Source organism: Bubalus kerabau, chromosome X (genome assembly GCF_029407905.1).
Source record: "Bubalus kerabau isolate K-KA32 ecotype Philippines breed swamp buffalo chromosome X, PCC_UOA_SB_1v2, whole genome shotgun sequence".
NCBI lineage: Eukaryota > Metazoa > Chordata > Mammalia > Artiodactyla > Bovidae > Bubalus > Bubalus kerabau.
In genome coordinates this window covers 157500350-157572438 of record NC_073647.1, presented here as the reverse complement: position 1 = coordinate 157572438, position 72089 = coordinate 157500350, and the positions used below count along the sequence as shown (strand labels likewise).

At 40.8% G+C, this 72089-nt stretch overlaps 1 protein-coding gene and 1 non-coding gene across 2 annotated transcripts; one reads left to right on the top strand and one right to left on the bottom strand.

Moving 5' to 3' along the window:
- Window positions 1-713: 713 nt before the first annotated feature.
- Window positions 714-7853, bottom strand: LOC129640242 (histone-lysine N-methyltransferase PRDM7-like). The gene is made up of 8 exons (XM_055565447.1): window positions 7778-7853; window positions 7247-7373; window positions 6841-6941; window positions 5810-5859; window positions 3867-4023; window positions 2937-3038; window positions 2449-2720; window positions 714-794 (listed from the first exon to the last, which is right to left on the bottom strand). The coding sequence occupies exons 1-8, from the start codon at window positions 7851-7853 to the stop codon at window positions 714-716; spliced, it is 966 nt and encodes a 321-aa protein (XP_055421422.1).
- Window positions 7854-32416: 24563 nt separating this feature from the next.
- LOC129640526 (U6 spliceosomal RNA) lies at window positions 32417-32523 on the top strand. Its single transcript, XR_008708882.1, has one exon. It is a non-coding gene; the product is annotated as a U6 spliceosomal RNA (small nuclear RNA).
- Window positions 32524-72089: the final 39566 nt, after the last annotated feature.

Genomic DNA, 72089 nt, shown 5'->3' with positions numbered 1-72089 from the left:
GAGGCTTTTCTCCAATCTCCTGACATGTATCCAGGGTCCAACTCACTTGCCCACCCTCTCCCATGGAAACATGGAGAGTGCTCTGACATAGCTTGAGACAGAGAACAGTAATAGTTTATTCACTTTCTGCCTGCCCTGATGAAAGTAGAGGCCCTCAGAGAATGGCCATGCTCACGGCCATCCTGCTCCCCATTCCTTCTCAGGCCTCAGGGCCCACTTCTCACTGGAACCGAGCCTGGGGAGGTTGTTGCCCACACGGACTCAAGGTCTCCCATGTTAGGTTATCCTGGTGCTGTGCAGTTATTCAAAAATAGAAAAAGTAAGGTTACTATTCCTAAAATCAATTGGTTAATGTCTGTCTTCAGTATGTTCTCCAAAAGGACATGGGTTGTGTGATCTGCTTCAGTAATGAAGTTCACTGTCTAAACTGGGACATAGAGTGTTTGGTAAGTGTCAATTAAGTGAGGTAAAGTGTCCCTGGTGAATCTAGACTCCTCAAGTTGTGTTCAAGTGCCTCAGTTTTGTTGAGCATATAGACATATTTTGAGGGCACATGCTATCTTTTTCTTTCTTTCTTTCTAATGTCTTTTGAAATGAAAGAGCATGATATGGAGGGAAAAGAGGCAAGAAGATGTGAAAGCTACTGAGGGAGATGGACTGAGAAGGAAAGGGGTGTGGGCTTGAGGGAGGAGCGACATCTACAAACTGCAGGCTCACTGCACCCACCTCATCCAGTTGGCCAAAGACCTGTCTTTTCCATCCATATACTCGTAGCTGTTTCTCCCTTTGGTGACCTGAGTGTCAGAAAAGAGATACAAGCTTTCTTCTCTATTTTATTTTATTTTTTTGGTAGTAAGTAATAGAAGAACTTTCCCCCTGCTGGCATTGGTGCTCTTCAGCCTGCATGGATTCAACTGCCAGTCGGACCACACAGTAAGCTCCTTAGTAATCATTTCAAGTCTGAGTCTATTGGCACATTGAAGGCAAGGGCTCCTGCCGGGAGTCGGCATATTGCATATTGAGTGCAGCACGTTCCACAGCATCATCTTTCAGGATCTGGAATAGCTCAACTGGAATTCTATCACTGCCGGGAGCCAGTGTGAGGAGCTCCACTCATGACAAAGGTCATGAGGAAGGAGGCTCGGCATACGCAAAGGCGGGATCGAGCCTCAGGAGTCCCCCTGGAAATTCTCGAGCATCTACCCCCAAAACCAGAGTCTGCCTACTTTCTGCTTTGTGCTTTCACCTACACCTCTGACTTTACGGGGGCTGTCCCCCACTACCTCTCTCTGAAAAAAGAGTTAGCTTACAGCTCCAGTTAACAATTCCTGGGTGTGACAGTGTTTCAACCTACAAACTCCTTTGGAAATCCTCTAGCCTGCCTGAATAGGTTTTTCCGGCCACATGTGATTGCTCAGAGCCTCCCAACTGTGAGAGGCAGGAGATGTTCTAAACTGTCTAAACACAGATTCCTTTGAGCAGTTAAAAGATTCATTAGAAATTGTATTGGTGAAGGGATTTTCACTTGTTGGGCCCATGTTTGCTGCTAAGTTTCCATATCCCTTACCTGCTGTGTCCCTGGAAGTATATTGATTAATATAATTGGTGTAAGTAGTAGCTTTAATGTTTGTAACCTGGGACCCTTGAGTTAATTCTTTTTCTTGTTATAGCCCACCACATCTTTGCTCTGTAGGAATGCAACTTTATCTAATGCTTTTGGAGGGTGGCTCCTGACCAATCACCTTTAGAGAAAAATAAGTTTTCTGAAGAAAGGGTCTTAAAATGTTAACAGGCCTCCGGGCCAGAAGATGATGCAAATCACCTAAGCTTTTGCATATGATAAGTTTGCAGGAAGAAAGCCTGGCTTGCTGCATGACTCTACCCCTTCCCCCATTTTCCTCTATGCATAACTTAAGGTATAAAAACTACTTTGGAAAATAAAGTGCGGGCCTTGTTCACCGAAACTTGGTCTCCCCATGTCGTTCTTTCTCTCACCTTCTGGCTGAATTATTCAGCCTCTTTTCTCCACTGAATTTCCTCACTGAGCTATCCTTATTTCAGCCTCTTTTCTCCACTGAATTTCCTCACTGAGCTATCCTTATTCTATTACTCTTTATATCCTTAATTAAAGTTTAATTAAGCAGTTGTTTCCTGATCCTCGCCGACGCCGTCCCCGCTTCGAATTCCCTGGATCCACCGGGGCTGGACCCCGGCAGGCTCCACAAGTGAAGGGTCATTTCTGTGTGCCTGTACCACTGCCTCCCACCTTCCTCTGACCTTTGGATAGAAGTCCTGTGTTCATGCCCAGTGCACACAGTACACAGGGCTGACTGTGTCATTGCCGACCATGTCATCACCATCCGTGTCCTTGCATGTAGACATGAAGTACACCCCCACAACACACAAACAATTAGAGCCAGAGGACAGGGAAAGAGGGCTATTTCTCACCATCCAGCAGTATCCACTGTGGGAGTCCTCTTCGTTGTATATGATCTGACCCTCGTAGGGGCCAAAATGCAGGCCCAGTGGCAGATCGGATGCCTCATTCCACACTCCAAGCCCAGCCTTAGGGATGCCCGATGGCCTGATACTTAACCCAGGGGGCAGAGTGAGGGCTGAGCGGTTGGCATGCCCCCTTTCCACTGCAGAGTCCTTTACAAAGGTTGGGGGCCCATGGGCAGCACAGCTGTCGATGAAGAAGTTCTGACATTCCTCACAATCTGGAGGTGAGAGCAACAGGGATGAGGGGAGGTATAGTGATGTTGCTGGTTGTAAAGACCTTCAGAAAGAGCTGGGGAACTGACGGCCTTTGGCCTTGATCCTGTACCCTAAGTCCTAGAGGAAGGGGATGTTTGAGGGACCAAATGGTGAGGTGAGGTTATTGTACCAAGGTCTCATAACCCCTTCTCCATGAGTGGGCCAGCAGGGTCACTCACACAGGTAGTCGTCATCCTGGGGCTCGCTGGCCTCTTGGTACACATGGCCCTTTCTTTCTCGTACACTGTACCTCTTCACTTCGGTCTCCTTTCTTCTGAGTTCTAACATGGAGAACAGAAGCTAAGCAAGGCTGGTGGGGTCTGGAGAATTAGTCCCTGTTTTATCAGAAAGGGTGAGATCTCCTACTTGTCCATCTATACAGTTTGTTAAAACTTTTTCACATTTATTTTTGAAACTTTTACTTTTGTATTTTTATGTTTTAATGATACATTATTTATTGGCCATGCTGCATGGTTTGTGGGATCTTAGTTCCCTGACCAGGAATGGAACCCACACCTCCTGCAGTGGAAGTGTGGAGTCATAACCACTTAACCACCAGGAAGTCCCTTCTCTATACTTTGTTTCTTCCCCCTTTAACTACTGGTTCAGGAGACTGAGGCTCCACACTGACCACAGATGCCCAGTTCAGTGTTAGCTTCCTGCACTTCCAGTTAGTAGGTTTAACTTCCCAACCTTCTTACCTAGGAAATAGTTCACTGACACATCTACTTAGAAAATATATGTGAAGGGCATGACACGTAAAGCATTGAGCAGAGGTCTGTGTATAAATACTAACAAAGTGTGGTCCCTATCATCACAGCTGGATTTATTGAACTTCTTGTAGGTGTCAGCACTTTTGCATTTCATGTAATGCTTCCAAACACCATATGAGTTATGTATCTGTATCTTCACTTTACAGATGAGCAATCAGGACCTCAGAAAATGTATAAGATTTTCCCAAGGCCCCAGTGCTAACTTTATGCCTCAGATCAGTCCAGCTTAAACCCACGCCTACCCAAAGTCCACACCCCACACCTAGGCCATACTTATTAGCTTTTCTACAGGGATTAGAGGAACTAATTAGAGGAACTCCACAAACTTTATCTTACCGACTTTGTGTCTGGGGTGCTTTCCAGGGGTCCTCGCTTCTCTGGGAGGGGGCACTGGTTTCTGAGCCTGTTTGGAGCCACTTTTCTTCAGAAATTTTGCTGCTCCCGGCAATTTCTTCAAACTAGATACCTTATTTAATGGTCCCCTGGACAACCTCTTCCATGTGAGTAAAAGACAACATGTATTTCTTTAGATCTTTAGGACTGTGTGAAGTGTTTTTACATGCATGACTTTAGTTAATACTTCGACAATTCTTGGAAATACCTGGTGGAGGGGGGCTCTGAACACTGGAGTGTAAAAAAAGGAGCTAAGTGGGTAGTGAATCAAAACTAGAATTCATATCTTAAGATTCTTTCCCTTCACTTTCTGCATAAAAGTGACAGCAACGCAGGGAGAATAGCTTGAGGTCAGGGAAAGAAGAGGGCAAGGGCTCATAGAGAAATCTGTGAGGTTTTCTACTAATTAGTGGACCTTTGATGGACGAGGAAGTATGGAAAATTACAGAGGGGACAAAACACATCTGGAAAATAAGGTGACAAACCAGTGAGATTGAGAAGAGAAAAGATGATCTGCAGAAACACATTCAGACAATAAAGAAAATGAGCTGGAAGTTGCAGGTTGCCGTGTCCTAGAGACAATGTTTGGAGTTAAAGTAGCTGGCCTCATCAATTCTCCTTGAAGAAGGCTGTACGACTAGTGGGTTCTCCTCAGTTTCCTGATCTATAAATTGGTATACATGCTGATTCTTAATGTTATAGTGGACATGAAGTTTAATAACATTCAACAAATCATTGTGTGAGCTCTTTAATACAGTATGAATGTGAGTGTACATCCCTGCCATCAATATATCCCCTTGACTGCTTCTATATTTGAAGTCTAGCTCACAAATGCTATCCTCAGTATTTCTTGACCTTCTTATTCCTAGATGAATGTTTATATGTGGAGTCACTCATTCACAAAACATTCAGAGGGCCCTTAGGGGCTTTGAGCTGGGCCTGGACATCTGAGAATTAACAGGTATGGGCTACGCTCTCAAAGCTCACAAAACAGGGGCAGGCTAAACAAATGATTCCAAACAGGAGAGTTGTCTAATCGGAGCTCAGAGGAAGGACTTGTTACTTCCTCCTACAAGAATGAGCATTTGAAATCATGTCCAGATGATGAGTTTCTACTCAAAAGCTGGTAACCTATGTGAAGCCCTTCAGTTATTTTCTTATTTGTTGTTTTTGAGTCATAAACCTGAAGCTTGTCAGAGCTGCAAGTTACTTCCTCTTATTGGAGTAGGAGTCTCTGAGGTAGGGATCATGTCACCTTCTTCATCCTGGACCGTCCACTCTACAAACTGTCCAACATGTCCTTCAGCTTCTTCATCTTGGACCGTCCACTCTACAAACTGTCCAACATGTCCTTAAGCTTCCCTTAGTCAGATATCCCTCACTAGCACAGCACAAAAGAACTGAGTTTGAAAACATCTCTCAGATGAATGATATAAAGATGTATGAAGAAACTTTATAGAACTATGGCAGTTCTAACGACTTTGTAAGGGGTTTAGAGAGGGGGCTTTGCATTAGATTGTACCACCAGTGATACTGTGATCCCACGAATATAATCAAACATTTTTTTACCTCAGTTTCTTGATCTATAATGGTGATAGCTATATACCTACTTATAGGTACTGTAGGATTGTTTTAAGGTTTAAGTAAGTTTATTCACATAAAATGCTTAAAGTCTGAAATATTGTGAAAATAATGTAACAATAGAACAGCCTACTATATTTGCTGTTCTTACTAACTATAAAGACGGTAATGATATCAGACATTGTGCTAAAGATTCAGGACAGGAAGGCAGCAGTCTCCAGGATCTCTGTGTTTCCTCCTATTCTCACCTGTGACTGGATCCGTGAGGAGGATTCTTTTGTCAACAGGATTTGGGAGACACTCACCTTCTGGTGTTTACTGGGCTCCCCTCTGAAGGCCATCCCAGAAGGTTTACCTAAAAAATGATGAGAATCAGTGTTTTGGTTGGTAAATGTTTCCAAACTCTGGGCATTCTAATTAAGGACACAAAATTCTGAGCCAGAGAGTGACAAGGACAAGGATTACCAAAGGAGGAATGGAAAGTGATTTCTGTATCATCAACTCCTATGCTTCCACTGGGAGCATAATATAATTTTATTAAAATTTAAAAAATATGAAACTTCATCTGTGCTTCATCTGATGCCCGTAAAGTATCTAATAAATTTACTAGACTTTCATGACAAAAATACTTAACAAAGTAAAAATAGAAGGAAGTGACTGCAATATAATAAAGGTCATATATGAAAAGTCTATCTCTAACATCATAGTCATCAATGAAAAGCTGAAAACTTCCAAGATCAAGAGAAAAAGGCAAGGATGCCCATTCTCAATACTTCTATTAAATATAATATTAGAAGTCCTAGCCAGGGCATTAGGTTAGAAAAGGAAACAAAAGGCTTCCAGTTGGAAAGAAAGAAGTAAAATTATGTCTGTTCACAGAGGACATGATTTTATGTGCAGAAAAACTTTTAAATCACACACACACACACACAACCTGCACAGAAAGTTGCATGGTAGAAAATCAACATTCAAATATCTTTCCATGCATGAACAACAACCATTCCAAAAAGGAAAATAAGAAAACAATCCTATTTGTGTTTTGTTTTTTAAACCTATAGTCAAGAGTTAAGTGAATTTATAGTCTAGGGTATGTTTAATTGCCTTTCATTAAGGATGTTTCGCAAAAATAATTCTTTTTACAAAGAATGATAAATTTTAAACATAAAACACTGGAAAACCTATACCTTCACCTTCATTCAGGCTCATGTCAATACTCAGCCACAACCACTTTAGAATGCTGAAAATTATGTTTTCTTTGCTAATGACTGAGATGCAGTTGAGACCTAAGCCCAGGCTGGTTTCTTGAAGACACCTCTAAATCCTTCTGGCCCCTCACCTTGTTGCCTTGGTGTCCATTCTTCATCAGAATCCTCAGTGTCATCTACCTGGGGTTTGAGGACCTGCCTGCGGTGATGCATGAAACCTGGTTGAGTGGCTCTGAAAACCTGGAAAGAAGCAAAATATATGTTCTAAGAAGGAGGCACAAAGCACAGAAGCGACGGAAAGTGTCACAAAGTCAGGGAAATCAGTAGGATGGGCTGGAAGAATGTAGAACAAGGCAAGATGTGAGCTCTGCACTGACAGGGTCAACCCCACTTTGGTACAAAACAATAAAAATTCCCTCCAGGTTAGTCTCCACACAAAAGGGACTGTGAGCAGAAGAAGCCACCTAAGAGAGGGCCAAGTAAACACTAAGGGTGAAGACCTGTTTCATGTTTCCCAGGCTCACAGGCACCCAGCACTTCGTGTTACCTATAGCAATCAGCGCTTCGTAATTCCTTTTCACATTCCTATATCGGATTTTTTCCCATTCTCCCATCTCTGCCCATTCTTCCTTGGTGAAGTATATGGAAATGTCTTTGAAAGCATCTTTGGCTTAAGGAAAATAGGAGATTCCATCAGTGACTTACTAATATATGTCAGACCTTAGAGCTGACTTCTCCTCCACCTTTTGTGCAGGGAGTAGCCTGAAGCTACTGGATGGTCTCTGTGAGACAGGGATGAAGACTTTCCTTCCTGCCTGTGTCCTGCTTAACTGAACAAACACTGAGCATTTTCCTAACTCTCCCTGGACACAGAGCAGTTGGTGATGCTAGTGTCCTGTTTTGTCCCACTCCTCCCCACCATCTCAGACAGGACCAGGCATTCCCATCCTGTGTACATTCACAGAGAAGTTCACTCAGCTGCCCAGGCAAGCAGTTTGTGATCCTTCAGGGACCAGCGCCATGTCCTTCCTATAGAGCTGGCTTAGAGCCCAGCTTTGCCACCTCCGCCTCTCACCATGGGCTTCCACTCTGTTCTCCCAGCATCTCCCTCAGTGCTGTTCTCTGGAGACCTGTTTGGGCTCATGGCCATGGGACTGCCTCAATGCCAAGGTGCCTGTGGGAGAAGAAGATGCTGAGATGGCCCAGACCACTGTCCAGAGCCTGGTCTGTCTTCCTTGGGTGGAGTGTCCAGGGCAGGAAGGTGTGGGGAAAGTCGGAGTGAGGGTGTTGGTGAGAGGGACGGATCCTGACCAGCTATGACAGGCCAGCCTAAGGTGAACTAGATTTGGTTTCTATGGTTCCCTACAATTCAGGCCCTCTGAGGAAAGGCACTGGGAGGGACGTGTCTGTGGATGACAGAGGGAGTCCTGAGGAGACTTAGAAGCCCATAACTGCTGGACTGGGGTCAGGCTGAAATCAGGGCTCTGTTCCAGTGCATGAGAGGGAATATTTCTCCAAGAAGTGTTTTGAGGATCTCCACCTGGAAACTCGGAAAAATCTGGGCATAACATGGGTTCTACGTTTCAGAGACAAGTCGCTCTGCTTGAGGAGTTCTGCGATACGGGGGCTGAAGGAACTGAGATCCTCAGACAGAGGAGACTGGGGATGTTTTGGCTGATGTAGAATGTGCAGGGTGAGAGAACTTGGGATCTTTGAGGCTGAGGAAATTGGAGGTTTCTTATTAAGGGGCTTTAGGTCTCTGACAGGCAGGACAGTGGGAGTCTTGAGGATGAAGAGTTTTAAGAGCTCCCAGGCTGAGGTATTCAGGGTCGCCGAGGTTAAGGAAATTTGGTCTCTCTGCGGGTACTATTTTGAGGGTGCCTCAGCCTGAGGGGAACTGAGGTTACTCTAGGTATTTGAGGGTCACAGCACTAGGGTGCCGGGGTCCAGCCCCGGCTGATCCAGGGTATTTGAAGCGGGGATGGCGTTGGCGAGGATCAGGATACAATAGCTTCAATTAGATATTAATTAGAGATGTAAAGAGTAATAGAATGAGGATAGCTCAGTAGGAAAATTCAGTGGAGAAAAGAGGCTGAGTAGCTTGGTTTACGCGGGAGACCAATAAAACTTCAAGACAAGAAGTTTGCACCACTTACGTACGCCGCAGGCGTCCTTCCGTCCTCCCGAAGGAGAGGAGACACTGAGGCCTCCCCGGTCGGATCTTAGAAGCCCAGGCATAATTAGCAAGCATGGCGGGTTCTGCACTCCAGATGGAGACTCAGCCAGAATTTGAAAGAGAGAGCGACATGGGGAGACCAAGTTTCAGTGAACAAGGCCCGCACTTTATTTTCCAAAGTAGTTTTTATACCTTAAGTTGTGCATAGAGGATAATGGGGGAAGGGGGTAGAGTCATGCAAGGACAGCAGTTCCTGGTCCTAATCGAAGCCAGGCTTTCAAACTTTTCATATGCAAAAGTTCAGGTGAATTACATCATCTCCTGGCCAGGAGGCCTGTTAACATTTTAAGAAACTTATTTTTCTCTAAAGGTGATTATTCCAAAGTCAGGCACCAGCCTCCAAAAAAGCACTGGATAAAGCTGCATTCCTATAGGGCAAAGGTGAGGTGGGCTCAATCAAGAAAAGAATTAACTCAAGGGTCCAAGGTTACAAACATTGAGGCTACTACTTACATTTCTATACACCCATTATATCAATCAATACACTGCCAAGGACACAGTAGGTAAGGAGTATGGAGACTTAGCAGCAAACATTGGCCCAATAAGTGAAAATCCCTTCACCAATACAATTTCTAATCAATCTTTTAACTACTCAAAAGAATCTGTGTTTAGACAGTTTAGAACATCTCCTGCCTCTCACAGTTGGGAGGCTCTGAACAATCACACGTGGCCGGAAAAACCTATTCAGGCAGGCTAGAGGATTTCCAAAGGAGTTTGTAGGTTGAAACACTGTCACACCCAGGAATTATTAACTGGAGCTGTAAGCTAACTCTTTTTTCAGAGAGAGGTAGTGGGAGACAGCCCCCCGTGAAGTCAGAGGTGTAGGTGAAAGCACAAAGCAGAAAGTAGGCAGATTCTGGTTTTGGGGGTAGATGCTCGAGAATTTCCAGGGGGACTCCTGAGGCACAATCCCGCCTTTGCGTATGCCGAGCCTCCTTCCTCATGACCTTTGTCATGGGTGGAGCTCCTCACGCTGGCTCCCGGCAGTGATAAAATTCCAGTTGAGCTATTCCAGATCCTGAAAGATGATGCTGTGGAAAGTGCTGCACTCAGTATGCAATATGCAATATGCACTCAACATGCAATATGCTGGCTCCTGGCACTAGGGGATTTGGTTTTTCTGGGGGTGAAGGGACTTGTAGTCCCTGAAGCTGACGAGATGCGAGCTCCCTTCAAGTTAGGACCCAGGTTCTTCAAAGCTGACGGGATTTGGGGCCTCTCATCCTGGAATTTGAAGCCGTCAGGGTAAAGGTTTGTGAGGGTTGTGCAGGGTGTGTTCTGGTAAGTCTCCCAGCTGTCCTGCGGCACTGCCAACCCCGGTCCGAGGCTCGTTCTGAGCTCGATGGCATGGAGTCCTCCCTCGTTGAGGCGAAGTGAAGGGCGAGCAGCCGGCCTGTACCCTGTCAGGCACAAGCGACCAATGGGCGTTGTGATGGAGGCAGTCCTGCCAATAGGCGCTGGGAGGGTGTGGAGAGAGAAGGAGGCCCCACCCAACTGCTCAGGGATTGGCTGCTCAGGGGGCGTTTCTGTCAAGAAGCCTCCAGCGCACAGGCGCATTTTGGCCATTTTCTTTGCTTGTTTTCAGGCATTGCCTCTTAGGCCTGTATCCTCAAGTGGGCGGGATGTCCTCAGGCTGGATGTTTCCTTCCAGTGCCCTCAAGTAGAATCTCAGCTCCACCAGATGGCAGTCGTGCTCCCGGACTTTCTCCTAGGCCCACCTGTGCCCTACCTTGTCAAATCCAGTTTTGACAAGATCGCCTATGGGGTGAGTACCACATTATTCAGGGGAAAACGGTGTAATTAACTAAATTCTGATAAGACACAAGATAAACAACGTATGGTCAAAGATTTAAATGCAATGCATGAAATAGGTATGTTGGAAAAAACTTGGAGGATTTTTAACCTCAAAGTAGAAGTGGCACTGATGAGTAATCTGTGTGTTTAATGTAGGTATCAAAAGCCTTCAGAAATGAAATATAAATAAAACCTCAAAACAAGGCATCGAACTGGAGGACAATGGATCCATAGAGCTGAGTTTGCTTGACACCTACTAGCCCCACAAGATAAAATAGGGACACTGTTTCTGGCCGTTAGGTAGATTTGCTCACAGAAAAATAAGGTGATTTCCATGTATTGGAAGCAAGACGACTGACTGTAGAATTAGTATCTAGTGGTGGTTGGGACTCTGGATGGAGAAATGTTACCAGAAAAGTGAGTTTACATCTTGGTGGGTGTTGAGCCAGAAGATACAACCCAGCCAAAGCTCATGGGAAGGAAAAGTGTATTACTTGCAGAACTATGGAGAACATCATGCAGCTTTCCAGAGCAGTGTCTCTCTAAACCGCAAAGGTGGGGAAGCTTTAATCTATGGGAACAGGCATGTTCAAGCTTCCATGGTAGCTCAGACGGTAAGCAATCTGCCCACAGCAGAAGACCTGGGTTCAATCCCTAGGTGGGGAAGATCCCCAGAGGAGGGCATGGCAACGCACTCCAGTATTCTTGCCTGGAGAACCCCATAGACAGAGGAGCCTGGTGGTCCATGAGGTTGCAAAGAGTCAGACATGAGTGAGTGACTAACACTGTAAATTTACAGACATGTTCATTAAGGGTCTTGGGCTGTGGCAGACTCCAAGCTTCAGCTGATTGAAGTCTTGAGGGTCAGAACCAGCCTCCATCAGCATCCTTTACATTTCAGCTGGTCTGGTACAGATATAGATATCTATTCTTCTTCATATTCTTTCCCCTTATCAGTTCAGCTCAGTCGCTCAGTTGTGTGTGACTCTTTGTGATGCCATGTACCACAGTATGGCAGGCTTCCCTGTCCATTAATAACCGCTAGAGTTTGCTCAACTCATGTCCATCGAGTCGTTGATGCCATCCAACCATCTCATGCTCTGTCATCCCTTCTCCTCCCACCTTCAATCTTTCCCAGCATCAGGATCTTTTCCAATGTGTCAATTCTTCGCATCAGGTGGCCAAAGTATCGGAGCTTCAGCTTCAGCATCAGTCCTTCCAATGAATCTTCAGGACTGATTTCCTTTAGAATGGATTGGTTGGATCTCCTTGCTGTCCAAGGGACTCTCAAGAGTCTTCTCCAAGACCACAGTTCAAAGGTATCAATTCTTCGGCAGCTGGCTTTCTTTATAGTCCAACTCTCACATCCATACATGACTACTGGGAAAACCCATAGCTTTGACTAGATGGACCTTTGTTGACAAAGTAATGATTCTGCTCTTTAATATGCTGTCTAGGTTGGTCAGAGCTTTTCTTCCAAGGAGCAAGCATCTTTGAATTTCCTGGCTGCAGTCACCATCTGCAGTGATTTTGGAGCCCAAGAAATTAAAATCTGTTAGTTTCCATTGTTTCCCCATCTATTTCCCATGAAGTGATGGGACCAGATGCCATGATCTTCGTTTTCTGAATGTTGAGCTTTAAGCCAACTTTTTCACTCTCCACTTTCACTTTCATCAAGAGGCTTTTGAGTTCCTCTTCACTTTCTGCCATAAGGGTGGTGTCATCTGCATATCTGAGGTTATTGATATATCTATAGAGGAAGTCAAACCATAAAAATAAAACCTGTTTTTCTTCCATCACTTCTATCAGAGTCTTTTCCCTTGCTGGGTGTCACAGTCCACCTCATCTCTCTAGGATGCCCTCCAAAACTGTGCTGATCTCTGGACTTGATTTGGGGGCAGCTCAGATTCTAATCTGGTCCGACTCCTATGTGTTCTTGCCTCCAATGTTCACAGCTATCAGAACCAGTGCATTTTCTTTTTTGGGAGCTTTCAATGTCCTTTTATATATTCCATAGACACAGAGTCTGCCTACTTGATGGTGTAGACTTAATCTGCAGGTTTTACAGGGTCTTCTTCCTTAGCAACACTGCCCCTGGGTTTCAATTGTGATTTTATTTCCACCTCTGCCTGTGGATTATCCCCTGGGTTTTTTCTCCTGAGGCTACCCTGCAGGACTTGGATTTGCCCCTGTGAGGCCAGATGTGGAGGTGCAGTTGCTTGGGTCACAGGGGTTCTGGCAGCACAAGATACTCAGGGGAGTTGGCAGCTAGGGCAGCAGGAAATATAGTGCTCTAGAAGGGTATGTCAACCAGTATTGGCCAATATGCACCAGTATTCTTGCCTGTAGAAGCCCCTTCCCTGACAGAGAAGCCAGGCAGGCCACAGTCTACAGGGTCGCAAAGTGTTGGGCACTACTGAAGTGATCCTGCCCGCATAGACGCAAGACTTTTTTGCCTGTGGCAGCTCTGCCCTAGTGAGAGTTGAGCATGAAGGTGGCACAGCTTCTTGGCTTGTGGGTACCCTGGAGGCGCCAACTGTGCAGGGACACGGACTGCCTCTGCTGCAGGAGTTATGACCCTATCAGAGTCTTTTTTCCAGCATCTTGTAGCTGGCGCTCAGGAGGACTCTTTGGCCAGACTTTCTCCATAGTTCTGCTCTTTCAGGCATTTAGAGGGCTCCCTTGCCTGGGGTCATTCTCTGTTATTAGGGCACCAGGTACATAGAGGGGCCACCTGGCTGGGGTCCTACTCTGTAGTCCTGTGAGTCAGGTGCTTGATGGGCCAGCCTCTCTACTGTTTAGCTGCCAGTGCTGACATGTAGGGAGAAAGAGGCTATGATGATGGCTGCACCCCCTAGACCAACTCAGCAGTATCGCCTTTCTTCCATTCTGCCTGGTAATCCTCCACAGGCATTTCCCACCCTGATCTCTTCCCTCACAACCCATTAATCTGTGTCTCCACAGTCAACAGCAGCCCTCGCCCTGGGATTGTTCCACCTTCCCCAAACACCAGCTCCAAGCTGCTGTGCCTTCTAGGGGACCTGTGTCCCTGTGTCTGTAGTGTGCTTGGCTGGGGTGAGGACTGTCTTATTCTCATTCACTTTAAGTTGCCACAGATCAGCTGGTTCACTCTCAGCCTTAAATGTTTCTCCTCTGATCCAGACAGTTGCTCCCATGTCACGATCGGACATCTACTTCAGTTCTCCCACCCACCGAGGGCAGGTCCAGTCCTACTAACATTCCTGTTTTTCCCCCTAGTTCCTTCATCCTACTGAGATTTGTGGTTTAATATATTCTTTTCCACTGATCAGGTACTCCTTTCCACACTCAACTGGTGTTCTGCAAACACTTCTGTGTCTAAAGGTGTATTCCTGATGTATGTGGAAGAAGATGTATTCCACATCCACCTACCCCTCTGCCATCTGGTTCATCTCGAATTTTTGACTATTAGAAATAAGATTGCTATGAACATTCATGTACAAGTCCTTTTTTTTTTCATTCTTGTTGGTATAAATGTAGGAGTGGGATTGCTGGGTCATATGGTAACCCAATGTTTAACTTTTTAAGCAACTTTGAAAGTGTTTTCCACCAGGGCTGTCCCATTTTGTATTCCCAGAAGCAGTACCTGAAAGTTCAATTTTTTTCACATCCTTATCACACTTGTTATCTGTTCTCTCATTAGAACCATCCTTTTGGTGTGCCCTGCATGCTTAATTGCCATCTGTATATCGTTTAGTGAATTTCATGTTCAAATTTTTTGTCCATTATTTGGCCTTGTGCCTTTCATATATTTTGTCAGTTTCTTAAGTTTCTCATACTCCAATGTTACTGTTATTTTTTAAATTTAATTTTCAATTATCCATCCTACCATATAAAAAAGCAATTAATTAAATTTTATATATCATCTGTATATCTTGCAAGATTGCTTAAATTAATTCTTAGTTTTATTTATTCTGCTGTTGCTGTAGATTTCATTGGGTATTCTACATAAATGTCACTGACAAATAAAAACAGTTTAATTCTTCTTTTCCAAACTGAATAACTTCATTATCATTGTCTTATAGGACTTCATGGACAGAAATTCAATATAATGAGAGGGGACAACTTTTGCTGATTCTGATCTTAGAAGTAAAACACTCAGTGTTCTAACATAAAGGGTGATGTTAGTTATACAGTTTATTACCTTCATCAGGATAAGGAAGTTTTCTAATTTTAGTTTGCTAAGAGTTTTTTCACAGTATGTGCTCAGTCGCTCAGTTGTGTCCAGCTCTTTGCAACCCCGTGTAGTGTAAGCCAAACAGGCTCCTCTGGCCTTAGGGATTCTCCAGGCAAGAATACTGTAGTGGGTTGCAATGCCTTCCTCCAGGGGATCTTCCCAACCCAGGGATGGAACCCAGGTGTCCTGCCTGCCAGGCAGATCCTTTACCAGCTGAGACACCAGGGAAGCCCAAGAATACTGGAGTGGGTAGCCTAGTTCTTCTCCAGGGGATTTCCCAACCCAGGAATAGATGTTTGATTTTATCAAATTGTTTTTCAGCATCTATCGAGATGACCCTACTGTGTTTCATTTTTAGTTCTTTAGTAAGTTGAATTACACTGATTGATTTTCAAATGTTTAACCAATGCTGGACTCATAGGGGGACAAAAATCAATAGATTATGCTGTGTCATACTTTGTATGTATTAGTGTAGTCTGTGCTTCGTTCTGGACACTTTCTATTGCTACCTCTTCAAGTGCACAATTTTCTCCAGCTGCCCTGTCTAATCAGTCATTTATTCTATCCACTGTGTTTGTCATCTGACTCTATAGATTTCATGTCTATAAGATGAAAATGCTTCTATTTTATTATTTCCATATCTCTACTTAATTTTATAATATACAAAACACAACTATTCCAAGTATTTTAATGTCTCTGTCTGCAGTCTCTAAAATCTATGCCACTTCTGGGTTAGTTTGGTTTGCCATGGGAATTTTAATATGATTGTTCTTACTGTAGTGAGATTAAATATATTTTTAATGTGTTTAGGGTCTAGTCCCATATTTTTCTTGTCAATTGGCTGCTCATGTCTTTTAAACATCTCTTAATAAAGTGAATGGCCAGTGCTACATCTTTCTTATAAATGTTTGCTCGTGTCTGTTTCACATTTTCCTATCTGTTTTAGGTTCTTTGTTCTAAAATTTTTTTAAGAGCTCTTTTGGGTTTGTTCTACCTCATAAAATTTTAAGCAGTGTGATGCATCCTGGGTGAATAAGCAACCCGTGGACACCATAAAGTAAGCACTTCACAGGAAACACAGGAAGCCCCACGAAGCCAAAAACTGTGTCCCCAGGGGCACACCTTAGGCTGGATGACCCTGCTTGTCAATTCATAACACAAGGACTGAGGTGAAGCACACAACTCCTTCCTCTTTCCTCCAGTACCAACCACCTCAATGAGAGACCGTGGGAACTGGATGGACAGGACATGATTACTCAGTGTTTCCTCCAAGAAGCTGGAAACTTGTGGTAGCTCTTCATGGAAATGAATTCCATAGTGGTCTCGACTGTGAAGTTAGCTCCAATGGAGATGCCAGCAGGAAAACAAAATGAGAAAAGAGATGTGTGAGGGCACATGTTGATAAGACCTTTGCACACCAGGCTCACACACCTCTGGGCAAGCTCCACCCCTTTCCTGGGAATACTAGTCAGTCGCAGGTGGTCATTTCCATCTTGGGATCATCCAGCCCAACCTGAAGCATGCATTTATCTGCTTCATCCCCATCATCCTCTTAAAACCAAAGCCTGGGTAGCTACACCTAGTGAGATGACCATGAATCCTAGTCTTGAAACAAGGCAACTCCAAGTGGAGGAAGGGCAAGTGTATTCAGTGCAGTCTCACGGCCTGAAGACTGGGGTTTCAGACTGGAAACGAGAAAACTGAGGAGAGCTATGTGAACACTGAGAAAAGGAGGTGGGATGGAAAAGGTTTCTGGAAGATGGCCTAGAATTAAATGGTCTTCAAGGTGCTTTAAGACCACCTTGTAGGAGGAAAGTGGAATGATTCTGATTTCTGCAAACACTTCAATACAGCCTAATTATCATGGAGGGATTTTAGGCAAGATATTAAAAGCTAGATAATGGTGAAAGGTGAGAGAGAACAGAATGAAAGCCTGAGTACTGTGGCTGTGAGGCAAGGTTTGGAGGGGATGCATGCTCCCTGTCATGTAACCCATGAGAGTTGTCTGAGAGAGATGAGGATGAGGTGAATTTGAAGGGCTCTTAAGGGGCATTAAAAATGCCTCATTTCTCCCACAAAATCATCTGAGTTGCTCCGCATGCTTTCCTAATGTTGTCAGGATGGGGCTTTGTGATGTCAAGTTTCACCCAGGGCCACCATTGCCTGGGGAAGTGACATGCTGACCTCATAAAGCATAAGGATATGCCCCCCTGGGTAGGGGTATATATAAGGGTGCTTGGGGGCTCTGGAGCAGACCACTGGAAGTCTTCAAAATGACTAAGGTGACTGGGAAGCCACAAGGCTCTAGAGCAGTTATGGAACAGTGGACTCCAGATACCCAGGAGGAAAAGATGAAAACCCCCTATCAGCTAAAGTCCAAAGGATGTGTCAAGGTGACCTGAACCCACCCAAACTCCTCTTGCCCATTGACACCTCCCCATAAGAACCCCTCCCCTGTCTTTGCCTGGCATATACCTCTTCTCTGCCCACACCCCTTCTCCTGAAGCCATCATTCCCATCCATCTTCACCCTCTTCCTCAAACCAATGCCATTCTGTACTCACTCTCTTGTTTTCTCCAGATGGCCTGGGTAACCATGAGGGTAAATAAGCACATTCAACTGTAGCTGACCAAGGAATCTTCTCAGAAACACCCACCTAAAGAAACTGAAGAAAATCAAAGGCTCAAAAATCTGTAGCCAGTGTTCCAAGGTGAATGAAGAGCTGAATCAGAATAATCAGAGGAGGTCCCAGGGATCGTGGGGACCCTTGCCATTCCAGCTAGACCAGTGGGCAGCCAGTGACTTCAGAGCATGGCTACAGACCTCAGAAATCTTCAAGGGTCTCGCCGCTGAGAAATGGCCAACAGTACAGACGTTGAGTCTTATACCAAGAGCATACATAATAATGAACTTTAAATAAAATCCACCTAATGTGGAATTTTCTGTCTCTGAGCTCTCTGATAAGCAGTGGGGGGGTGGGGGTGGGTCAGAGAGGACAGGGAAGGGATAAATGTGTGAAGAGGGAGGGAGATGCGTCCTGTGGAGTTGGAGATGGGACCAAAAGGTCTAGTTAGCCAGAAAATAGGAGGAAGAACTGGGTCCAGACTGAGCCCAAAAGATACACTTCCCATGGGAGAAGAGGAAGAGGACTTTGTGTTTCTGTATGTGACTGCAGATTTGGGAGCTTAGCTGGGGAGCTGTGCCATGTGAGGGGTGGCAGTGCTATTTGATAAAAAAGGCATACAAAGTAGTTGCCCCTTTGGCACCTACCTCACAGTAGTGTTTATTACACCTCAAGGTATGATGTCAGCAACTAGCAGCCTCAAAAACTCAAACTTGCTTGCTAAAAGGTAGTTCTTAAGAGTATAATATTTGTGGTTTTCAGTATGGAGATTGTTGGGGGCCAGCCTGAGGCACTCCACCCGTGGCAAAGGTCATGAGGAAGGAGGCTCGACATACGCAAAGGCGGGATCGAGCCTCAGGAGTCCCCCTGGAAATCCTCGAGCATCTACCCCCATAACCAGAGCCTGCCTACTTTACTACTTTGTGCTCTCACCTACACCTCTGACTTTACGGGGGGCTGTCCCCCACCACCTCTTTTGGAGAAGGAGTTAACTTAGAGCTCCAGTTAATAAAAATTCCTGGGCGTGATAGCAGTGTTTCAACCTACAAACTCCTCTGAAGGTTCTCTAGCCTGCCTGACAGGCTTGTCCGGCCACATGTGATTGCTCACAGTCTCCCAACCGTGAGAGGCACGAGATGCTTTAAACCTTCCAAAAACAGGTTCTTTAGAGAAGTTAGAAAATTATTAGTATAAGTATAGTGGGCTGATTAGAAATTGTATTGGTGAAGGGTTTTTCATTTGTTGAGCCAATGTTTGTTGCTAAGTCTCCACATCCCCTGCCCTTACACACATTAATGAATATATAGAAATAAGTATTAACCTTTGATATTCATCACGTTAGACCTTAGGCTAAGTAAATTCTTTCCTTAACTAAAACCCACTACACCCTCACCCTATAGGAATGTAACTTTCTTTGGGTGGCGTCTGTTTTAAGAATAATCACCCCTGGAGAAATAAGTGTCCTGGTTGACTGACCGCTGTCACAAGGAGAGGGTCATAAATTGTCAGCAGGCCCCCCGGCCAGAAGATGATGTAACACCCCTAAGACCTCTGTATACTTTTGAATGAAGCACCTGACTTTGATAAAAGTCAGGACTGCTGACCCCACGTGACTTTTGCATAACATCTCAGTGTATAAAAGTAGACCATGGAAAATAAAGAATTGGGATAATTTCCTCGAAAGACTGGTCTCCCCATGTCTCTCTCTCTCTCACTCTGGTTGAGTCTCCATCTGGAGCGCGGAACCCACCATGCTTACTAATTATGCCTGGGCTTCTAAGATCCGACTGGGGAGGCCTCAGTGTCTCCTCTCCTTCGGGAGAACGGAAGGACGCCTGTGGCCTAAGTAAGTGGTGCAAACTTCTTGTCTTGAAGTTTTATTGGTCTCCCGCGTAAACCAAGCTACTCAGCCTCTTTTCTCCACTGAATTTTCCTACTGAGCTATCCTCATTCTATTACTCTTTATATCTCTAATTAATATCTAATTGAAGCTATTGTATCCTGATCCCCACCGACGCCATCCCCACTTCGAACTCCCTGGATCAGCTGGGGCTGGACCCTGGCAGGAGATTTCTCAAAAATGAAAAATGTAACAACACATGACCTAACAGTGTCATTCTTGGATATATATTAAAAAAAAAAAAAAAGCACAATGTTAATTAAAAAGACACATGTACCCCAATGTTCCTTGAAGTACACCATTCACCAAGACATGGAAGCAACTTAAGTGTCCATCAGATGATAGACAGATGAATGGATAGAGATATGGTATATATATACTATGGGACAGACATTGTTGTTCAGTCACTAAGGGAAATCATTAAGGGAAGTCACTCACTCATGTCCAACTCTTTGCGACCCCATGGACTGTAACCTACCGGGCTCCTCCATCCATAGTATTTTCTAGGCAAGAGTACTGGAGTGGGATGCTATTTCCTTCTCCAGGGGATCTTCCCAACCCACGGATCAAACCAGGGTCTCCCACATTTTGGGCAGACACTTTACCATCTGAGCCATCAGGGAATCCCTATATATATATACTATGGGACACTCATTGTTCAGTCACTAAGTCATGTCCCACTCTTTGTGACCCTATGGACCATACCCCTCCAGGCTCCTCTGTCCATGGAATTTTCTAGGAAAGAACACTCCAGTGGGTTGCCATTTCCTTTTCCAAGGGATCTTCCTTACCTAGGGATTGAACACATATGTCCTTCTTGAAAGGCGGATTCTTCGCCCTGGAGCCACCAAGGAAGACCTATGGAATGCGGCTCAGCCATAAAAGGAATGAAATAATGCCATTTGCTGCAACATGTAAGGTATAATACTTAATAAAGTAAGAAAGAAAAATACTGTATGATATCACTTATAGAACCTTAAAATACCACAAAGTAGAGAATAGAACAAAAATAGGGGCTCACAGATAGAGAGAACAATCTACTGGTTATCAGCGAGGAGTGGGGAGGGGAAGGGGCAATACAGAGTTGGAGGAGTTGGAGGTACAAAATTTTAGGTGTAAGAAGAGCTCACGGATGTATTGTGCAACATGGGGAATATAGCCAGTATTTTGTAATAAGTATAAATGGAAAACAATCTTTAACAATTGTATAATAAGAAAGAAAAGGAAAGAAAGAGGGGGCAGGAAGTGCCGGGGTCCAGCCCCAGCTGATCCAGGGTATTCGAAGGAGAGACGGCGTAGGCGAGGGTCAGGGAACAACTGCTTAATTAAACGTTAATTAAGGATATAAAGAGTAATAGAATGAGGATAGCTCAGTAGGAAAATTCAGTGGAGAAAAGAGGCTGAGTAGCTTGGTTTACGCGGGGGACCAATAAAACTTCAAGACAAGAAGTTTGCACCACTTACGTAGGCCACAGGCGTCCTTCTGTTCTCCCGAAGGAGAGGAGACACTGAGGCCTCCCCAGTCGGATCTTAGAAGCCCAGGCATAATTAGTAAGCATGGTGGGTTCCGCGCTCCAGATGGAGACTCAACCAGAGTGAGAGAGAGAGAGACATGGGGAGACCAGTCTTTCGAGGAACTTATCCCAATTCTTTATTTTCCATGGTCTACTTTTATACACTGAGATGTTATGCAAAAGTCACGTGGGGTCAGCAGTCCTGACTTTTATCAAAGTCAGGTGCTTCATTCAAAAGTATACAGAGGTCTTAGGGGTGTTACATCATCTTCTGGCCGGGGGGCCTGCTGACAATTTATGACCCTCTCCTTGTGACAGCGGTCAGTCAACCAGGACACTTATTTCTCCAGGGGTGATTATTCTTAAAACAGACGCCACCCAAAGAAAGTTACATTCCTATAGGGTGAGGGTGTAGTGGGTTTTAGTTAAGGAAAGAATTTACTTAGCCTAAGGTCTAACGTGATTTATATCAAAGGTTAATACTTATTTCTTTTATATATTCATTAATGTGTGTAAGGGCAGGGGATATGGAGACTTAGCAACAAACATTGGCTCAACAAATGAAAAAACCCTTCACCAATACAATTTCTAATCAGCCCACTATACTTATACTAATAATTTTCTAACTTTTCTAAAGAACCTGTTTTTAGAAGGTTTAAAGCATCTCGTTCCTGTCACAGTTGGGAGACTGTGAGCAATCACATGTGGCCGGACAAGCCTGTCAGGCAGGCTAGAGAACCTTCAGAGGAGTTTGTAGGTTGAAACACTGCTATCACGCCCAGGAATTATTATTAACTGGAGCTCTAAGTTAACTCCTTCTCCGAAAGAGGTGGTGGGGGACAGCCCCCCGTAAAGTCAGAGGTGTAGGTGAGAGCACAAAGTAGTAAAGTAGGCAGGCTCTGGTTATGGGGGTAGATGCTTGAGGATTTCCAGGGGGACTCCTGAGGCTCGATCCCGCCTTTGCGTATGTCAAGCCTCCTTCCTCATGACCTTTGCCACGGGCGGAGTGCCTCACGCCGGCCCCCAACAAAGAAGGAGGGAGGAAAGCAAGGAAAATAATGGTGGTTTCTGGAGGTCACAAAGCCAATAATAATTAGGACCTTTTTAGCTAAGGAATTTAGAATGTAACAGTGGCCTTCCACAGGCGGGGCAGAGGGAGTGGCCCACATCCAGTGCAGGCAATACTGGGGGGCATTGCCCATGAAGAGTTTTATTACAAGAATAAAACCAAGTAAAAGCTGGTTCTATTTTTTTTACCATCTCCATACTTCAGAATTTTTAAATAGTGTCAGTAATTAAATATTTTTCCCCTGCAAAACCAAATTTTGTTGGTTTAAGTTGTAAAAGTTTGTTGTCATATATGTCAGGTTTTAATATTTTATTTATTATTCACAAGGTACAAAATTTTAGTCAATATATATACACATATATATACACATATGCACACACATATGTGTAGATAGGTGTGTACATATATATGTAATTTCATATGGCCACAGTTTTAGTACTTATCTTTAAAAATTCACTGTCTTCTATGAGGGGGTTAATTAAGAGAAGATTCTGTTAAACATTTGTCGCCAACACAGGCTGCCATGTTACCATTTCTCCATTCCACAGAGCATCCTTAATGGTTTGCAAGGCCTTGGGACCACTTCCTGCACAGCCTGCAGTCCCTGAAGGAATGTACTAATATACACCCCACATTCAAACAGTTGATTCTAAATACATAGTGATACCACAGACAGTCAAGGTAAAGACACACGATGTGGTTTTATTTATGTCTAAATCAGTGAAAGAAAGTAGTCACTGCAATGTACAAACTTTCTTGGCTTGAAAAGTACAAAATCTTTTTTATATTTGAACATAAAATTTCCTGCTGAATTTGGAAAAATATGCTTTAAAGTGAAATTCCTTCTTACTTTTCAGTTATTTTGAGACTATGGAAAAAAGAAAATAAAATTACATTCATTGGTGTTTCTAAAACTGCATATTTTGCAGATGTTTTTTCTTAAAATTTCCCTTACACTTTTACAGTCATAATTAGACATAAAATGATCAATAAATTTTATACCATGTTTATTTTCTGAGCATTTTTGTTTCCTTTAATTTCTGAATGTGACTAGAAAGTTCTGTTGAGTGGGTATTAAAAATTACTCTTCTCTGTTGTGTGGATCACACTGCTTACACTACTGTTGGGAGAGATTTTATTGTCTAAAATCTTTTGTACTTCAGCTCTACTCTCTAGGTATTTTATAATTCAGTTCTACTGTCTAAGCATTTTGTTTTGCTTTGTTTAGGCTGAGAATTTTCTCATCTATGTCTCGTATCTTCAGAGTTACTTAGGAAGGTGTGTCTGTTGTTGTCTAGTTGCTCAGTCGTTTCCAACTCTTTTCCACCCCATGGACTGTAAGCCCACCAGTCTCGTGTGTCCATGGCGATTCTCAGGCAAGAATACTGGAGTGGGTTGCCATGCTCTTCTGTAGGGAATCTTCCCGACCCAGAGATGAATCTCGTGTCTTCTATGGCTTCTGCATTGCAGGGGGATCCTATACTGCTGAGCCAAAATATGTCTTATATACATGAAACCCATTTTAATTATGAAGATTCATAATCTGTAAAAAGTAAAGATGGAGAAGCCCAAACAAGCATTTATCCTTTACCAATTAATAATAAGAAAGAAACCTTCATTCCAATTTTCTTTCATTTATGCTTCTTCTAATTCATTGAAGGATAATTCCAGAATTTTGTTGTTTTCTGACAAACTTCAGCATGACACTTTTTCTTAACTCATAGTTTCTCTTCAATATTATCTTATCCTGTGTAAATAACTTCTTGTAACATTTCTTACAGACCAGATATCTGCTGAGAATAAATTCCCTAATTTTTTTTCCTGTGATAATATCTACTTCTCCTTTATTTTTCAAGGGTAATATTCCAGGACTGTGGCGGATTCATTTTGATATTTGGCAAAACTAATACAATATTGTAAAGTTTAAAAATAAAATAAAATTAAAAAAAAAGAAGTTCAGCAGTTTTTTTAAAAACACTTTTTATTTATTGACATGTTGTCCATGTACCATGAATTTATCAGTTAAAATGTATAATTCATTGATTTGTTATTTATTCATAGGTTGCATAGCCATAATCACTGCCTCATTCTAGAATATTTTCATCACTCCAATGGGAAACACTGTCCAGTTGGTAGACATTTTTCATTTTCCCCTCATCTGGGCCCTGGCATCCACTCCTCTATTTCCTGTCTTCAGAGAATTATCTAATCTGGGACAAATGCATTCACATGAATGGAATAATGCAACAGGCAGTGTTTTGTTCCTGGCTTCTTTTAATTAATGTAATCTTTTTGGAGCTATAGTATGTTATAGCATGTATAAGAACTCCACACATTTGATGAGCAAATACTATTGCATTGCATGTTTTATTTATTCGATCACCAGTTGATGGACATTTGAGTCATTTCAACTTTTTCTCTTTTTTTAGTTTTTTTATTTGTTTTTAATTTAATAATTTAAAAATTTTAAATTTAATGGCTTTCTCTGCATCTATTTAGTTTATCATACGAATTTTGTCTTTCATTTAGTGAATATGGTCTATCACATTGATTGATTTGCATATATTGAAGAATACTTGCATCTCTGGAATAAACCCAACTTGATCATGGTGTATGAGCTTTTTGATATGTTTCTGAGTTCTGTTTGCTAAAATTTTGTTGAGGATTTTTTGCATCTATGTTCATCAGTAATATTGACCTGTAGTTTTCTTTTTTCATGTTGTCCTTGTCTGGTTTTGGTATCAGGGTGATGGCAGCCTCGTAGAATAAATGTGGAAGTGTTCCTTCCTCTGCAATTCTTTGAATGAGTTTTAGAGGATAGTCATTTGCTCATCTGTAAATGTTTAGAATTTACCTGTGAAGCCATATGCTCTTGGTCTTTTGTCTTTGTGAAAAATTTTGATCACAGCCTCGATTTGGAACTTCTAGTTGGATTGTGCCTAGTTTTTTTTTTTTTCTTCCTGCTTCAGTTATGGAAGATTGAGCTTTTTAAAGAATCTGTTCATTTCTTCCATGTTATTCATTTTATTGCCATAGAGTTGTTCATAATAGTCTCTTATAATCCTTTGTATCTCAGCTTTGTCTGTTGTAACCTATATTTTTTTAATTTCTAAGTTTGTTGATTTGATTCTTCTTTTTTCTTTTTCTTTTTTTTTTTAATTTAAATTTCTTTATTTTAATTGGAGGCTAATTATTTACAATATTGTATTGGTTTTGCCATACATCAACATGAATTTTCCACGGGTGTACACGTGTTCCCCATCCTGAACCCCCTTCCCACCTCCCTCCCCGTACCATCCCTCTGGGTCATCCCAGTGCACCAGCCCCAAGTATCCTGTATCCTGCATTGAACCTGGACTGGCAATTCGTTTCATATATGATATTATACATGTTTCAATGCCATTCTCCCAAATCATCCCACCCTCTCTCTCTTCCACAGAGTCCAAAAGACTGATCTATACATCTGTGTCTCTTTTGCTGTCTCACATACAGGGTTATCGTTACCATCTTTCTAAATTCCATATATATGCATTAATATACTGTATTGGTGTTTTTCTTTCTGACTTACTTCTCTCCATATAATAGGCTTCAGTTTCATCCACATGATTAGTACTGATTCAAATCTGTTCTTTTTAATAGCTGAGTAATATTCCATTGTGTATATGTACCAGGGCTTTCTCATCCATTCGTCTTCTGAAGGACATCTAAGTTGCTTCCAGGTCCTAGCTATTGTAAACAATGCTGCCATGAACATTGGGGTACACATGCCTCTTTCAGTTCTGGTTTCCTCAGTGTGTATGCTCAGCAGTGGGATTGCTGGGTCATATGCCAGTTCCATTTCCAGTTTTTTAAGGAATCTCCACACTGTTCTCCATAGTAGCTGTGCTAGTTTGCATTCCCACCAACAGTGTAAGAGGGTTCCGTTGTCTCTGCAGCCTCTCCATTTATTGATTGTAGAATTTTTGATAGCAGCCAATCTGACCGGTGTGAGATGGTACCTAATTGTGGTTTTGATTTTAATTTCTCTGATAATGAGTGATGTTGAGCATCTTCTCATGTATTTGATAGCTATTTGTACATCATCTTGGAGAAATGTCTGTTTAGTTCTTTGGCCCATTTTTTGATTGGGTCGTTTATTTTATTGGTAGTGAGCTTCTTGTATATTTTTTAGATTAATTCTTTGTCAGTTGCTTCATTTGCTATTATTTTCTCCCATTTTGAAGGCTGTCTTTTCACCCTGCTTATAGTTTTCTTCGTTGTGCAAAAGCTTTTACATTGAATTACGTCCTGTTTATTTTTGCTTTTATTTCCATTATTCTGGGAGACTGGTCATAGAGGATCCTGCTGTGATTTATATCAAAGAGTGTTTTGCCTATGATTTCCTCTAGGAATTTTGTAGCTTCTAGTCCTACATTTGGATCTGTAATCAATTTTGAGTTATTTTTTTGTATGGTGTTAGAAAGTGCTCTAGTTTCATTCTTTTATATGTGGTTGGCCAGTTTTCCCAGCACCACTTGTTAAAGGGATTGTCTTTTCTGCACTGTATATTCTTGCATCCTTTGTCAAAGATAAGGTGTCCATTGGTGGGTGGATTTATCTCTGGGCTTTGTATTTTGTTCCATTGATCTATATTTCTGTCTTTGTGCCAATACCATATTGTCTTGATGGCTGTAGCTTTGTAGTTTAGTCTGAAGTCAAGCAGGTTGATTCCTCCAGTTCCATCTTCTTTCTCCAGATTGCTTTGGCCAGTCGAGGTTTTTTGTATTTCCATACACATTGTGAAATTATTTGCTCTAGTTCTCTGAAAAATACCGTTGGTAGCTTCATAGGGGTGGCATTGAATCTATAAATTGCTTTGGGTAGTACACTCATTTTCACTACATTGATTCTTCAGGTCCGTAAACATGGTATATTTCTCCAGAAATTTGTGTCATCTTTGATTTCTTTTATCAGTGTTTTAAAGTTTTCTATATATAGGTCTTTTGTTTCCTTAAGTAGATTTATTATTAAATATTTTATTTTTTTCATTGCAATGGTGAAAGAGATTCTGTCCTTGATTTCTCTTTCTGTTTTCTCTGTGTTAGTGTATAGGAATGCAAGGGATTTCTGTGTGTTAATTTTATATCCTGCAGATTTACTATATTCATAGATTCGGTTCAGTTCAGTGGCTCAGTCGTGTCCAACTCTTTGCAACCCCATGAATCGCAGCACGCCAGGCCTCCCTGTCCATCACCAATTCCCGGAATTCACACAAACTCACGTCCATCGAGTCGATGATGCCATCCAGCCATCTCGTCTTCTGTCATCCCCTTTTCCTCCTTCCCCCAATCCCTCCCAGCATCAGAGTCTTTGTCAATGAGTCAACTCTTCGCATGAGGTGGCCAAAGTACTGGAGTTTCAGCTTTAGCATCATTCCTTCCAAAGAACACCCAGGACTGACCTCCTTTAGAATGGACTGGTTGGATCTCCTTGCAGTCCATGGGACTCTCAAGAGTCTTCTCCAACACCACAGTTCAAAAGCATCAATTCTTCCGTGCTCAGCTTTCTTCACAGTCCAACTCTCACATCCATACATGACTACTGGAAAAACCACAGCCTTGACTAGATGGGCCTTTGTTGGCAAAGTAATGTCTCTACTTTGTAATATGCTAAAGATTAGCTTTAATTATTTTCTGGTGGTGTCTTTGGGTTTTCTTTGTAGAGGATCATGTCATCTGCAAACAGTGATAGTTTTACTTCTTCTTTTCCAATCTAGATTCCGTTTAATTTATTTTTCTTCTCTGATTGCTATGGCTAAACTTCCAAAATTATGTTGAGTAGTATTGGAGACAGTGGGCACCCTTGTCTTCTTCCTGACTTTAGGGGAAATGCTTTCAAATTTTCGCCATTGAGGATAATGTTTGCTGTGGGTTTATCATATATGGCTTTTATTATGTTGAGGTATGTTCCTTCTATGTCTTCTTTCTGGAGGGCTTTTAACATAAAGGGATGTTTACTTTTGTCAAAGGCTTTCTCTGAATCTATGGAGATAATCATATGGGTTTTATTTTTCCATTTGTTAATGTGGTGTATTACATTCATTGATTTGCAAATATTGAAGAATCCTTGCATCCCTGGGATAAAGCCCACTTGGTCATGATGTCTGATCTTTTTAATATGTTGTTGGATTCTGTTTGCTAGAATTTTGTTGAAGATATTTCATCTAGATTCATCAGTGATATTGGCCTATAGTTTTCTTTTTCTATAGCATCTTTGGTTTGGGAATTATGGTGACAAAGGCCTCATATTATGAGTTTGGAAGTTTACCCTCCTCTGAAATTTTCTGGAAGAGTGTGAGTAGGATAGGTGTTAGCTCTTCTCTCAATTTTTGGTAGAATTCACCTGTGAAGCCATCTGGTCCGGGGCTTTTGTTTGCTGGGAGATTTTTTATTACAGTTTTGATTTCTGTGCTTCTGATGGATCTGTTAAGATTTTCTGTTTCTTCCTGATTCAGTTTTGGAAGGTTGTACTTTTCTGAGTGTTTGTCCATTTCCTCCAAGTTGTCCATTTTGTTGTCATATAGCTGCTGATAGTAGTCTCTTGTGATCCTTTGTATTTCTGAGTTGTCTGTTGTTATTTCTCCCTTTTCATTTCTAACTTTGTTGATTTGATTCTTCTCCCTTTTTATCTTGATGAATCTGGCTAAAGGTTTGTCTGTTTTATTTATCTTCTGAAAGAACCAGCTTTTAGTTTTGTTGATTTTTGCTATAGTCCCTTTTTTTTTTTTTAATTTCTGCACTAATTTTCATGATTTCTTTCCTTCTACTAACCCAGGGGTACTTAATTTCTTCTTTTTCTAGTTGCTTTAAGTATAAAGTTATGTCATTTATTTGATTTTTCTCTTATTTCTTGATGTAAGCTTGTATTGCTATAAACCTTCCCCTAAGCACTGATTTTACTGAATGCCATAGGTTTTGGGTTGTCATGTTTTCATTTTCATTCGTTTCTATGCATATTTTGGTTTCTTTTGATTTCTTTTGTGATTTCTTGGTTATTCAGAAGCATATTGTTTAGACTCCATATGTTTCTATTTTTAATCTTTTTTCCTATTCAGTTCAGTTCAGTTGCTCAGTCATGTCTGACTCTTTGCGACCCCATGAATTGCAGCACGCCAGGCCTCCCTGTCCATCGCCAACACCCAGAATTCACCCAAACTCATGTGCATCAAGTCAGTGATGCCATCCAGCCACATCATCCTCTGTTGTCCCCTTCTCCTCCTGCCCTCAATCCCTCCCAGCATCAGGGTCTTTTCCAATGAGTCAACACTTCTCATGAGTTGGCCAAAGTATTGGAGTTTCACCCTCAGCATCAGTGCTTCCAATGAAAATCCAGGACTGACTCCTAAAGGATGTACACGTTGGATCTCCTTGCAGTCCAAGGGATTCTCAAGAGTCTTCTCCAACACCACAGTTCAAAACCATCAATTCTTCAGCGCTCAACTTTCTTTATAATCAAACTCTCACATCCATACATGACCACTGGAAAAACCATAGCCTTGACTAGACGGAACTTTGTTAGCATACATCTATTTCCCATGAAGAGATGGGACCAGATGCCATGATCTTAGTTTTCTTAATGTTGAGCTTTAAGCCAACTTTTTCACTCTCCACTTTCACTTTCGTAAAGAGGCTTTCTAGTTCCTCTTCACTTTCTGCCATAAGGCTGGTGTCATCTGCATATCTGAGGTTACTGATACTTCTCCTGGAAATCTTGATTCCAGCTCGTGCTTCTTCCAGCCCAGCGTTTCTCATGGTGTACTCTGCATATAAGTTAAATAAGGAGGGTGACAATATACAGCCTTGACGTACTCCTTTTCCTATTTGGAACCAGTCTGTTGTTCCATGTCCAGTTCTAACTGTTGCTTCCTGACCAGCTTATAGGTTTCTCAAGAGGCAGGTCAGGTGGTCTGGTATTCCCATCTCTTGAAGAATTTTCCACAGTTTGTTTATCCACACAGTCAAACGCTTTGTCATAGTCAATAAAGCAGAAATAGATGTTTTTCTGGAACTCTCTTGCTTTTTTGATGATCCAGCGGATGTTGGCAATTTGATCTCTGGTTCCTCTGCGTTTTCTAAAACAAGCATGAACATCTGGAAATTCATGGTTCACGTATTGCTGAAGCCTGGCTTGGAGAATTTTGAGCATTACTTTACTAGTGTGTGAGATGAGTGCAATTGTGTGGTAGTTTGAGCATTCTTTAGCATTGCCTTTCTTTGAGATTGGAATGAAAACTAATCTTACTGCATTGTGATCAGAAAAGATGCTTGAAACATTTCGATTTTTTTGAATTTACCAAGGCTAGATTTATCGCCCAGGATGTTATCTATCCTGGAGAATGTTCTCTGTGCTCTTGAGAAAAAGGTGAAATTGAAATGTCCTATAGATATCGATTAGGTCTAACTACCCCATTGTATCATTTAAAGTTTGTGTTTCCTGGCTAATTTTCTGTTTGGTTGATCTATCCATAGGTGTCAGTGAGGTATTAAAGTCTCACACTATTATTGTGTTACTGTTAATTTCCCCTTTCATACTTGTTAGCATTTGCCTTAGGTATTGAGGTTTTCCTGTGTTGCATGCATATATATTTATAAATATTATATCTTCTTCTTGGATTGATCCTTTGATCATTATGTAGTGTCCTTCTTTGTCTCTTTTCACAGCCTTTATTTCAAAGTCTATTTTATCTCATATGAGTATTAATACTCCTGCTTTCTTCTTCTCTCTATTTGCATGAAATACCTTTTTCCAACCCTTCACTTTCAGTCTGTATGTGCCCCTTAGTTTGAGGTGGGTCTCTTGTAGACAGCATATATAGGGGTCTGCTTTTGTAACCATTTTACAATACTTCCTTTGTCATCTATCTATCCATTTTCCCATCCCTCTATCCAATCATCAATCTTTTTCCTTGGTGCATTTTGTGGTAAATTGCAGACATCAGTATGCATCTCCTTAGGTATTTCTGCAAGCCTGCCATTAAGTAGTGAGCCATGTTTTTTTTATAGCAGTTTTCTTTGGATATAAACTTTACGTACAATGAAACATACCAATCTTTTTTTTTTTCCCAGTGATGATACTTTTTAAGTGAAGCACAGCTGCTTTCCAATGTTCTGTTAATTTCCGCTTTACAGCAAAGTGTTTCTATTATACACATGTATGTGTACATATACATTGTGTATGTGTGTATGTATTTACACATTATTTTATTTAATCTTTTTTTTGTTTTGTTTTGTTTTTGGCTACACTGTCCAGCATGTGGGATTTGTCTCCTGACCAGGGACTGAACCTGCATCCCCTGCAGTGAAAGTGTGGAGTCTTAACCAATGGTCTGCCAGAGAAGTCTGTGTATATTTTTTCCATTATGATTTATATTAGGATACTGAATATAGATCTCTGTGCTCTACAGCAGGAACTTGTCCATCCATTCCATATACTTTAGTTTGTATCTCTTAACCGCAATCTCCTACTCCATTGCTCCCCCAATTCTCTCTGCCTTGGAAGCCACAAGTCTGTTCTCTATGTCCATGAGTATATTTCTGTTTCATACCCATGTTCATTTGTACCATATTTTAGATTCCACATTTAAGTGATATCATTTGGTATTTGTCTTTCTCTGTGTGCCTCACTTCACTTAGTATCATCATTTCTCGGTCCATGCATGTTACCTCAAATGGCTTTATTGTTGTAGATGTACAGATTCTTGTATACTTTTAACTATATATAAAATTATTCATCTGTGGTTATTTTCCCAGTTATATTATTAAAACGTATGTTGTACACAACTCTTGGGATAGTATGTCCATTTTGAGTCTGTCTTAGGATTTTATATGCATATGCCAGTCAGTTCAGTTCAGTTAGTCAGTTGTGTCTGACTCTTTGCGACCCCATGGACTATAGCATGCCAGGCTTCTCTGTCCATCAGCAACTCCTGGCACCTACTCAAACTCATGTCCATCGAGTCCGTGATGCCATCTAACCATCTCATCCTCTGTTGTGCCCTTCTCCCCCCACCTTCAATCTTTCCCAGCATCAGAGACTTTTCCAATGAGTCAGTTCTTTACATCAGGTTGCCAAAATGTGTGGGTATGAATTAATATTTACTGTACTTTTGCTGCCCTCTCGTGGAGAAATAGAAGAATGCTTATAAGTGGAATTCATAAAATCCAAATGTATTCTGCGTATGACTAAATATATACTGTGCTTATGCTGCCCTCTCGAGGAGAAATAGAAGAATGCTTATGAATGGAATTTATAAAAATCCAGATGTATTCTCTACATGTTGAAAAAGATACGATATAACTTTATTAAGAATTAATACAGTGCTCGCTTCGGCAGCACATATACTAAAATTGGAACGATACAGAGAAGATTAGCATGGCCCCTGCGCAAGGATGACATGCAAATTTGTGAAACACTCCATATTTTTAACAAAAGAAACTATAAGCAAGGTGAAAAGATAGCCTTCAGAATGGGAGAAAATAATAGCAAATGAAGCAACTGATAAACAACTAATCTCAAAAATATACAAGCAACTCCTGCAGCTCAATTCCAGAAAAATAAATGACCCAATCAAAAAATGGGCCAAAGAACTAGATATTTCTCCAAAGAAGACATACAGATGGCTAACAAACACATGAAAAGATGCTCAACATCACTCATTATCAGAGAAATACAAATCAAAACCACAATGAGGTACCATTTCACGCCAGTCAGAATGGCTGCGATCCAAAAGTCCACAAGCAATAAATGCTGGAGAGGATGTGAAGAAAAGGGAACCCTCTTACACTGTTGGTGGGAGTGCAAACTAGTACAGCCACTATGGAGAACAGTGTGGAGAGTCCTTAAAAAACTGGAAACAGAACTGCCATACGACCCAACAATCCCATTGCTGGGCATACACACCGAGGAAACCAGAATTGAAAGAGACATGTGTACCCCAATGTTCATCGTAGCACTGTTTATAATAGCCAGGACATGGAAACAACCTAGATGTCCATCAGCAGATGAATGGATAAGAAAGCTGTGGTACATATACACAATGGAGTGTTACTCAGCCATTAAAAAGAATATATTTGAATCAGTTCTAATGAGGTGGATGAAATTGGAGCCGATTATACAGAGTGAAGTAAGCCAGAAAGAAAAAGACCAATACAGTATACTAAAGCATATATATGGAATTTAGAAAGATGGTAATGACAACCCATAATGTATGTGAGACAGCAAAAGAGACACAGATGTATACATCAGTCTTTTGGACTCTGTGGGAGAGGGAGGAGGAGGGATGATTTGGGAGAATGGCATTGAAACATGTATAATATCATATAAGAAACGAATCGCCAGTCCAGGTTCAATGCAGGATACAGGAAGCTTGGGGCTGGTGTATTGGGATGACCCAGAGGGATGGTATGGGGACGGAGGTGGGAGGGGGGATCAGGATGGGGAACACGTGTACACCCGTGGCAGATTCATGTTGATGTATGGCAAAACCAATACAATATTGTAAAGTAAAAAAATAAAAGAAAGAAAGAATTAATACATGCTCATAAGAAAACGTAAAGTTGATACACAAATACAAAGAAAGAAAAAAATCACCCATGATCTCATTTACCATTGACCCAAAATTCTGAGTTCCTGGCATGGGGAGAAAAAAATTTGAGGGTGCCCTAATTCTTTCAGTATAAAATCAGCTTTTCTGCTCTTTGAATGCTAACATAGAACATGGTTCTGATAGGTGCTTATTGATTTGTTTACTTATCTTTAAGCCTCTACTTTTACAAATACCTAGTAATTTGACCCCTTGTTTAGAGACTGTTTACTTCAAGGTTTTTGTTTTGTTTTGTTTGTTTGTTTTTTAACTTTTGCTATGATTAAATAATGTTGCATGTCGTGGCTACGGTAAATAGTGCTGCAATGAACATTGGGGTGCATGCATCTTTTTGAATTAAGGTTTTCTCCAGGAAAATGCCCAGGGTTAGGTCATATGGTGATTATATTTTTAGTTTTTTAAGAAGGTGCCATGCAGTTCAACATAGTGGTGGTACTAATTTACATGCCCACCGACAGTGCAAGAGGGTTCCCTTTTCTCCACACCCTCTCCAAATTATTGTTTGTAGAGTTTTTGATGATGGCTATTTGGACTGGTGTGAAGCAATACCTCATTGTAGTTTTGAATTGCATTTCTCTAATAACTTGTGATGTTGAGCATCTTTTCAAATGTTTGTTGGCTATCTGTATGCCTTCTTTGGAAAAATGTCTATTTAGATCTGCCCATTTATTCAGTTGAGTTCAGTTCAGTCACTCAGTCGTGTCTGACTCTTTGCGACCCCATGAACCACAGCATGCCAGGCCTCACTGTCCATAACAAACTACCAGAGTCCACACAAACCAATGTCCATTGAGTCGGTGATGCCATCCAACCATCTCATCCTCTGTCGTCACCTTCTCCTCCTGCTCTCAATCTTTTCCAGCATGAGGGTCTTTTCAAATGAGTCAGCTCTTTGCTGAGGTGGCCAAAGTACTGGAGTTTCAGCTTCAGCATCAGTCCTTCCAATGAACACCCAGGACTGGTCTCTTTTAGGATGGACTTGGTGGATCTCCTTGCTGTCCAAGGGACTCGCAAGAGTCTTCTCCAACACTGCAGTTCAAAACCATCAATTCTTCTGTGCTCAGCTTTCTTTATAGTCCAACTCTCACATCCATACATGACCACTGGTAAAACCATAGCCTTGACTAGACGGACATTTGTTGGCAAAGTAATGTCTCTGCTTTTTAATATGCTATCTAGGTTGGTCACAACTTTCCTTCCAAGGAGTAAGCGTCTTTTACTTTCAGGACTGCAATCACCATCTGCAGTGATTTTGGAGCCCAGATAAATAAAGTCAGTCACTGTTTCCACTGTTTCCCCATCTATTTCCCATGAAGTGATGAGGCCGGATGCCAAGATCCTAGTTTTCTGAATATTGAGCTTTAAGCCAACCTTTTCACTCTCCTCTTTCACTTTCATCAAGAGGCTCTTTAGTTCTTCTTCACTTTCTGCCATTAGGGTGGTGTCATCTGCATATCTGAGGTTATTGATATTTCTCCTGGCAATCTTGATTCCAGCTTGTGCTTTATCCAGCCCAGCATTTCTCATGATGTACTCTGCATATAAGTAAGCAGGGTGACAATATACAGCCTTGATGTACTCCTTTTCCTACTTGGAACCAATCTGTTGTTCATGTCCAGTTCTAACTGTTGCTTCCTGACTTGCATACAGGTTTCTCAAGAGGCAGGTCAGGTGGTCTGTTATTCCCATCTCTTGAAGAAGTTTCCACCGTTTATTGTGATCCACACAGTCAAAGGCCTTGGCATAGTCAATAAAGCAGAAATAGATGTTTTTCTGGAACTCTCTTGCTTTTTCCATGATCCAGCTGATGTTGGCAATTTGATCTCTGGTTCCTCTGCCTTTTCTAAATCCAGCTTGAACATCTGGAAGTGCACGTTCACGTATTGCTGAAGCCTGGCTTGGAGAATTTTAAGCATCACTTTACTAGTGTGTGAGATGAGTGCAATTGTGCGGTAGTTAGGACATTTTTTGGTATTGCCTTTCTTTGGGATTGAAATGAAACTGAACTTTTCCAGTCCTGTGGCCACTGCTGAGTTTTCCAAATTTGCTGGCATATGGAATGCAGCACTTTCACAGCATCATCTTTCAGGATTGGAATAGCTCAACTGGGATTCCATCACCTCCACTAGCTTTGTTCATACTGATGCTTGCTAAGGCCCTCTTGACTTCACATTCCAGGATGTCTGGCTCTAGGTCAGTGATCACACCATTGTGATTATCTGGGTCGTGAAGATCTTTTTTGTACAGTTCTTCTGTGTATTCTTGCCATCTCTTCTTAATATCTTCTGCTTCTGTTAGGTCCATACCATTTCTGTCCTTTATTGAGCCCAATTTTTCATGAAATGTTCCCTTGGTATATAATTTTCTTGAAGAGATCTCTAGTCTTTCCCACTGTATTGTTTTCCTCTATTTCTTTGCATTGAGCACTGAGGAAGGCTTTGTTATCTCTCCTTGCTATTCTTTGGAACTCTGCATTCAAATGGGTATATCTTTCCTTTTCTCCTTTGCTTTTCACTTCCCTTCATTTCACAGCTATTTGTAAGGCCTCCTCAGACAGCCATTTTGCTTTTTTGCAATTCATTTTCCTTGGAGATGGTCTTGATTCCTGTCTCCTGTACAATGTCACGAACCTCCATCCATAGTTCATTAGGCATTCTGTCTATCATATCTAGTCTGTTAAATCTATTTCTCACTTGCACTGTATAGTCATAAGGGATTTGATTTAGGTCATACCTGAAGTGGTTTTCTCCACTTTCTTCAATTTCAGTCTGAATTTGGCAATAAGGAGTACATTGAGGTTTTGGGTTTTTTTTTTGGGGGGGGTGGGTATACTGGGCGACATGTGCTGTTTGTATATTCTGGAGAATACTGCGTTGATAACTAATGAAAACTGCCTTGATATCTAATGAAAACTATCTGTTTAGCATGGGCAACAATGTTCAATGCTCCTTGGTGACCTAAATGAGAAGGAAACTTATGCACAACTGAAATACTTTGCTGTACAGTAGGAAGTAACACAACATTGTAAAGCAACTACATGTGTACATACTCTAGGCTCCATTTATAGAAAGTTCTAAATGAGGCAAAACTAATCTTTACTGAGAGAACTGAGAACAGGGGTTACATGGGGGAAGGGTAGTGTGGGTTAGGAGCCCAAGAGATTTTCTAGGCTGATGGGAAAAAGCTATTGCAGTGAACATCATATAGACAATATTGGTGAAATTGCATAAATTCTTCTGCAATGCAAATTCCAAACAAGGTCTTGCTAATTGACTCCATGCATTTATAAATTTACTAGATAGTGTCAACTTGTCCTTCAGAAAGTTGCATCACTTTATGCTTTCAGAAAACTGCATGAGCACTCATTTTCCAACCACTCATCCTCAATTTGGTGGAAACATTTTGTATCACTCGATGCTTTCCTTGAACTTTTGTCAATTTGCATGGTGAGAAACCGGCTGTTGTCCTCTCACCCTCCCCATTTTCCCCTGGTTCATCTGTCTGTGGTCCTGTCTTTGATGCTCAAAGCTTTGCTCCTTTTTCCATCTTCCTGCTTTTATTAACATCTTCCTTTACAGAACCAAGAAGCCACAGGGCTCTGCTGTCTGGGTGTCCCCAAACTGCCCAATTCAAATAGCCCCCATCTTTGCTTCAGTCTGCTGGGAAAGATTGAAGGCAGAGGAGAAGAGGACGACAGAGGGTGAGATGATTGGATGGCGTCATCGACTCAATGGACCCGAGTTGAGAAGGTTCCAGTAGTTGGTGATGGATGGAGAAGCCTGGTGTGCTACAGCCCTTGGGGTGGCAAAGAGTCAGACACGACTTAGTGACTGAGCTGAACTGACTAACGTATACATGTAAAATCCTAATACAACCTCAAAATGGATGTACTATGCCAAGAGTGGTATACTAAACACTTTTAATAATATATACGTGAAAATAACCACAGATGAATACCTCTATGTATGGTTTAAAGGATATAAGAATCTGTACAACTACAACAATAAGGCCATTTGAGGCAAGATGAATAGACTGAGAGATGATCATACTAAGTGAAGTGAGTCAGATGGAGAAAGATGGACACCATTGAAGATATGACACAAATGAACATATGTATGACAAAGAAACTCATTTATGGACATAGAGAACAGACTTATGGCTTCCAAGGAAGGCAGAGAGCACTGGGGGAGGAATGGAGTAAGAGATTGGGGTTAAGAGCTATAAACTAGAGTATATGGAATGGATAGACTAGTTCCTACTGTAGAGCATAGACAACTATATTCAGTATCTGATGATAAATCATAATGGAAAAGAATATATATGGGAGTTCCCTGGTGGTCCAGTGGTTAAGACTCCACACTTCCACTGCAGGGGATGCAGGTTCAATAGCTGGTCAGGAAGTTAATCTCACATGCTGCACAGTGTAGCCAAAAAAAAAAAAAAAAAAAAAAAAGATTAAATAAATGAATCTGTATATGGATACACACACACACACAAAGTATATACATATATATGTGTATAACTGAATCACTTTGCTGTAAAGCAGAAAATCACACAACATTGTAAATCAACTATACTTCAACTAAAAAATAACATGACTTAGAAAAAAAGATTGGTATAATTTATTGTATGTAAACTTTATCTTTCAAAGAAAACTGCTGTAAACAAATACAGTTCACTACTTAATGGTAGGCTACCTAAAATACCTAAGGAGATACATACTGATATCTGCAATTTACCACAAAATGTACCAGGGAATAAGATCGATTGATGGATGGATAGAAGGATGGACAAATGGACAGATATGTGACAAAGGAAGTATTGCAAAATAGTTGCAGTGAAATCTAAGTGGGAAATCTTTGTGTATTAGTTAGAAAAAAATTTTCCCCTTTTTGAATGTTTGGAAATTTTTATGATAAAATGTTTGGGAAAGTACAGAGCAAAGAACAATGGAAAGCAAAATGCACATGAAGTGTAATTCTAACTTTAAAAATGTGAGTTGAAAAATGATGGGGAAGAAATAGGCTAAAATATGAACTGTGGTCAAAGTAATCGTGGTTTTTGCTTACTTTTTCACACTCCGTGCACTGACCAAGTTCTGTTCCCAATATCCACAGAGTACATTGTCCATAATGAAAGAAGCATCACCTTCCCTCTGGCCCAAGGGAGACAGGCTTACTGGCAGCATCATCGCCCTGCTTGTGCAGCTCCTTGTGACCTTGGCTTTGAGCACGTGCTGGGGCTCCCGGAGTCCTCCAATCACAGCTCTAGAGAGGTGTCCCTGTTGGCTTCACAGGGCTGACCAAGCCTATGGCTGACTCATCTGTTTGGAGTCCCAGGTACAGCCCCACCCGTCCTGGTTTCATCTTGACCCATCATGGCGCCACCCGCCTCCACTTCATTCTCTCTCTCTCTCTCTCTCTCTATATATATATATATATATGTGTGTGTGTGTGTGTGTGTGTGTGTGTGTATTTCAGGGTAAAGTAAATAGCTAATTGTAAAGTTCACGTGAAAAGGCATACAGTTGCACTCATAGAGAATTGCGCCCCCCAATTCTTTTAACCTCACCTTCTAGCCTCCTGAACAACTTCTCAGTTATTTAAATTTCCTATTTTACCATGTCCTTTGTCCAGAAGCTAAAAAGGGAAAATTTACATACCTTTCTTTGTAGTAAAATTTCTGCGTGCCTAAATAATTAATAAACAAGGAATTATAAAGCAACAATTGAAAAATATTTGGAAGGTAGCTGACAAAGAACGCATTTACCTAATTTATGAAGAGTTCAAAAGTTAAAATAAGAAAATAAGATGAAAAACTCAATAGAAAACAAACATGAAATAAACAAAGGGTACAAAGATACACAAATTACTCAGAAGAAAAAAAGAAAAACTACCAAAAAACAGGAGGAAGTGTTGAACCTAATTGGTAATAAAAGAAATGCAAACCAAAACAATAATGGAATATGATTTCTCATCAAGCACATCCCCAAAAGTTCAGTGAAAGCTTTGAATGATACCAAATGTTTCCTCCACTTTGAGGATGAGGGATTAGAAAATCAGTGCTCATGCAGAATTGTGAAAGCATAAAATGATGCAAATTTCTGAAGGACAAGTTGACAATATCTAGTAAACTTATCAATGCATGGAGCCACTTAGCAAGACCCTGTTTGGAATTTGCATTGCAGAAATATTTATGCAATTTCACCAAGATTATAATATATGATGTTCTCGGCAATATTTTTTTTTCCCATCATCCTAGACAATCTCTTTGGGCCCCTTCCTCACACATCCCTTCTCCCATGCACAACCTGTTCTATCAGTATACATTAATTTTGCCTCATCTCAAACTTCCTATAAATGGAGCCTACAGTATGTACACATGTAGTTGCTTTACAATGTTGTATTACTTCCTGCTGTACAGCAAAGTAAATCAGCTGTGCATATGTGTGTGGGTGGTATATATATCCTTTTTGTAATTTCTTTCCCATTTAGATCACCACAGAGCACTGAGGACAGTTCCCTGTGATACACAGATAGTTCTCATTAGTTCAGGTCAGTTCAGTTCAGTGACTCAGTCGTGTCTGACTCTTTGCAACCCCATGGTCTGCAGCATGCCATGCCTCCCTGTCCATCACCAACTCCCGGAGCTTACTCGAACTTATTTCCATCCCATCGGTAATGCCATCCAACCATCTCATCCTCTGTCATCCACTTCTCCTCCCGCCTTCAATCTTCCCCAGCATCAGGGTCTTTTCCAATGAGTCAGTTCTTTGCGTCACTTTTGACTTCAGAATCAGTCTTTCCAGTGAATATTCAGGACTGATTTCTTTTAGGATGCACTGGTTTGATCTCCTTGCAGTCCAAGGGACTCTCAAGAGTCTTCTCCAACACCACAGTCCAAAACCATCAATTCTTCAGTGCTCAGCTTTCTTTATAGTCCAACTCTCACATCCATACATGACTACTGGAAAAGCCATAGCTTTGACTATATGGACCATTATTGGCAAAGTAATTTCTCTGCTTTTTAATATGCTGTCTAGGTTGGTCATAGCTTTTCTTCCAAGGAGCAAGTGTATTTTAATTTCATGGCTGCAGTCAACATCTTCAGTGATTTTGGATCCCAAGAAAATTAAGTCTCTCACTGTTTCCATCGTTTCCCCGTCTACTTGCCACAAAGTGGTGGGACCAAATGCCATGATCTTAGTTTTTGGAATGTTGAGCTTTAAGCCAACTTTTTCACTCTCCTCTTTCACCTTCATCAAGAGGCTCTTTGGTTCTTCTTTGCTTTCTGCCATAAGGGTGATGTCATCTGCATATCTGAGGCTATTGATATTTCTGCGAGCAATCTTGATTCCAGCTTGTGCTTCATCCAGCCCAGCATTTCATGAGATGTAGAATACTTTGGCCACCTGATGTGAAGAACTGACTCATTTGAAAAGACCTTGATGTCGGAAAGATTGAAGACAGGAGGAGAAGGGGATGGCAGAAGTTGAGATGGTTGGAGAGCATCACTGACTCAATGGACATGAGTTTGTGTAAACTCTGAAAACTGGTGATGGACAGGGAGGCCTGGCATGCTGCAGTCCATGGGATAACAAAGAGTCGGACATGACTGAATGACTGAGCTGAACTGAACTCTGCATATAAGTTAAATAAGCAAGGTGACAATATACAGCCTTGATGTACTCCTTTCCTAATTTGGAACCAGTCTGTTGTTCCATGTTCAGTTCCTACTGTTGCTTCTTGACCTGCATACAGATTTCTCAGGAGGCAGGTCAGGTGGTCTGGTATTCCCATCTCTTGAAGAATTTTCCAGTTTGTTGTGATCCACACAGTCAAAGTCTTTGGCATAGTCAATAAAGCAAAGTAGATGTTTTTCTGAAACTCTCTTGCTTTTTTGATGATCCAGTGGATGTTGGCAATTTGATCTCTGGTTCCTCTGCTTTTTCTAAATCCAGCTTGAACATCTGGAAGTTCACGGTTCACATATTGTTGAAACCAGGCTTGGAGAATTTTGAGCATTACTTTGCTAGTGTGTGGGATGAGTGCAATTGTGCAATAGTTTGAGGATTCTTTGGCATTGCCTTTCTTTGGGATGGGAATGAAAGCTGAGCTTTTCCAGTCCTGTGGCCACTGCTGAGATTTCCAGATTTGCTGGCATATAGAGTGCAGCACTTTCACAGGATCATCTTTTAGGATTTGAAATAGCTCAACTGAAATTCCAACACCTCCACTAGCTTTGTTCGTAGTGATGTTTCCTAAGGCCCACTTGACTTCGCATTCCAGGATGTCTGGCTCTAGGTGAGTTATCACACCATCGTGGTTATCTGGGTCGTGAAGATCTTTTTTGTACAGTTCTTCTGTGTATTCTTGCCACCTCTTCTTAATATCTTCTGCTTCTGTTTGGTCCATTCCATTTCTGTCCTTTATTGTGCTCATCTTTGTGAGAAATGTTCCCTTGGTATCTCTAATTTTCTTGAAGAAATCTCCAGTCTTTCCTATTCTATTTTTTCCTCTATTTGTTTGCTTTGATCGCTGAGGAAGGCTTATCTTCTTATCTCTCTGCTACTCTTCAGAACTCTGCATTTAAGTGGTTATAACTTTCATTTTCTCCTTTGCCTTTTGCTTCTCTTCTTTTCTCAGCTGTTTGTAAAGCCTGATCAGACAACCATTTTGCTTTTTTGCATTTCTTTTTCTTGGGGATGGTCTTGATCACTGCTTTCTCTACAATGTCATGAACCTCATTAGCTATCAAGGCATTATTCTCCAAAATATACAAACAGGTCATGTAGTCCAGTATAAAAAAAAAAAAAAATTCAATCATGAAATGGGCAGATCTAAATAGATATTGTTCCAAAGAAGACATACAAATGGCCAACAAACACATGAAAAGATGCTCAACATCACTAATTATCAGAGAAATGCACATCAGAACTACAATGAGGTATTACTTCACACCAGTCCGAAGAGCCATCATCAAAAATTATACAAACAATGATTTCTGGAGAGGGTTTGGAGGAAAAGGGACCATCTTTCACTGTCAGTGGGCATGTAAATTGGTACAGCCACTATGGTGAACAGTATGGCAGCTCCTTAAAAACTATAAATAAAATTACCATATGACCCAGCAATTCCACTCCTGGGCACATTCCTGGAGAAAAACCTGAATTCCAAAAGATTCATGCACTCCAATGTTCATTGCAGCATTATGTACTGTAGACAAGACATGCAGCATTTTTTAATAAAAGCAGAAATGGCAAAAAAAAATAAATAAATAAATAAAAAATAAAACACCTTGAAGCCAACAATCTCTAAACAGGGGATCAAATTACTAGGTATTTGTAACAGTAAAGGCTTAAAGATAAGCAAACAAAGCAAAAATCAACTATCAAAACCAAGTTCTATGTTAGCATACAAATAGCTGAAATGATGATTTTATACTAAAAGAAGTAGCACACCATCATCGCCCCGAGCCAGGAACTCAGAATTCTGAGCCAATGGTAAAGTGAAATCATGGGTGATTTTTTTGTTTCTTTTTATTTTTTGGCAACTTTATCGCTTCTGTTATGAGTATATATCATTTAATAAAGCAATACAGTATCTTTTCCAACATGTGAAGAATACATCTGGATTTTATAAATTGCATTCATAAGCTTTCTTCTACTTCTCCACCAGAGGGCAGCAAAAGCACAGTAAATATTTATTCATACACACATATATACGAGAGTATACATCTGAATTTTATAAATTACATTCATAAGCACAACAAATACTTATTCATACCCACATATACTCTGGAGAGTCCCAAGGAGATCAAACCAGTCAATCCTGAATGAAATCGGTCCTGAATATTCATTGGAAGGAATGATGCTGAAGCTGAAACTGCAATACTTTGGCCACCTGATGTGAAGAACTGACTCATTGGAAAAGACCCTGATGCTGGCAAAGATTGAAGGCAGGAGGAGAAGTGGACAACAGAGGATGAGGTGGTTGGATGGCATCACCCACTCAATGGACCTGAGTTTGAGCAGGCTCCGGTAGTTGGTAATGGACATGGAAACCTGGCATGCTACGGTCCATGGGGTCGCAAAGAGTCAGACACGACTGAGTGACTGAACATATACATATAAAATGCCAATACAGCCTCAAAATGGATGTACTATGCCCAGAGTGGTGTACTACAGATGTTTTCATAATATATACATGAAAATAACTGCAGATGAATACCTGTATGTATGATTAAAAGGATACAAGAGTCTGTACAGCTACAACAGTAAGGCCATTTGAGGCAACATGCATGGACCGAGAGATGATCATACTAAGTGAAGTGAGTCAGAGAAAGACAACTACCAAATGATATTACTAAAATGTGAAATCTAAAATATGACACAAATGAACACATGCGTGAAACAGAAACACACGGACATAGAGAGCAGACTTGTATCTTCCAAGGCAGAGAGAACTGGGGGAGGGATGGAGTAAGAGACTGGGGTTAAGAGCTATAAACTCGAGTACATGGAATGGGTAGACAAGTTCCTACTGTAGAGCACAGAGAACTATATCCAGTATCCTATGATAAATCATAATGGAAAAGAATATATAATGGGACTTCCCTGGCAGTGCAGTGGTTAAGACTCCACACCTCCACACACTTCCAGCTTCAATCCCCGGTCAGGGAACTAATCCCACATGCCGCACAGTGTAGCCAAGAAAGAAAGATTAACTATAAGAATGCACACACACACAATGCATATATACACATATATGTGTATAACTGAAACAATAATTCCTATAGAGGTTGTGGAGAAAAGGGAACCCTCTTGCACTTTCAGTTGGCATGTAGATTGGTACTGCCACTGTGGTGAACAGTATGGCAGTTCCTTAAAGAACGTAAACTAGTATTACCATATGACACAGTCATGCAACTCCTGGCCATATTCCTGGGGAAAACCTTAATTCCAAAAGATACATGCACCCCAATGTTCATTGCAGCACTATTTACCATAGTCAAGACATGAAATTTTTAAAAATCTTACCAAAAGCAGAAGGAAAAAAAAAAAAAAAGAAAAGAAAACAACTTGAAGCAAACAGCCTCTAAACAGGGGCTCAAATTCCTAGGTATTTTAAAAAGTAGAGGCTTAATGATAAGTAAACAAAGCAAGAGTCAAGTATCAAATCCAAGTTCTATGTTAGCATTCTAACAGCAGAAAAGGTGATTTTATTTTAAAAGAACTAACGCACCCTCGTCTTTTTATCTCCCTGTCCCAGGAACTCAGAATTCTGAGCCAACAGTAAAGTGAGATCATGGTTTTTTTTTTTTTTTCTTTCTTTGTATTATTCTGTCAATTTTACATTTTCTCTTATGAGCATGTATTAATTTTTAAAAAGTTACGCAGTATCTTTTTCAACATGTAAAGAATGCATCTGGATTTTATAAATTACATTCATAATCATTCTTCTATTTCTCCACAAGAGGGCAATAAATGCACAGTGAATATTGATTCATACACACATATACATATAAGAGAATACATCTGAGTTTTATATATTACATTCATAAGTATTCTATTTCTCCACAAGAGTGAAGCATATGCACAAAAAATATTTATTCATACCCACATTTACTCTGGAGAGTCCCTTGGACTGCAATGAGATCAAACCCATCAATCCTAAAGGAAATCAGTCCAGAATATTTCACAGTACCCCACTCCCAGGGACAGAGAAGCCCCAGCAAGACAGTAGGATGGGCAAACTGCATTTAGAATCAAACTCCATATCTGCCAGAGACACTCAGGGGGCTCAAACAAACCTTGTGTGCACTGGAACCCAGACACCCCACAGAGACTGAGACAGAAGTGTGTTTGAGTGTCTTCTGTGGAGGTATGGGTCAGCAGTGGACTACTGCGGGTGCAGGGGCTCTGCTGCAACAGAGTTGCATATGGCATAAGCCCTCTTGGAGGAGGTCACCATTAACCCCACCATAGAGCTGCCAGAACTTACACAGGACTGGGAAACAGGCTCTTGGAGTGCACAAACAGAACCTTGTGCACACTAGGACCCAGGAGAAAGGAGCAGTGACCCCACAAGAGTCTGACTCAGACTTGTCTGTGAGTGTCCAGGAGTCTCTGGCAGAGGTGTGGGTCGGCGGTGGCCTGCTGTAGGGTTGGGGACGCTGAGTGTACCACTGTGTGCATGGGACCTTTGAATGAGATTGCCATTATCTTCATTACCTCCACCATAGTTTGGCCTCAGGTCAAATGACAGGGAGGGAACACAGCCCCATCCATAAACAGAAAGGTGGATTAAAGATTTACTGAGCATGGCCCTGGCCATCCGAACAACACCCAGTTTCCCCCCTCAGTCAGTCTCTCCCATTAGGAAGCTTCCATAAGCCTGTTATCATTCTCCATCAGCTGGCAGACAGATGGAAAACCACAATCACAGAAAACTAACCAATCTGATCACAAGGACCACAGTCTTGTCTACCTCAATGAAGCTATGAGCCATGCCCTGCAGGGCCTCCCAAGATGGAGTGGTCATGGTGGAGAGTTCTGACAAAACGTGGTCCACTTGAGAAGGGAACAGCAAATCCCTTTGGTATTCTTGCTTTGAGAACCCCAGGAACAGTATGAAAAGGCATAAAGATAGGACACGGAGAGATGAACTCCCCAGGTCTGTAGGTGCCCAATATGCTACTGGAGATCAGTGGAGAAATAACTCCATAAAGAATGAAGAGATGGAGCCAAAGCAAAAACAGCACTCAGTTGTGGATGTTACTGGAGACAGAAGTAAATCTGATGCTGTAAAGAGCAATAACGCATAGGAACATTTGATGTTAGGTCCATAATCAAGGCAAATTGGAAGTGGTCAAACAGGAGATGGCAAGAGTGAACATTGACATTTTAGGAATCAGGGAACTAAAATGGACTGGAATGAGTGAATTTAACTCAGATAAACATTATATCTACTACTGTGGGCAAGAATCCCTTAGAAGAAATGGAGTAACCATCATAGTTAACAAAAGAGTCTGAAATGCAGTACTTGGATGCAATCTCAGAAATGACAGAATGATCTCTGTTCGTTTCCAAGGCAAACGGTTTAATATCACAGTAATCCAAGTCTATGCCCCGACCAGTAATGCTGAAGAAGCTCAAGCTGAATGGTTTTATGAAGACCTACAAGACATTGTAGAACTAACACCCAAAAAAGATATCCTTTTCATTATAGGGGACTGGAATGCAAAAGTAGAAAGACAAGAAACACCTGGAGTAACAGGCAAATTTGACCTTGCAGTACACAATGAAGCAGGGCAAAGACTAATAGAGTTTTGCCAAGAGAACACACTGGTCACAGCAAACACCCTCTTCCAACAACACGAGAAGACTCTACAAATGGACATCACCAGGTAGTCAATACTGAAATCAGATTGATTATACTCTTTGCAGCCAAAGACAGACTCTCCATACAGTCAACAAAAAGAAGACCAGGAGCTGACTGTGGATCAGATCATGAACTCCCTGTTGCCAAATTGAGACATACATTGAAGTAGGGAAAACTCCTAGACAATTCAGGTATGACCTAAATCAAATCCCTTATGATTATACCCTGGAAGTGAGAAATAGATTCAAGGGCTTAGATCTGATAGACAGAATGTCTGAAGAACTGTGGACAGAGGTTTATGACATTGGACAGGAGGCAGTGATCAAGACCATCCCCAAGAAAAAGAAATGCAAAAAGGCAAAATGGTTGTCTGAGGAGGCCTTATCAATAGCCGTAAAATGAAGAGAAGTGAAAGGCAAAGGAGAAAAGAAAAGATATACACATTTGAATGCAGAGTTTCAAAGAATAGCAAGGAGAGATAAGAAAGACTTCCTCAGTGATCAATGCATAGAAATAGAGGAAAACAATATAACAAGAAAGACTAGAGATCTCTTCAAGAAAATAGCGATACTAAGGGACATTTCATGCAAAGATGGGCATAATAAAAGACATAAATTGTATGGACTTAACAGAATCAGAAGATATCAATAGTGGCCTTTTTGATTTCTCAGTAGTGATATCCCCTTGCAGTTTAATTTTTCATATCACTGACAAAAAAACCAAATGAGGCACATTTCCAGACGCATCTTTCTTCATTGAATTGCCGTTACCTGTTGATGTTTCCTTCCTGATCGTGTGGTTTGTTCTCGTTTTTATTTCGGTGTGCAAACCCTGGCCATTTTGTAAGGGTAGGTGTCATTTATTGCCCGGCCACCTCGTGAATAGGCAGTGTCCATCAGCCCAAGGTTTAAGGTTGCCATTCCCGAATACGGCCACAAGGTAGCAGCATTTCTTTGGATTCTCCTCTTGTTATCATGGGAATTCCATCTTTAGAGGTATTCGCCATTTCTGATTGTAAATGAGAGTAGAATGAGTTAGAGGAAGCCCCCAAAAGCTTGTGTCTCCTTCCTTCTCAGTTTTATTGTAGTTGATATTTCTTGTTTGACAAAGCTGATGTACAGAATTGCCTTTGTTGTAGCTATACCTATTCTTGCTCCCTTACATGGATGAACAGAGGCATTCAGGAGCAGTTTATTTCCTCTGACCTGCTCTCAGAAAGTGTGTAGTACATCATTCTTGCTATGTCAGTCCCTGTGGATTATGTATTTGACAGGTATTTCTGGGAATCCATGATTTTCAGACTTCCAATGTAAGCCTTCTTCTCACCCATCCCCTTTGTTAAACATCAGTGTGTTCCCAGCACTGGGTGTCCATTTCACTTTGGATAGAGAAAAATTCAGAGATCATCACACTGAGTGAAGGAGGGTCGATTCAAGTTACATCATGGGATGTAATGGAGAGGTGGGATACAAAAATCCACAGCAGTGAGCACCCAGACAAAGGTTAAATGGATATCCAACCTGACAAGAAACTTATGGGAAGCAGAGGACCCTGGTGGATGGAGGGGGTATATATGGAGCCTGGAGTTAATTTCTTTCCAAAGATACATATAAAATATGGAATCCATGTTAAACCTACTTCAACAAGAGGAGCAGTTGAAATACTTTCTAATCTCATGCAGGTGAAAACAAGCACAGCTGAATAGATCTGGTACTCTCAGTGCCATGGAACAAGAATCTGTACACATAAGACAAAAGCTTCCTTGCCAGTCAACTTAAATAGAATAGAAACTTTAAGTTAAAATAAAATCCAAGAGTGAGGAGACACCAGGTTTGGTGGCATTCTCTGGCTCATTCTATTCTAATGTATAACAAGGCTTGACAAAAGCTCCAAGGTGGCAGAGGCCAACCTAAAAGAGGACGGAATAAGGAAACTGCAACATGGAGGCTGTTCTCTGTAACCACAGCCTGAAACTTATCACTGATGGACATCTGATATTCACAAGGATGCTGGATTGGACATGACACCTATCCTTGAACATGTCAGGAGTCACACATCCAAAAGTGAATAAGTAAATAAAAACAAACAAAAAAAAAAACAAACAAACAAAAACAAAACCCAAAATCTCTCAGAAGAAAACATCAATAGGTAAATACAACTCAAAATGCTTTCCAAAAGCCAAAAGCCCATCAATAGTGCTCCATAGGATTTCTTATCAGAGATACAAAAGCTAAACGGCCATGAGCCATCAACTCTTAGCACTGGAAAAGGCCACCATGGACAACACTCCAGACCAGAAATGGTAGGTTGACATTGGTCAGGGGGATCATTTTATAGTAGTGGGGGGAATATCAGTGGGAGGAGCCAGTATAAGAATCACTGTCCAAGTGCCTTTATAGATAAAAAGAGACAGAAAGTATGACATGGCCTCTCCATTCCAAAGACATCTCAGAAATACACAGATTTTTAAAACCACACGCCCCAGAACATGCACTGCAGGGGCATTCCCATTGATAAGAGATTAAAGTAAAGAAAATACACAGGGACAGAGAGATCAGTGGATCAAGAAATGGGACACAGGTTCACGATGGAATATGACTCAGGTATTGAAACAAGGAAATAATGTCATTGTCAGAGGTACAGACAAGTGTAGTGATAATCAGAGTCAGTGAAGAAGGGCAGATTAGAGCTATGTCATAGGATTTACCGTTCAAACGGGAAAGACAATACTGCTGGCAGTGAGTACCCTGACAGAGGTGAGATGGACACCCAGTGCTGGGAACGCCCTGATGCTTAGCAAAGGGGATGGGTGAGAGGAAGGCTTACATTGGAAGGCTGAAATTCACGGATTCCCACAAATGCCTGTCAAATACATAATCCACAGGGACTGACATAGCAAGAATGATGTACTACACACTTTCTGAGAGCAGGTCGGAGGAAATAAACACTGCTGAATGCCTCTGTGTATCCATGTAAGGGAGCAAGAATCGGTAGAGCTACAACAAAGGCAACTCTGTACATCAGCTTCGTCAAACAAGAAATATGAACTACAATAAAACTGAGAAGGAAGGAGACTCGAGCTTCCATGGGCTTCCCCTAGCTCATTCTACTCTCATTTTCAAGCGGAAATGTCACATGCCTCTAAAGATGCAGTTACCATGGTAACAGGAGGAGAGCCTAAAGAAGTGCTGCCACCTGTTGGTCGCTCTCGGGAACAGCAACATTAAACCTTGTGCTGATGGACACTGAAGATTCACAAGGCGGGCAGGCTCTAAATGACACCTACCTTTATAAAATGGCCAGGGGTCATACACTGAAATAAAAACGAGAACAAACTACACGATCAGGAAGGAAACTTCCACAGGTAAATGCAATTTAATGCTCAGAAAGAAAGCTCTGGAAATGTGACTCATTTACTTTCTTAACAGTGATACGAAATTTTAAACAGCAAGGCGATATCAATACTGAAACCAAAAAGGCCACTATCCAAAACTATACAGACCAAGAAGGAGTAGGGCAGTATTAGTAAGTGGGACCCTTATATTCTACTGGTGGGAGGTAAGCAGTCAGAGTCTTTATGAGCATGACTGTCAAAGGGCCTGGGAATCAAAAATGAGGCAGATGATGTCATATGTCAATTCTATTCCTAGATTATTTGAGAAATCAACAGATCATGGAAAACACAGGCCACCCCCACAAACATGCACTGCAGCAGCATTCACATCGCCTAAGAGATGAAAGGAAAGAGAATTGTTGAGTGCAGACAAAAAGAGAAAGAAATGAGACAGAGATACCCAATGAAATATGACTCCAACCTTATGAAAATGCAAAAAACTTCCATTTTTTCCTAAATGAAATTTAGAGCGAAGCCCAGTAAGCAAAGAAATGTGGATTAAAGAGATATCACATCATGTACATTCCAGGGGGGATTAAAAAAAAAAACATTGATGGCGATGAATACCTAAACAAAAGTGAAATGTACTTATACTCCTGGTAGGAAAATTACGGTTAGCAAAGGGAGTCCGTGGGTGAGAGGCCTAGAGGTGAAAGCTGGAATAAAGGTATACCCACAGATACCTGTGCCACAAATTCATAATCCAGAGGACCTCCTGTATCAAGTGGCATGTGCTTAACAGATTCTGGAACCATTGCTGTGACGGTAACAACAGCTGAATACCTCCAGTTATGTGTGGAACGGAAGGAGAAACTGTCTCCCTGCAAAAGCTACAACAGTGTAAATAGTCTTAAATAAAAAACAAAATATCATTTGTAGACTTAAGGAAGCAACCTAGATGTCCATTGGCAGACAACTGGATAAGAAAGCTGTGGTACATGCACACAATGGAATATTACTCAGCTATTAAAAAGAGTGCATGTGAAGCAGTTCTAATGAGGTGGATGAAACTGGAGCCTATTATACAGAGCAAATTAATTCAGAAAGAAAAATACCAATACAGTATCTTAACGCATATATATGGAATTTAGAAAGATGGTAACGATGACCCTATGTGCGAGACTGCAAAAGAGACACAGATGTACAGAACAGTCTTTTGGACTCTGTAGGAGAATGCGAGGGTGGGATCATCTGAGAGAATAGCATTGAAACATGTATATTATCATATGTGAAACAGATCACCAGTCCAGGTTACATGCATGAGACAGGGTGCTCAGGGCTGGTGCAGTGGGATGACCCTGAGGGATGGGATGGGGAGGGAGATGGGAGGGAGGGTCAGGATGGGGACACATGTACACCCATGGCTGATTCATGTCAATGGATGGCAAAACCACTACAATATTGTAAAGTAATTTGCCTCCAATTAAAATAAATTTTAAAAAATAAAAGAATATATATCACTTAAAGAAAAGTCTCAAAGAATACAGAGACAAAAGTTTTTGGTGACTTCTTGTGTATCATTTTACTCTCATTTACAACCAGGCCCTGGATAATCACCCAGGTTGCTTTTACCATAGCCACAAGAGGAGGGAATGAAGAAATGCTGCCGCCCTGTGGACATTTTCTCTAACAGCAACCTTAAAATGCCTGCTGATGGACACACTATTCACAGAGGTGCTGTGAATAGTGTGAACCCTTAACGAATTGCCAGGGCTCATATAGGGGGAAAAAACACAAGTAAACACAGGGGAAGCTAACAGGAAGAGGATATGAACAGGTAAACACAATTACGTGTTTCTTTTAAAAAAAACACATGACAGTTTACACATAGGGTGAATTTGAAGATACAAACATGCAAGCTGCAAGGACATTATCACCTCTGCCTGAGCATGAAAAAGGCCACTGTTGAAAGCTGGACCTGGCATCAATGGTAGAGTAACGTTAGTACAGTGGACGCATTAGGGTACTGATGGGATGGACCTGGTAAGAGCCACTATGAGCATGACTAGAAAAGTGCACTCCCATGAGAGATAAATAAATAAATAATTGAAGAGGTAGAGACAGTATGATAAATCAGGTCCTCTCCTGGAATATTTCAGAAATGAACAGATTTCAAACACCACACACCCCAAACCGGGTCCCACAGCAAAGTTCAGAACATCGAAGAGATGAAAGTAAAGACAGCGTACCTAGACAGAGGAATGGATAGAGAAATGTGATAGAGGTCTAGAATGAATTATGAATCAAGGGTTGAAATATGAAAGTGGCAGTCTTCAGAGATAGAGATAAATGTACTGGTCATCATACTGAGTGAAGGAGGGTCAACTCAAGAAATATCATGGGATGCAATCAAGAGGTGGGATACAAAAAGCCACAGCAGCGAGCACCCACGCAAAGGTGAAGTGGACATCCAACCTGGCAAGAAACTTATGGGTAGAAGACCCTGATGGATGGGATGGAAGTATTGTAAAATAGTTACAGTAGAATCTAGGTGGGAAGTCTTTGTGTATTAGGTAGAAAACATGTTCAACCTCGTTGTATGTTTGGAAAATTTTATAATAAAGTGTTGCGGAATGTACAGAGCAGAGAACAATGAAAACCAAAATGCACATGAAGCATAATTTCATATTAAAAAATATGAGCTGAAAAAAGATGCCGAGGAGATAGGGTAAAATATTGTGTGCTCAGTCACTCAGTCATGTCTGATTTTTTTGCAACCCCATAGACTGTAGTCCACCAGGTTCCTATGTCCATGGGATACTCCAGGCAAGAATACTGGAGTGGGTTACCAATCCCTTCTCCAGGGGATCTTTCTGACCCAGGTTTCTAATTCCTGACTCCTGCATTGGCAGGCGGGTTCTTTACCAGTGAGCCACCAAGGAAGCCCCAAAATATGAACCGTAGTGAGAGTAAACATGGTTTTTATTTACTTTTTCACACTCCATGCCCTGACCAAGTTCTTTTCCCAATATCCACAGACTACATTTTCAATAATAAAAGTAGCATCACTTTGCCTCTGGCCCAATGGTGACAGGCCTCCTGGGCAGCATCATCGCTCTGCTTGTGCTCCCCTCCTGGTGATCTTGGCTTTGAGCACCTGTTGGGGATCACAGGGTCCTCCAATCACAGCTCTAGAGACGTGTCCCCACTGGCTTCACAGGTCTGACCAAAACTATGGCTGACTCCTATGTTTGGGACACCAAGGTGCGGCCCCACCTGTCCTGGCTTCATCTTGGCCCATCATGGCGCTACCCACCTTCACTTCATTTTTTCTCTTTATATATGTATGTGTGTGTGTGTGTGTGTGTGTGTGTGTGTGTGTGTGTTTCACGGTAAAGCAAATAGTGCATTGAAAAGTACATATGGAAAGGCATACAGATAAACCCAGAGAGAGTTGCCCCACCTCCCTGCAATCTTTCAACATACACCTTCTAGTTCCCTGGAGTTTTTCTCAGTTATTTAAATTTCTTAATTCAACTGATCTTTGTCCAATAGCTAAAAAGGGAAAATTAACACTTTGCAGAAAAATTCCTGCATGTGTAAATAATTAATAAACAAGGAATTATAAAATGGCAATTGAGAAATATTTGGAAGAGAGCTGACAAAGGGCACATTTACCTAATTTATGCAGAGTTCAAAAGTTAAAATAAGAAAAGAAGATGAAAAACCCAATAGAAGACAAACACGAAGTAAACAAAGGGAAGAAAGAAATGCAAATTACTCAGAAGAAAAATAAAGATTACCAGAAAACAGGAGAAAATGTTGAACCTAATTGGTAAAAAGAAATGCAAACCAAAACAATAATGGAATATGACTTCTCACCATGAAAACTGACAAAAGTTCAATGAAAGCATTGAGTAATACCAAATGTTTCCTCTAAATTGAGGATGAGAGGTTGGAATATCAGTGCTCATGTGTTGTTGTGAAAGCATAAAGTGATGCAACTTTCTGAAGGACAATTTGACAGTATCTAGTAAATTTATCCGGAGAAGGCAATGGCACCCCACTCCAGTACTTTTGCCTAGAAAATCCCACAGACGGTAGGCTGCAGTTCATGGGGTCGCTAGAGTCAGACACGACTGAGCGACTTCACTTTCACTTTTCACTTGCATGCATTGGAGAAGGAAATGGCAACCCACTCCAGTGTTCTTGCCTGGAGAATCCCAGGGACAGGGAAGCCTGGTTGGCTGCCATCTATGGGGTCGCACAGTCGAACACGATTGAAGCAACTAAGCAGCAGCAGCAGCAGCAGCAATACATTTATCAACCCATGGAGCCAACTAGCAATACCTTGTTTGGAATTTACATTGCAGAAATATTTATGCAATTTCACGAAGATTACATATATGATGTTCACTGCAATATTTTTTCCCACCATTCCAGAAAAACTCTTGGGCCCCTTCCCCACACTCCCCTTCCCTGATGCAACCCCTGTTCTCAGTTCTATCAGTAAACATGAGCTTTGCCTCGTCTAGAACTTTCTATAAATGGGGCCTACAGTATGTACACATGTAGTTGCTTTACAGTGTTGTGTTACTTACTGCTGTACAGCAAAGTAAATCAGTTGCATGTATGTGTGTGTTTGTATATATATGTATGCACCGTTCTTTTTTCAGTTTCCTTCCCATTTAGGTCACCACATAGCACTGAGGACAGTTACCTGTGCTATACAGAGAGTTCTCATTAGTTATCATGGCATTACTCTCCAAAATATACAAACAGCACATGTAGCCCAGGATTAAAAAAAAAAAAAAAACACTCAATAAATGGGCAGATCTAAATAGACATTTTTCCAAAGAAGACATACAGATGGCCAACAAACACTTGAAAAGATGCTCAACATCACTAGTTATCAGAGAAATGCAAATCAAAACTACAATGAGGTATTACTTCACACTAGTCCAAATAGCCCTCATCAAAAACTCTACAAACAATAATTTGGAGAGGGCGTTGAGAACAGGGAACCCTCTTGCATTGTCAGAGGGCATGTAAATTGGTACCACCGATATAGTGAACTCTATGGCAGCTCCTTAGAAAACAAAAAATACGGTGACCATATGGCCTACTCCGGGGCATTTTCCTGGAGAAAACCTTAATTCAAAAAGATGCATGCGGAGGAGGAACCAAGATGGCGGAGGAGTAGGACGGGGAACACTTTCTCCCCCACAAATTCATCAAAAGAGCATTTAAACGTCGAGTAAATTCCACAAAACAACTTCTGAATGCCGGCAGAGGACATCAGGCACCCAGAAAAGCAACCCAACTCTTCGAAAGGAGGTAGGAAAAAATGTAAAAGACAAAAAAAGAGACAAAAGAGGGAGGGACGGAGTTCCTTCCCGGGAAGGGTGTCTTAAAAAGAGAGAAGTTTCCAAACACCAGGAAACCTTCTCACTGCCGAATCTGTGCCGAGCTTTGGAAGCACAGAGGGCAACATAACAGGGAGAAAAAAATAAATAAACAATTAAAAATCACAGATTGTGAGCCCTACGGTAACTCCCCCAGTGGAGAAGCAGCACAGACGCCTGCACACGCCATTAGCAAGCAGGGGCTGGGCAGGGAAGCACGGCGTGGGCTGCATCACTTAGAGTAAGAATCTGGCCTGAATGTCCTGAGCGCTATCTGAGCGAAATAATTTGGGCCAGCAAACCAGACTGTGGGATATCTACCACGTGAAAAGCCAGCCCTAACCTAAGACACCGCCAGGCCTGCGCACGGAACAAAGGACTGAACAGAGATAGCCGGCTGCAGAACTTGCCCCTCCGGTGACAGGCAGCCAGAGCCAGAAGGGGGCAATCGCAGCCCCAGAGAGACACTATCTATAAAACTGTAAGCAGGCTTCTTTGCTAACTAAAACTTCTTGGGGGTCTGGACGGTCAACATCTGCCTGAGAAGGTGCGCCGGTTTTACACCCAGATAACCGAGTGGCGGGGAGGCGATAAGTCGCAGCATTGGCGCTCGCCAAACACCTCATCACCTGAGCTGCTTGGACCTGGGAAGAGCACAAAACGCAGGCCCAACCGAGTCTGCGCCTCTGAGGACTACCTGAGTGCCTGAACCTGAGCAGCTTGGACCTGGGAGGTCAGCCCAGGGCCTGCCTCTGATTGTTCCCGGCGGAACAACCTAGAGCCCGAGCAGTGTGGGCAGGGAGGCTACACGCGCCGTGAGCGGGGGCAGACCCAGTGTGGCTGAGGCACTGCGAGCGCACGCCAGTGTTATTTGTTTGCAGCATCCCTTCCTCCCTCCCCACAGTGCGACTGAACAAGTGAGCCTAAAAAAAAAAAAAAAAAAAAAAATGTGTCCTCCACCGTCCCCTTTGTGTCAGGGTGGAAATCAGACACTGAAGAGACCAGCAAACAGAAGAAGCTATAACAGAGGGAAACACCTTGGAAGCTACAGGCCATAGATTAAAACCCTGTGGTTACTATGGACTACATAGGAAGGGGCCTATAGATCTTGAGAAATATAAGTCGGACCAAGGAACTAGCCAAAAATGAACTGAACCCACAATACTCACAACAAAACCAGAGAAAGACCTAGATATATTTTTACTATTTTTACAATCAATCTTTCTTTTTTTTTAATTAAAAAAAAATTTAAGTCCTCTATTGTCCTTTAATTTTCACTTTTATAACCTATTACTTTGCAAAAAAAAAGACCCTATTTTTTTCTTCTTCAGCAAACTTCATATATATATTTTATAATTTTTTGACCGTGTTTTTTTTTTTTTCTTTTTCTTCTTTTCTTTAACATTGTATTTTTGAAATTACAAACTCTACTCTAGATTTTTAATTTTAGCCTTTTGGTATACATTATCAATTTTGTACCTATAGTTTTTTTTTTTATAATTTCTGTGACTTTTTTTTCCCCTCTGTTTCTTTCTCTTCTTCTTTTATATAACATCGTATATCTGCAATTCCAAACTCTACTCAAGATTTTTAATTTATGCTTTTTGGTATTTGATATCAATTTTGTACCTGTATTTTCTTTATAATTTTTGCGACATTGTTTTTGTTGGTTTGTTTGTTTTCTCTCTTTATTTTTCTTCTTCTTTTTTTTTAACATTGTATTTTTGAAATTCTAAACTCTACTCTAGATTTTTAATTTTTGCTTTTTGGTATTAGTTATCAATTTTGTACCTGTAGTTTCTTTATAATTTTCGCGACCTTGTTTGTTTTTCTTTGTTCGTTTTTTCTCTCTTTCTTTTCCTTCTTCTTTTCTTTAACATCGTATTTTTGAAATTCCAAACTCTACTCTAGATTTTTAATTTTTGCTTTTATGTATTCGTTACCAATTTTGTACCTTTAAGAACCCAATCTTCAGGACCCATTTTTCACTAGGGAGCGAGATTACTGGCTTGACTGCTCTCTCTCCCTTTGGACTCTCCGTTTTCTCCACCAGGTCGCCTGTATCTCCTCCCTAACTCCTCTCTACTCTACCCAACTCTGTGAATTTCTGTGTGTTCCAGACGGTGGAGAACACTTAGGGAACTGATTACTGGCTGGATCTGTCTCCCTCCTTTTCATTTCCCCCTTTTATCCTTCTAGCCACCTCTGCCTCCTTCCTCTTTCTTCTCTTCTCTGTATAACTCCATGAACATCTCTGAGTGGTCCAGTTGTGGAGTGCACATAAGGAAGTGACTACTGGCTAGCCCACTCTCTCCACTATTGATTCCACCTCATCTCATTTGGGTCACCTCTAACTCCCTCCTCCCTCTTCTCTTCTCCATGTAACGCTGTGAACCTCTCTGAGTGACCCTCACAGTAGAGAAACTTCTCATCTTTAACGTAGATGTTTTATCAATAGTGCTGTATAGAAGGAGAAGTTTTGGAACTACTGTAAAAATAAAACCGATAACTGGAAGTAGGAGGCTTAAGTCCAAACCCTGACTCCAGGGAACTCCTGACTCCAAGGAACATTAATTGACAGGAGCTCATCAAACGCCTCCATACCGACACTGAAACCAAGCACCACACAAGGGCCAACAAGTTCCAGGGCAAGACCTACCAAGCAAATTCTCCAGCAACAAAGGAACACAGCCCTGAGCTTCAAGATACAGGCTGCCCAAAGTCACCCCAAAACCATAGACATCTCATAACTCATTACTGGACATTTCATTACACTCCAGAGAGAAGAAATACAGCTCCATCCACCAGAACATCGACACAAGCTTCCCTAACCAGGAAACCTTGACAAGCCACCTGTACAAACCCACACACAGCGAGGAAACGCCACATTAAAGAGAACTCCACAAACTGCCAGAATACAGAAAGGACACCCCAAACTCAGCAATTTAAACAAGATGAAGAGACAGAGGAATACCCGGCAGATAAAGGAACAGGATAAATGCCCACCAAACCAAACAAAAGAGGAAGAGATAGGGAATCTACCTGATAAAGAATTCCGAATAATGATAGTGAAATTGATCCAAAATCTTGAAATTAAAATGGAATCACAGATAAATAGCCTGGAGGCAAGGATTGAGAAGATGCAAGAAAGGCTTAACAAGGACTTAGAAGAAATAAAAAAGAGTCAATATATAATGAATAATGCAACAAGTGAAATTAAAAACACTCTGGAGGCAACAAATAGTAGAATAACAGAGGCAGAAGATAGGATTAGTGAATTAGAAGATAGAATGGTAGAAATAAATGAATCAGAGAGGATAAAAGAAAAACGAATTAAAAGAAATGAGGACAATCTCAGAGACCTCCAAGACAATATTAAACACTACAACATTCGAATCATAGGGGTCCCAGAAGAAGAAGACAAAAAGAGAGACCATGAGAAAATACTTGAGGAGATAATAGTTGAAAACTTCCCTAAAATGGGGAAGGGAATAATCACCCAAGTCCAAGAAACCCAGAGAGTCCCAAACAGGATAAACCCAAGGCGAAACACCCCAAGACACATATTAATCAAATTAACAAAGATCAAACACAAAGAACAAATATTAAAAGCAGCAAGGGAAAAACAACAAATAACACACAAGGGAATACCCATATGGATAACAGCTGATCTTTCAATAGAAACTCTTCAAGCCAGGAGGGAATGGCAAGACATACTTAAAATGATGAAAGAAAATAACCTACAGCCCAGATTATTGTACCCAGCAAGGATCTCACTCAAGTATGAAGGAGAAATCAAAAGCTTTTCAGACAAGCAAAAGCTGAGAGAATTCTGCACCACCAAACCAGCTCTCCAACAAATACTAAAGGATATTCTCTAGACAGGAAACACAAAAACGGTGTGTAAATTCAAACCCAAAACAATAAAGTAAATGGCAAAGGGATCATACTTATCAGTAATTACCTTAAACGTAAATGGGCTGAATGCCCCAACCAAAAGACAAAGACTGGCTGAATGGATACAAAAACAAGACCCCTACATATGTTGTCTACAAGAGACCCACCTCAAAACAGGGGACACATACAGACTGAAAGTGAAGGGCTGGAAAAAGATTTTCCATGCAAATAGGGACCAAAAGAAAGCAGGAGTAGCAATACTCATATCAGATAAAATAGACTTTAAAACAAAGGCTGTGAAAAGAGACAAAGAAGGTCACTACATAATGCTCAAAGGATCAATCCAAGAAGAAGATATAACAATTATAAATATATATGCACCCAACACGGGAGCACCGCAGTATGTAAGACAAATGCTAACAAGTATGAAAGGAGAAATTAACAATAACACAATAATAGTGGGAGACTTTAATACCCCACTCACACCTATGGATAGATCAACTAAACAGAAAATTAACAAGGAAACACAAACTTTAAACGATACAATAGACCAGTTAGACCTAATTGATATCTATAGGTCATTTCATCCCAAAACAATGAATTTCACCTTCTTCTCAAGCGCACATGGAACCTTCTCCAGGATAGATCACATCCTGGGCCATAAAGCTAGCCTTGGTAAATTCAAAAAAATAGAAATCATTTCAAGCATCTTTTCTGACCACAATGCAGGAAGATTAGATCTCAATTACAGGAGAAAAACTATTAAAAATTCCAACATATGGAGGCTGAACAACACACTGCTGAATAACCAACAAATCACAGAAAAAATCAAAAAAGAAATCAAAATTTGCATAGAAACGAATGAAAATGAAAACACAACAATCCAAAACCTGTGAGACACGGTAAAAGCAGTCCTAAGGGGAAAGTTCATAGCAATACAGGCACACCTCAAGAAACAAGAAAAAAGTCAAATAAATAACCTAACTCTACACCCAAAGCAACTAGAAAAGGAAGAAATGAAGAACCCCAGGGTTAGTAGAAGGAAAGAAATCTTAAAACTTAGAGCAGAAATAAATGCAAAAGAAACAAAAGAGATCATAGCAAAAATCAACAAAACCAAAAGCTGGTTTTTTGAAAGGATAAATAAAATTGACAAACCATTAGCCAGACTCATCAAGAAACAAAGGGAGAAAAATCAAATCAATAAAATTAGAAATGAAAATGGAGAGATCACAACAGACAACACAGAAATACAAAGGATCATAATAGAGTACTATCAACAATTATATGCCAATAAAATGGACAACGTGGAAGAAATGGACAAATTCTTAGAAAAGTACAACTTTCCAAAACTCGACCAGGAAGAAATAGAAAATCTTAACAGACCCATCACAAGCACGGAAATTGAAACTGTAATCAAAAATCTTCCAGCAAACAAAAGCCCAGGTCCAGACGGCTTCACAGCTGAATTCTACCAAAAATTTAGAGAAGAGCTAACACCTATCCTGCTCAAACTCTTCCAGAAAATTTCAGAGGATGGTAAACTTCCAAACTCATTCTATGAGGCCACCATCACCCTAATACCAAAACCTGACAAAGATCCCACAAAAAAAGAAAACTACAGGCCAATATCACTGATGAACATAGATGCAAAAATCCTTAACAAAATTCTAGCAATCAGAATCCAACAACACATTAAAAAGATCATACACCATGACCAAGTGGGCTTTATCCCAGGGATGCAAGGATTCTTCAATATCCGCAAATCAATCAATGTAATACACCACATTAACAAATTGAAAAATAAAAACCATATGATTATCTCAATAGATGCAGAGAAAGCCTTTGACAAAATTCAACATCCATTTATGATAAAAACTCTCCAGAAAGCAGGAATAGAAGGAACATACCTCAATATAATAAAAGCTATATATGACAAACCCACAGCAAACATTATCCTCAATGGTGAAAAATTGAAAGCATTTCCTCTAAAGTCAGGAACAAGACAAGGGTGCCCACTTTCACCATTACTATTCAACATAGTTTTGGAAGTTTTGGCCACAGCAATCAGAGCAGAAAAAGAAATAAAAGGAATCCAAATTGGAAAAGAAGAAGTAAAGCTCTCACTGTTTGCAGATGACATGATCCTCTACATAGAAAACCCTAAAGACTCCACCAGAAAATTACTAGAACTAATCAATGACTATAGTAAAGTTGCAGGATATAAAATCAACACCCAGAAATCCCTTGCATTCCTATACACTAATAATGAGAAAACAGAAAGAGAAATTAAGGAAACAATTCCATTCACCATTGCAATGGAAAGAATAAAATACTTAGGAATATATCTACCTAAAGAAACTAAAGACCTATATATAGAAAACTATAAAACACTGGTGAAAGAAATCAAAGAGGACACTAACAGATGGAGAAATATACCATGTTCATGGATTGGAAGAATCAACATAGTGAAAATGAGTATACTACCCAAAGCAATTTATAGATTCAATGCAATCCCTATCAAGCTACCAACAGTATTCTTCACAGAGCTAGAACAAATAATTTCACAATTTGTATGGAAATACAAAAAGCCTCGAATAGCCAAAGCAATCTTGAGAAAGAAGAATGGAACTGGAGGAATCAACCTACCTGACTTCAGGCTCTACTACAAAGCCACAGTTATCAAGACAGTATGGTACTGGCACAAAGACAGAAATATAGATCAATGGAACAAAATAGAAAGCCCAGAGATAAATCCACGCACATATGGACACCTTATCTTTGACAAAGGAGGCAAGAATATACAATGGATTAAAGACAATCTCTTTAACAAGTGGTGCTGGGAAATCTGGTCAACCACTTGTAAAAGAATGAAACTAGAACACTTTCTAACACCATACACAAAAATAAACTCAAAATGGATTAAAGATCTAAACGTAAGACCAGAAACTATAAAACTCCTAGAGGAGAACATAGGCAAAACACTCTGACATACATCACAGCAGGATCCTCTATGACCCACCTCCCAGAATATTGGAAATAAAAGCAAAAATAAACAAATGGGACCTAATTAACCTTAAAAGCTTCTGCACATCAAAGGAAAACTATTAGCAAGGTGAAAAGACAGCCTTCAGAATGGGAGAAGATAATAGCAAATGAAGCAACTGACAAACAACTAATCTCAAAAATATACAAGCAACTCCTACAGCTCAACTCCAGAAAAATAAATAACCCAATCAAAAAATGGGCCAAAGAACTAAATTGACATTTCTCCAAAGAAGACATACAGATGGCTAACAAACACATGAAAAGATGCTCAACATCAATCATTATCAGAGAAATGCAAATCAAAACCACTGTGAGGTATCATTTCACACCAGTCAGAATGGCTGCGATCCAAAAGTCTACAAGTAATAAATGCTGGAGAGGGTGTGGAGAAAAGGGAACCCTCTTATACTGTTGGTGGGAATGCAAACTAGTACAGCCACTATGGAGAACAGTGTGGAGATTCCTTAAAAAACTGGAAATAGAACTGCCTTATGATCCAGCAATCCCACTGCTGGGCATATACACTGAGGAAACCAGAAGGGAAAGAGACACGTGTACCCCAATGTTCATTGCACCACTGTTTATAATAGCCAGGACATGAAAGCAACCTAGATGTCCATCAGCAGATGAATGGATAAGAAAGCAGTGGTACATATACACAATGGAGTATTACTCAGCCATTAAAAAGAATACATTTGAATCAGTTCTAATGAGGTGGATGAAACTGGAGCCTATTATACAGAGTGAAGTAAGCCAGAAAGAAAACACCAATACAGTATACTAAAGCATATACATATATATATATATGGAATTTAGAAAGATGGTAACAATAACCCTGTGTACGAGACAGCAAAAGAGACACTGATGTATAGAACAGTCTTATGGACTCTGTGGGAGAGGGAGAGGGTGGGAAGATTTGGGAGAATGGCATTGAAACATGTAAAATATCATGTATGAAACGAGTTGCCAGTCCAGGTTCGATGCACGATACTGGATGCTTGGGGCTGGTGCACTGGGACGACCCAGAGGGATAGTATGGGGAGGGAGGAGGGAGGAGGGAGGAGGGTTCAGGATGGGGAACACACGTATACCTGTGGCGGATTCATTTTGATATTTGGCAAAACTAATACAATTATGTAAAATTTAAAAATAAAATAAAATTTAAAAAAAAGATGCATGCACCCCAATGTTCACTGCATCACTATTTACCATAGCCATGACATGCAACATTTTTTTAATTATAGCAAAAATGGGAAAAACAAAACAACGTTGAAGCAAACAGTCTCTAAACAGGGAGTCAAATTACTAGGTCTTTGTAAAAGCAGAGACTTAAAGATAATAAACAAAGCAAGAATCACGTATCAAAACCAAGTTCTATGTTAACATTCTAATAGCAGAAAAGATGATTTTATAATAAAAGAACTAGCACACCCTCATCTTTTTATCTCCCTGTCCCAGGAACTCAGAATTCTGAGCCAATGTTAAATGAGATCATGGGTGATTTTGTTCTTTCTTTGTACTTTTCTACCAACTTTATATTTTCTGTTATGAGCATATATTAATTTTTAACAAAGTTATACAGTATCATTTTCAACATGTAAAGAATACATCTGGATTTTATACATTCACAATCATTCTTCTATTTCTCCACTAGATGGCAGCATAATCACAATAAATATTTATTCATACACACAGAGAAGACAATGGCAACTCATTCCAGTACTCTTGCCTGGAAAATCCCATGGACGGAGGAGCCTGGTAGGCTGCAGTCCATGGGGTCACGAAGAGTCGGACATGGCTGAGCAACTTCACTTTCATGCATTGGAGAAGGAAATGGCAACCCACTCCAGTGTTCTTGCCTGGAGAATTCCAGGGATGGGGGAGCCTGGTGGGCTGCCGTCTATGGGGTCACACGGAGTCGGAGACGACTGAAGTGACACAGCAGCAGCAGCAGCATACATACATACACATATGAGTGACTACATTTGGATTTTATAAATTACATTCATTAGCATATATCTGTTTCTCCTCAAGAGGTCATCATATGCACAGTAAATATTTATTTATACCCACATATACATCAGAGAAGGTGATGGCACCCCCACTCCAGTGCTCTTGCCTGGAAAACCCAAGGACGGAGGAGCCTGGTGGGCTACAGTCCATGGGGTCGTGAAGAGTCGGACACGACTGAGCGACTTCACTTTCATTTTTCACTTTCCTGCATTGGAGAAGGAAATGGCAACCAACTCCAGTGTTCTTGCCTGGAAAATCCCAGGGACGGGGGAGCCTGGTGGGCTGCCATCTATGGGGTCGCACAGAGTCAGACATGACTGAAGTGACTTAGCAGCAGCATACATATGAGCTATTTCAAATCCTGAAAGATGATGCCGTGAAAGTGCTGCAGTCAATATGCCTGCAAATTTGGAAAACTCAGCAGTGGCCACAGGACTGGAAAAGGTCAGTTTTCATTCCAATCCCAAAGAAAGGCAATGCCAAAGAATGCTCAAACTACTGCACAATTGCACTCATCTCACATGCTAGTAAAGTTATGCTCAAACTTCTCCAAGCCAGATTTCAGCAATACATGAACCATGAACTTCCTGATGTTCAAGCTGGATTTAGAAAAGGCAGAGGAATCAAAGATCAAATTGCTAACATCCACTGGATCATGGGAAAAACAAAAGAGTTCCAGAAAAACATCTATTTCTGCTTTATTGACTATACCAAAGCCTTTGACTGTGTGGATCACAATAAACTGTGGAACATTCTGAGAGATGGGAATACCAGACCACCTGATCTGTCTCTTGAGAAATCTGTATGCAGGTCAGGAAGCAACAGTTAGAACTGGACATGGAACAACAGACTGGTTCCAAATAGCAAAAGGAGTACGTCAAGGCTGTATACCATCACCCTGCTTATTTAACTTCTATGCAGAGTACATCATGAGAAATGCTGGACTGGAAGAAGCACAAGCTGGAATCAAGGTTGCAAGGAGAAATATCAATAACCTCAGATATGCAGATGACACAACCCTTATGGCAGAAAGTGAAGAGGAACTAAAAAGCCTCTTGATGAAAGTGAAAGTGGAGAGTGAAAAAGTTGGCTTAAAGCTCAACATTCAGAAAACAAAGATCATGCCATCCAGGCCCATCACTTCATGGGAAATAGATGGGGAAACAGTGGAAACAGTGTCAGACTTTATTTTTTTGGGCTCCAAAATCACTGCAGATGGTGACTGCAGCCATGAATTTAAAAGACACTTACTCCTTGGAAGGAAAGTTGTGACCAACCTAGATAGCATATTCAAAAGCAGAGACATTACGTTGCCAACAAAGGTCCGTCTAGTCAAGGCTGTGGTTTTTCCTGTGGTCATATATGGATGTGAGAGTAGGACTGTGAAGAAGGCTGAGTGCCGAAGAATTGATGCTTTTGAACTGTGGTGTTGGAGAAGACTCTTGAGAGTCCCTTGGACTGCAAGGAGATCCAACCAGCCCATTCTGAAGGAGATCAGCCCTGGGATTTCTTTGGAAGGAATGATGCTAAAGCTGAAATTCCAGTACTTTTGCCACCTCATGCAAAGAGTTGACTCATTGGAAAAGACTCTGATGCTGGGAGGGATTGGGGGCAGGAGGAGAAGGGGACGACAGAGGATGAGATGGCTGGATGGCATCACTGACTCCATGGACGTGAGTCTGAGTGAACTCTGGGAGTTGGTGATGGACAGGGAGGCCTGGCGTGCTGCAATTCATGGGGTCGCAGAGTCAAACACGACTAAGCGACTGAACTGAACTGATACATAGGGGAGAATACATTCAGATTTTATGAAGTAAATTTATAAGCATCCTTCTATTTCTCAATGAGAGGGCAGCTAAAGTACAGTAAATATTTATTCATACCCACACACTTTCGCCACCTGATGTGAAGAACTGACTCAGTGGAAAAGTCCCTGATGCTGGGAAAGATTGAACACCGGAGGAGAAGGGGATGACAGATGATGAGGTGGTTGGATGCCATCATGGACTCGATGGACATGAGTTTGACTAAGCTCTGGGAGTTGGTGATGGACAGGGAAGCCTGGTGTGCTGCAGTCCATGGGGTCACAAAGAGACAGACACGACTGAGCAACTAACGTATACATATGAACTGACATACACATATGAGAGAACACATCTGGATTTTATAAATTACATTCATAAGCATTCTTCACGAAAGGGCAGCATAAACACCGTAAATATTTATTCTTACACACATATACATATGAGAGAATACATCTGGATTTTATAAGTTACATTCATTAACATTCTTCTATTTCTCCATGAGAGGGCAGCATAAGCACAACAAATATTGATTCATACACATATATACTCTGCAGAGTCCCTAGATCTGCAAGGAAATCAAGCCAATCAATCCTAAGGGAAATCAGTCCTGAATATACATGGAAGGATTGATGCTGAAGCTGAAAATCCAATGCTTTGGCCACCTGATGCAAAGAACTGACTAGTTCTTTGACTGAATGCAAACTAGTACAGCCGCTCCAGAGAACAGTGTGGAGATTCCTAAAAAAAAACTGGAAATAGAATTGCCATATGACATAAACACCGAGGAAACTAGAATTGAAACAGACATGTGTACCTCATTGTTAATCGAAGCACTGTTTACAATAGTCAGGACATGGAAGCAACCTAGATGTCCTTTGGCAGACAAATGGATAAGAAAGCTGAGGTACATATACACAATAAAATATTACTCAGCAAATAAAAAGAATGCATTTGAATTAGTTCTAATGAGGTGGATGAAACTGGAGCCTATTTTACAGAGTGAAGTAAGTCAGAAAGAAAAACACCAATAGAGTATATTAACGCATATATATGGGGAAAATGGCAACGATGACCATATATGCGAGACAGCAAAACAGACACATAGAAACAGACTTTTGGACTCTGTGGGAGAAGGCCAGGGTGAGATGACTTGAGAGACTAGCACTGAAACATGCATATTACGATATGTGAAATAGATCACCCATCCAACTTTGATACATGACATAGGGCACACAAAGCCGGTGCACTGGGAAAACCCTGAGGGATCAGATGGGGAGAGAAGTGGTCGGGGTTCCAGGATGGGGAAGATATGAACACCCATGGCTGATTCAACTCAGTATATGGCAAAACCCACCACAATGCTGCAAAGTAAGTAGCCTCCAATTAAAATAAATACATTAATTTAAAAGAAAAAGACCCATGTACATGCTGTCTACAAGAAACCCACTTCAGGCCTAAAGACACATATAGACTGAAAGTGACAGGATGGAAAAATATATGCCATGCAAATGGGAATCAAAAGATAGATGGAATAGCAATCCTCATATCATACCTTAAACTAAAGAAGATTACAATAGTTAAAGGACACTACATCGTGATGAAGGGATCAATACAAGATGAAGACATAGCAATTGTAAACATCTATGCCCCCAACACAGGAGCACCTCAATACATAAGACAAAAACTAACAGACATTAAAGGAGAAACTGACAGTAAAACAATCATAGTCGACTTTAACACCCCATTCATACCAATGGACAGGTCATCAAAACAGAAAATTAATACAGAAACACATCTCTTAAATGACACATGAGATGAGATGAATCTCATTGATATCTTGAGGACATGCCATCCAAATGGAGAAGAATACACCTTCTTCTCAAGTGCACATGGAACATTCTCCAGGATAGACCACATCTTGGGTCCCAAATCAAACCTCAGTAAAATTAACAAAATTGAACTTGTATCAAGCATCTTCTCTGACCACAACACTATGAGACTAGATATCAAGTAGAAGAAAAAAACTGTAAGACACACAAACACGTGGAGATTAAACAACATGTTTCTAAATAACCAACAGGTTACTGAAGAAATAAAAATGGAAATCGACAACTTTCTAGGAAAAAATGACAATGAAAACACGACAACTCAAAACCTATGGGATGCAGGAAAAGCAGTTCTAAGAGGGAAGTTTGTAGCAATATGACCCCAACTCAAGAAACAAGAAAAGCATCGAATAGACAACCTCAATTGACTCCTAAAACAACCGATAAAGAAGAACAACAACAACAAAATAGCCAAAATTAGTACATGGAAAGAAATCATAAAGATATGAACAGAAATAAATGAAAAATAAATGAAAGAAACAACAGCAAAGATTAATAAACTAAAAGCTGGTTCTTTGAGAAGATAAACAAAATTGATAAACCTTTAGCCAGACTCATCAAGAACAATAGAGAGATGAACCAAATCAACAAACTTAGGAATGAAAAAGGAGAGGTTACAACAGAAAATGCAGAAATACAAAGGATTATAAGAGACTATTATGAACAACTCTACAGCAATAAAATGGATAACCTGGAAGAAATGGACAGATGTTTAGAAAAGCTCAATCTTCCAAGACTGAACCAGGAAGAAATAGAAATTGTGAACAACCCAATTACAAGCTCCAAATCGAAGCTGTGATCGAAAAGTTCCCCAAAGCCAAAAGCCTAGGACCAGGTGGCTTCACAGGTGAATTCTATCAAACATTCAGAGAGGAGCAAATGCCTATCCTTCTAAAACTCTTCCAAAAAACTGCAGAGGAAGGAACACTTCCAAACTCATTCTGCAAGGCTACCATCACCCTGATATGAAAACCAAGGACAAGACTAAATAAGAAAACTACAGACCAATATCACTGATGAACATGGATGCAAAAACATCCTCAGCAAAATTTTAGCAAACAGAATTCAACAACACATCAAAAACCACGATCAGGTTGGGTTTATTCCAGGGATGCAAGGATTCTTCAATATTTGCAAATCAATCAATGTGACAGACCATATTAACCAAAGGAAAGCTAAAAATCATATGATAACCTAAATGGATGCAGAAAAAGCCATTAAATTTAATTTTAAATTATTAAAAATAAAGTTTAAAAAGAAATAAACTAAAAAAAGTTTAAAAAGTTTAAATAACTCAAATGTCCATCAACTGGTGATCGAATAAATAAAACATGCAATGCAAAATTATTTGGCCATCAAATGAATGGAGTTCTTATACAAGCTATTACATGCTAGCGCTCTGAAATGATTATGTTAATTAAAAGAAGCCAGGAACAAAAGGCTGTGTATTGCATTATACTGTTCATGTGAATTCGTATGTCCCTGATTAGGTAATGCTCTAAAGACCGAAAACAAAGGAGTGAATGAAAGTGCCCAGATGAAGGGGCAAATGGAAAATGTCTGCCAACTGGAGAGTGTTTCCCATTGGAGGGATGAAAATATTCTAGAATGAGGCTGTGGTTATGGTTATTCAACCTATGAATAAGTTACAAATCAATGAATTATACAGCTTAACTAGTAAATCCATGGTACAGGTACAACATGTCAATAAATAAAATGCTTAAAAAAAAAAAAAAAACTACTGAAATTAACTTCTACTTCCAGGAATATTATCCTTCAAAAACAAAGGAGAAGGAGATACTCTCATATCAACAAAAAATTGGGGAATTCATTCTCAGCAGATACATTGTCTGTAAGAAATGTTAAAAGAAGTTATTTACACAGGATAAGAAGATATTGAAGAGAAACTATGAGTTAAGAAAGACTGTTATGTTGAAGTTTGACAGAAAACACCAATATTCTGGAAAGCAATCATCCTTCAATGAAAAGTTAATTGAAAAAATAAAGGAAGACAAATTGAAATGAAGGGTTGTTTTCTTATTATTAATTGGTAAAAGATAAATGCTTGTTTGGGCTTCTCCATCTTTGCTTTTCGCCAATTATGAGTCTTCATAATTAAGGTGGGTTTCATGTATACATGATCTCTTTTCACTCAGTGGTAAAGAATCCGCCTGCAATGCAGGAGCCGTAGCAGGTGCGAATTCCATCTCTGGGTCAGGAAGATCCCCTGAAGGAGAGCATGGCAACCCACTCCAGTATTCTTGACTGGAGAATCCCTGTGAACAGAAGAGACTGGTGGGCTTACAGTCCATGGGGTGGCAAAGAGTTGGGACATGACTGTGCAAGGAAACAACAGCAGACGTATGCCTAACAGAGACTCTGAAGATACTAAAAATAGATGAGAAAATTCTCAGCCTAAACAAAGCAAGACAAACAAACAAAAAAACCTAGATTGTAGAGCTGAATTATGAAAGGTTTTAGGCAGTAAAATGTCTCCCAACAGTAGGGTAAGCAGTGTGTTCCACACAGGAGAGAGGAGTAATTTTTAATACTCACTTAATAGAAAAATATTGCGGTTATATTCATAAATTAAAGGAAATGAAAATGTTCAGAAAACAAACATAGTATAAAATCTACTGATCATTTTATGTCTAATTAAGACTGCAAAACTGTAAGGGAATCTTTAAGAAAAAATATCTGTGAAAGTTCAAGCAGCCCCCAATGAAAAGAGTTGGACACGACTGAGCGACTGAACTGAACTGAAGCAGCCCCAATGAACGTAATTTTATTTTCTTTTTTCCCATAGTCTCAAAATAGCTGACAAAGAATTTCACTTTAAAACGTATTTTTCAATTTCAGCAGGATATTTCATATTCAAACATAGGATTTTTCATGATAAAAAGTTTGTACTTTGCAGTGAATATTTTGTTTCACTGATTTAGACATAAATAAAATCACATTGTGTGTCTTTGCCTTGACCATCTTTATGGCATCACTGTGCATTTAGTATCAACGGTTTGAATGTGTGGACTGTGAAGTTCTCGGGTCATATACTCTTGAAGCCTAGCTTGAAGGATTTTGAGCATTACCTTCCTAGCATGTGAAATGAGTGCAGTTGTGTGGTAGTTTGAACATTGTCTGGCATTGCCCTTCTTTGGGATTGAAATGAAAACTGAACTTTTCCAGTCCTGTGGCCACAGCCAAGTTTTCCAAACTGGCTGGTGTATTGAGTGCAGCACTTTAACAGTACCACCGTTTAGGATTTGAAAGCAGTCAGGTACAATTTAATCACCTCCACTAGCTTTGCTTGTACTGCTGCTTCCTAAGGCCCACGTGTCTGCACTACAGGATGTCTGGCTCTAGGTGAGTGATCACATCATCATGGTAATCCAGGTTATTAAGATTTTTTTTAACAGTTCTTCTGTGTATTCTTGCTACTTCTTCTTAATCTCTTCTGCTTTAGCTAGGCCCATAACGTTTCTGTCTTTTATTGTGCCTGTCTTTGCATGAAATGTTCCCCTGGCATTTCTCATTTTCTTGAAGAGATCTCTACTCTTTCTCACTCTATTGTTTTCCTCTGTTTCTTTGCTTTTTTCAAATCCCTTGTGAGTATACAC

Excerpts from the sequence above, each read along its gene's own strand:
- LOC129640242 (XM_055565447.1), bottom strand. The coding sequence starts at position 7,853 with ATGAGCCCAAACAGGTCTCCAGAGAACAGCACTGAGGGAGATGCTGGG. Across the intron at positions 4,024-5,809 it reads AGCCCAGTAAACACCAGAAG|AGGTTGTCCAGGGGACCATT; the intron begins GTGAGTGTCTCC and ends CTCACATGGAAG. Across the intron at positions 3,039-3,866 it reads GCACCCCAGACACAAAGTCG|AACTCAGAAGAAAGGAGACC; the intron begins GTAAGATAAAGT and ends TCTCCATGTTAG.